At 41.3% G+C, this 72,089-nt stretch overlaps 1 protein-coding gene across 1 annotated transcript; it reads right to left on the reverse strand.

Moving 5' to 3' along the window:
* Window positions 1-582: 582 nt before the first annotated feature.
* Window positions 583-44,667, reverse strand: Daw1 (dynein assembly factor with WD repeats 1). Its single transcript, XM_057762699.1, has 13 exons — window positions 44,621-44,667; window positions 32,241-32,313; window positions 31,166-31,310; window positions 29,556-29,614; window positions 28,464-28,586; window positions 24,042-24,141; window positions 20,651-20,758; window positions 18,204-18,310; window positions 15,120-15,222; window positions 13,862-13,976; window positions 4,575-4,651; window positions 1,437-1,599; window positions 583-726 (listed from the first exon to the last, which is right to left on the reverse strand). The coding sequence occupies exons 1-13, from the start codon at window positions 44,658-44,660 to the stop codon at window positions 692-694; spliced, it is 1,248 nt and encodes a 415-aa protein (XP_057618682.1). The 5' UTR covers window positions 44,661-44,667; the 3' UTR covers window positions 583-691.
* Window positions 44,668-72,089: the final 27,422 nt, after the last annotated feature.

Raw genomic sequence — 72,089 nt, forward strand, 5'->3', positions numbered from 1 at the left:
CCATTGTGCACTGCCTGCTATTGGAAATAAACCCAGGTCCTCTGCAGAAGCAGTCAGTGCTCTTAGCTGCTGAGCCATCACCCCAGCACCCCAAGTTGTTTTCAATATTTTAGCAACATTTTGGTTGTTTTCTCTTATACTTCAATGTTTTCATTCAGGGTTTTAAAATTTACTAATCTGAATATCTATTCTGTTTAAGACATCCTTAGAGATAAAGCTACCTACATATATTCTATGCCACTTTTAATGCAGAATACATTTTCTAGTGAGAATCATTTTATTTTTATTATCTTACCATTCAAGCATATAATAAAACACTCTTCATAGGAAATTTTGTCTAAATATTTATTGGAGAGAAACTAACATCAATCTTCAGGTAGAATCTAGAAGATTCTAGAATCTGGAAGAAGCACTGTAAAGGCACTCTGATTTTATTTATCAGTATCTTGATGCTATTGAAACACAAAGAACAACTAAAACAATTAGTGACATTTACCACATATTATGCTTGCTCCTGAAATCACTTATTATAACACTAAGAAATGATGTAAGTCCATCATTTTTCATGGTCATGCATGTAAGTGAAGGACAGGCCGCTCCATGGGTGAGGAAATAGGCTCACTTGTTCTCTGGGAGTTCAAGTTCTTGATCACTGTTGCCAACAGACCTGCTCCACAGCAAAGCCCTTGGGTCAACGCCATATCCTGCAGGAATTGTCCTTGCTGCCTGATGAAACAAATTGCACCATCATTTTCCTGTTGTCTTATTTCAGGTGCCTGATCTTTGAACAGGTAGACTTTCTCCTGGGTCACTGCTACTCAGCCGTGGGTGAAATGGGAGGCTTTCCAAAGGACAGCTCACCAGGAAGTCACACAACTGCTGGTGGTTGTAAAGCTTCCAGTGCATATTCTTTTCCCCACACATATTTGTAGGGAAGAGCCAAGAAAAAAGACATTTAAATTTCACATCTCTAATTGGAAAATGAATGCCCTGACTTGTTTACATTATTGGTATCTACTACCATCAGCTGAGCAGTAACCACTAGAAAATTGGAGTACCCAGGTCAACAAGTTCTTAACTGGCTATGTGACCTAGAGCAACAGAATATGAAGTCACAAACAGCTACCATCAATGGCAGAGCACACTCCTATGAGTCCTGGGACAACATGGCATGGGTGGCTAATACTTCCAACCCAAGCACTGGGGAGGCTATGGCAGGGGGATTGCTGGGATGCATAGCAAGACCCTGTCTCAAAATATTTTAAAAAATAATAACAAAAATTCAATGATTGGAGTAAAATGAAATTCCAGAAAAAGCCTAGGCCCTTGGAAAACTGGGCAGAGGTTGAGCATGAACTCTTCTCGGCATCCATTTCAGAAGTCTAATGGGCGATTTAAAAGAGAAACTAGCACTATGGTGTGTATCTCTCCCATACCTGTGATAACTATATTTCCTTTATAGTTGAAAGCGCACGAAAATATTTCATCAGTGTGCCCCTCCAAGACCTGGAGGCACTGACCAGTCTGAACATCCCAGATTCTGGCTGTCTTATCAGAGCTGCCCGTCAAGAGTCTGTTTCCTTGGGGATTGAAAGAGATCTGCAAAACAGGAAAGCAATCACAGCAAGTTGAAGTTTGGGTTAACAATCGATTTCCAAAAGCAAACAGAGGACTGAGCACCCATCTTCTCTCTGGCCTAGTATTTATTTTTAGAACAATTTCTTCCCAATGGGGAAAATATAGGCACTAGTATCTGAAAACTAAAACCTAGATGGTAATTTTAGTTGCTTACATTCTCACAATTCTAATCCTGAAAGACCAAAGCATCTGTAGACTTTGAAGATGTATTTATTTATTATGTATACAACATTCCTTCCAAGTATGCTTGCCAGAAGAGAGAGCATCAGATCTCATTATAGATGGCTGTGAGATACCATATGGTTGCTGGGAATTGAACTCAGGACCTCTGGAAGAGCAGTCAGTGCTCTTAACCTCTGAGCCATCTCTCCAGCTCCATGTAGACTTTGAGTATACCCCAAAAGTTTCTTCCCAAAGACTCATGGTTTCTTCCTCACCCTAAAGAGAAGCAGAGCTGAACTGTAAAAACAAAGCAGACTCTGTCTGCAAAGTCCAATGTCACCTCTGTCACACAAGCTTCTGCCACCGAAACCACACAGGACCCTCTTCCATCTGTGCCGCAGAAAGAGCAGACACCCAGGACCACAAGAGGATGTTTTTCTATTGCCACCCAAAATGCATCAATTACAGATAGCATGTTTGGATGTTTCCCCTGGATGAGGTGTTCTCCTTCAGGATCTGAGTGGCAGAGGCACCTGCCACTGGCTCTTGCCTTCCTCTGATAGTTTCTGTGATCACAAGACAATGATTTGAGCCACTTCCACCGGGACTGAAGATGTGGGGAGGACAAGGCATGTCTGTTTCTCATCACTGTCTCAGCAGTGTCTGAAAAATGCCTACGACAGGGGACACTCTCAAAGGGTGATTACCAACACTCTCCTAAGCTATTAATGAAACTCACTGGGTCACACACACAAGTACATGAAACTAGGAAGAGACCTACTTGGAAATAGTAAGGCAATCCACAGAAGAGGAAGGGGGACAAGGGAAGATAATGGGAATAACTATGAACTCAATACATTATGCACATGTGTGAAAATGTAATAATAAATCCATTATTGTACATACTGAATATATTTTAACATTCTAAGTGTTGATGAATGAATATATACTGAATGTTTAAGCTCCATACTCCATATAAATATTATCATCAGATAGTAATTTCATGAGCAATATATTTGCTTAATGTGCATACAATTTATTAATATAGAATTCAAATTTTTCTTACAGTCAGATGTTCACAAAGACAAATATACACTCATTGAGGGAAAATATCAAACATGGTGGTAGCTATACTCAGGAACATGGCCCGGGCTGCCCTTGCATGCCCTACTTTCCCATACCCTCCAGCCACGCCGTTACCTCTCAGTCCATGAAGTGGTCAGCAGCATCCATTGTCTGGATACCAGGGCACTTACTAGCCATGGGGCAACGGCCACCAGGAACAGAGGTAGAGGATGGAGGGACAGGAATACACACAAGGGCAATGCCAGGATGTCACTATAACCATCAGGGTTCTGAAGCCATCAAGCTATTATTTCATAAGGAAGGGGCAGATAAGATCTCACATACAAAACCAAGAACTGCGGCTGAGTTGGGAGGCAAGAGCCTTCACTCGGTCCCAGCAAGCTCTGCCATGTTCTGAGGACGCAAACAAACCTCAGACTCTCACTGAGTGGCTCTGCTCTGTGACACTTTTAAAAAGTGGCCGATAAAGCCCTGAGATACAGCCCTGGATAGGTTCATCCTTTGTTAAATATTCCCAAACATCACCCCTTTTCTCACAACTGATTTCCAGAACCCTTGGGGCCCCGCATGTTTTTTTTGCATAATACAAACTTGCATGTTCACTGGAACTGGGAAGAAAGCACTTGGCAAGCTCCTTAAACTGCTGAGTTGGGTATTTTCACCTAATTAAATATTTGCTGATGTTTGAAAAGAATGCTGTTTATGCTTTTAAAATGTTTAGGATATCATTTCTTTTTGCTGAATCAGAGAGGATAAACTTAAAATTAAAGGCTTAGGTAGTTGAGTTTTAGTGCAGGATGATGTAACCAAAGAGACGTTAGTACTTTAGTCCCAGTACACCTGTGTTTATTGGTGGGGAGGGGTAAGGAGTGTCTATTTTATTTTATTTTATTGATTGCTTGAGACAAGGTGCCACATAGCCCAGGCTGGCCTTGAACTCCTGATATCCTGTATCTCTCTCCAACCTGCTGCAATTACAGGCATGTGTCACTATGCCTAGCTAGCCACCGTAAGATCTATAAAATATTAATTTTACATAACCAAAACTAAATGCAGCTCTACTCCCTATGAAGTAAATGAGCTGGCTGGTATGTTGAAGGGAAAATTAACTGAAATTCCTGGATTCCTAATAAGTCGCTACATGTAGGCCAAGTCCAGTCTGATTCCCTCACTCCTCTCTGCGGTGCAACAGGAAACCCACTGTCGGTAAAGGATGCAGGAAAGATAACGAATGGGAAGGAATCTATTTGACTGAAACAGAAAAAGTAGACAATTTCAGGCGAGGTGTTATCAGTTGCTTCAAGTGGTGTTTCCAGTCACTTCGCATGGAAATTCATCTTAAAATAATGTTCAAATGCAGACATGACATGAGCTGGTCCAATGAGATGACTCCTCGGCCACTCAACTCCAGTAGCTCTGGCAACATTAGACACCATTTTAGACTCAGTAGGGCTCAGGAATAAATCATTCCATTCACTTAACTTGGTTTTATCTAGGTTCTCTCTACTTCAAGCTACTTAATATCAGGAATATTACTTCTCTGCCTGCTATATATTAATACATGTTGGTTATCTTAAAGGGGGAGTTCTGGTCAATTAACTCAAGGGATTAACTTGTAATCTCTGATATCCTATGATATTATTTTTTTTTACAGCAAACACACAGCTCCAAATGAGACAACAGCTCACCTTTGAGATTTCTCCTTCATGGCCTTCCAGTTTGGTTATGCATTGCCTTGTGGTCGCATTGTAAACTCTTGCTGTCCCTTTTGGGGAGGGATTGGAATAGACATTAATCCACTGAAATGCAGGACTTTGCGTTACCTAAAGTCTCTCCTCTGACAAATAAGCTCTGCCCTGAGGTTGTCCTTCCTGTGACAATACCCATGCTCAACCTTCTAAATGCAGCTGTCCCACTGCAGAGGAGGCTGGACAGACAGGATTCGCTCTCTAACTCTGACATTGTTGGAAGAGATCCTGGGTTCCCAAGTAGAAGAAGGTGTGAAATGTAGAATAAGAAAAAATGGAATAGATAAAATGATATTTTAGTGTTATTTTAGAATTGGTATGTTTACAAACATAAGGCTTACAGTTGAGCCGCTTCACAATCTAGTAACACAGGAATGTGGAGTGACTTAAAAAGGAAGACAAGGGACTTGAAATAAATATTGTAATACACACACACCCCTTTGACAGCATAGCCATGTGCAAGACAGGATGAGAAAGTCAGAAGTCAGACTGCTGGGCCACATGGCACCTTCACAATTTCCTAACTGTGTCCTGACACAGGTTCTTGAGCTAATTTATGTCCACTGAACTCCCTCAACTGCCAAAAGGGAACAGCAATTAAACCAGTTGGTGTTATCTTTTTCGGTGCAACCAACTAATCCAAACTTCTGAACTTCAAACAATAAATGTTTGTCATTTTGGAGAAAAACAAGAGTGTTCTAAATCTCAGTGCTTCTTAGGAAGCACAGAATCAGAAGAGATTTATAGAATGCCACAAAAGAAAAAGAAATCGTTTTTGAAGTAATGGTTTGTAGAACAAGGAAAGAACAGAATTGCTATTAGAATGAGCAGCAGGTAACGAGGAAATAAAAACTAGATGTGAACTAATACTTTAGCAAACTCTTCATTCCTCAGATTTCTAATCCTCCAACCCTTTCCCCAACCAGTGCTGCTGAGTGACTTCCAATATTCTATGCAACCTAACTGTTAGTGTAATAAATATGTATGGATGATTATGTGCTGTCTTGCTTTCCATAACATAAGTTCATGACAAATTTGTTGAATTATCCACAGTTATAAAACCATAACATAAAATCATGGAAAGTTTTCAAGGGCATAATGTAGAAGCCAGTGCACATTATATGTGCTTATCTGGAAAGAGGAGAGACTATATAGCATTCCACATTACTCTAAGAAAAAAAGCATGACACAGGATATAACTTGCATCATACATGAAAGACAGAGGTAGTTGCACTGAAATATGAACTAAGGGAGTAGTGAAGAGAATCATAACACAACTTCATGCAGTGTGACCAGCCTAAAGCCCTCAGGTGTTTGCTGTCGTTATGTAATAATGTATAGAATCACACATTATTCTCAAGGATATGCTGTGCACTCAGTATGATAGCCTGTGCAGATTTTTTAAAAATTTATTTTTAATTGTGTGTATTTGTACATGCCTGCATGTAGGTATTATAGAAGAGTGCATGCACTGGTGGAGACAAGAATAAAAGCTGTAACCAACAGAACTGACATTGCAGGCAGTTGTGAGTTCTTCAACTTGAGTGTTGAAAACCACAAAACCACACCCAGGTCCCCCTCAAGAACAGCAAGCCCTTTTGAACATCGAGACATCTCTCCAACCCCTCTTATGTATATTGTAAAGTGAAAGGACAAACATGATACAAAGCCACATGCTACATCAATAAATAATGGGAACATAGTGGGAAGCATGCAAGACGTCAATCATATTACACATAGAAACCGTAGCATCACTAAGATTTTCAAGGATATGACAGTTAGTGTAGCCTTACGAATGATCACTAGGAAGGAAAAAAGTCAGTATGTGGCATAATATATGGTACCAGAAACTGTCATAGCAAAAACATATCCACATATGTGATTATACATTGTTTTGTGTGACAGAACACATGAAGGAAATATGACATTCAGATCCATGCTATCACATATGCGCATTACCATTCCTGACTTCAAACTCTATTACAGAGCTACAGTATTGAAAACAGCTTGCTATTGGCATAGAAACAGAGAAGTCGACCAATGGAATCGAATAGAAGACCCTGGCTTTAACTCACAAACCTATGAACACCTGATTTTTGATAAAGGAGCTAAAAGTATACAATGAAAAAAGAGAGCATCTTCAACAAATGGTGCTGGCAAAACTGGATGTCAATCTGTAGAAGAATGAAAATAGATCCATATCTATCACCATGCTCAAAACTCAAGTCCAAATGGATTAAAGACCTCAATATCAGTCCAAACACACTGAATCTGATAGAAGAGAAAGTGGGAAGTACTCTACAACACATGGGCACAGGAGACCACTTCCTACGTATAACCCCAGCAGCACAGACATTAAGGGCAACATTGAATAAATAGGACCTCCTGAGACTGAGAAGTTTCTGTAAAGCAAAGGACACTGTCACTAAGACAAAAAGGCAACCCACTGACTGGGAGAAGATCTTCACCAACCCCGCAACTGACAAAGGTCTGATCTCCAAAATATATAAAAAAAACTCAAGAAACTAGACCGTAAAGGGCTAACCAACCCAATTAAAAAAATGGGGCCCTGAGCTGAACAGAGAATTCTCAACAGAAGAAGTTCGAATGGTCAAAAGACATTTAAGGTCATGCTCAATTTCCTTAGTGATCAGGGAAATGCAAATCAAGACAACTTTAAGATACCATCTTACACCTGTCAGAATGGATAAAATAAAAAACACCAATGATAGCCTTTGCTGGAGAGGTTGTGAAGAAAGGGGTACACTCATCCATTGCTGGTGGGAATGCAAACTTGTGCAACCACTTTGGAAAACAGTGTGGCGGTTTCTCAGGAATTTCGGGATCAACCTACCCCTGGACCCAGAAATACCACTCTTGGGAATATACCCAAGAAAGGCCCTATCATGCAACAAAAGTATATGCTCAACTATGTTCATAGCAGCATTGTTTGTAATAGCCAGAACCTGGAAACAACCTAGATGCCCTTCAATGGAAGAATGGATGAAGAAAGTATGGAATATATACATATTAGAGTACTACTCAGCAGTAAAAAACAATGACTTCCTGAATTTTGCATGCAAATTGGCGGAAATAGAAAACACTATCCTGAGTGAGGTGAGCCAGACCCAAAAAGAGGAACATGGGATGTACTCACTCATATTTGGTTTCTAGCCATAAATAAAGGACATTGAGCCTATAATTCATGATCCTAGAGAAGTTAAATAAGAAGGTGAACCCAAAGAAAAACATATAAGCATCCTCCTGAATATTAACCTTCATCAGGCGATGAAAAGAGACAGAGACAGAGACCCACATTGGAGCACCGGACTGAAATCTCAAGGTCCAAATCAGTAGCAGAAGGAGAGAGAGCACGAGCAAGGAACTCAGGACCGCGAGGGGTGCACCCACACACTGAGACAATGGGGATGTTCTATCAGGAACTCACCAAGACCAGCTGGCCTGGGTCTGAAAAAGCATGGGATAAAACCGGACTCGCTGAACATAGCAGACAATGAGGACTACTGAGAACTCAAGAACAATGGCAATGGGTTTTTGATCCTACTGCATGCACTGGCTTTGTGGGAGCCTAGGCAGTTTGGATGCTCACCTTACTAGACCTGGATGGAGGTGGGAGGTCCTTGGACTTCCCACAGGGCAGGGAACCCTGATTGCTCTTAGGGCTGACGAGGGAGGGAGACTTGATCGGGGGAAGGGGAGGGAAATGGGAGGCGGTGTCGGAGAGGAGACAGAAATCTTTAATAAATAAATTAATTAATTGATTTAAAAAAAAAGAAAGAAAATGTTATGATATTTTGTAGAACCAAAGTTGGATGTGGAGTTCAAACATCATCTTTCTGAGATGATACAGACATATACAGTATCAGCATATGGATACTCAAAATAAACTCTGTATAAAGTTGTGTGATATTTTGTCTCACTACTGTCAAAGCTCAAACTATAGAAATCAGTACAGTCAAAGAAGACTGCATAAATATGGTGTAATATCATAAAAGGGCTTTAGGAGGTAAGATGAAACAGTATAACATAATATGGGATCACTAGGAATATGGTATTTATAGAATATTAAAGTTATGATATAGAAAAGAGAAAAACAATGTACCTGGTTAAAACAATAAAACACATGTAGTATCACTTTATATTTATCCAAGAAGACCAGAAACTCATAGCGTGTATTATACATTGTCAGCATGCATAACAAGGCACCATAATGACACATACATGCTTTAAATTGTCACTGAGTAATCAAAAGATGGTGTATATATGTTACAATTTAATACACTGTCATCAAAGATAAACCTATAGCATACTCTTACATCATAAGTGGATATCAAACTGATATGACAGATAATATTTCACCAAATGTGGTTTTCAAAGAGATGATGAGATAGTATCTCAGGTCATTTTCAAGGCCTTGGATCATATCATGATACATGGGACTCAGGAAGACCAGACAGACACAGAGTATCACCAGACATAGTTTTTGGGGACATGGAGACAATAACCCAGTGCCACATGTGGTCAGAGGGAAGATATTAGTGACAGTACCTGCCACCATCTGTGGTCTTCCTAGAGATGAGGCAGTCAGGAAAGATTTCTGTGTGCTGATCAAGAATATAACACAATATATTATGGAGCCTAGCTATTAAAACAACATCAAAAACAAATGCAGCAGCATAAGACATGATTTGTATTAGTGCATCATGCATTTATATCTGAATGATGGCATGGACCCATTAAATACCATTTTGTTTGTTTGTTTGTTTTTGAGATGGGGTCTCATTGGGTAGTCCTGGCTGGCCTGGGACTCACAGAGATCTTCCTGTCTTTTAGTCCTTTCTCTATCCCCTACCTATAACAATCCTTGTTCAAAAGTTACAGACCTATGTTATAAGAGATGGTATTTTCATGATTGGCTTTATGATATTGATTTCATGGATACAAATTCCTAAATTTACACAGTACAGTAGTCTTTAGTCAAGAAGGAGCCAATGAGACATATTTAGACTGTTTATTATAAATTAAGGAACGTGATAACCAAGAAAGAATGAGGGAAGCAAGTAAGGACTAACAAGAACTAAAATCATTTTTAAAAGGACTGCATTTGGAGAACTTTTATTTCCTTATACAAATATTTTCTTTATGCCACAGTAAATAGGACCACATGGTCTTGGTCAAAGAATAGATATAGATCACAAATACAAATCTCAGAAGAAGCTCACAAATATGGTCCCCACCCCATTACCCAGTCCAGCCTAATGGAAGAAATAAAATGTTTTATAGCTGCTGGTATGGGAAGCAATCAGCTCGTACTTCTATTTACTCCATATACAGAAACTACTACAATAAAATGTAAAAGCAAAAGCTATAAAATCTCTATATCTTGCTGCATGCAACAACTTTCCCAAGACTTAGTAGGTTATTTATTACCTGATAGTTACTATGTAAAGAATTCAGAAGGGGCTTTGATAGCTAAGGATCTCCTTGCTATAATTAAAGGGGAGGGGTGTCACTATGCCCAGCTTAAATGCCAATTTTTATGGCTGCCCAAAAGAAGTATATAGTGACAGCACACATGATGCTTAAGGTCATGATTAATGCATAGGGTAGCTTCATATGTCATCAAGCAGATAAACCACAAGAGAACGTTACTTGAGAAAATCATGGATATCATAAATCATATAATATCATTACTAAAAAAAGGGATGAAAATAGTCTTCATGCCTACAATGCTATTGGAGATGTGAATAATGACAGGACATCACATATTTGTCACAATATATCACAGTTAAGACCATACCATGACAAAAATTTAAATATGAAGCACAGAGTGTCTTTGTCATAGAGATGGAGCAGACATCTGAAACATCATTCTGTAACATCAGAGTGTTTCACCCATGCTGTAGCAGGGATACACTTGGTTTTCAAGGAGGCGAGGTTGTCATACTACAGTGCCATAAGCAGTATTCTAAAGGGTAAGCATACAGTGTAATATGATGCATAGTTGTCATGTACATTGCCTACAGAATAGAATCATGCATAATTATCAGAAATGGTGCAGGCATACAATGTCATATAATTATTAGCAAAGAGATGACATATTAATGCAGCATCATGTATGATATTTAAGATTACACAAGCATGCATAACTGATGTAGTCAGTGAGATAATAAACCCAGTTGTAACAGAGATAACACATACATAATATATTGCAATTATTCAACGAATTATGTCATACTGATATTATCTGTAGAGAGTATAGAGTAAAATGTTGTCAATATTGATAATCTGTGTGTATATATATACAATATTGTATAGAGTAAGATATTGTCAGTAAAAATCACACACTACAGGATTGTATAGAGTAAGATATTGTTAATAGATATCATGTGTATACACATACATATACATATATATTGCAGCATCATATAAAATAAGATACTGTCAGCAAAGACCATAAGATACATATTGTATCATATAGAAGTAATATATAGCAATATAATAATATATATTATATAGTAATATATAGAGAAGATATATATTGCATCATACAGAGTAAGAAGCTAAAAGTCAAGATCATGTAGATATATATACTGTACACAAGCATCATAAGGTAGATAAAGTAAAAGGGGAAAGTAACCTGACATAAATTTTTATTTATTTATTTATTTATTTATTAAAGATTTCTTTCTCCTCCCCGACACTGCCTCCCATTTCCCTCCCCCTCCCCCGATCAAGTCCCCGTCCCTTGTCAGCCCTAAGAACAATCAGGGTTCCCTGCCCTGTGGGAAGTCCAAGGACCACCCACCTCCATCCAGGTCTAGCAAGGTGAGCATCCAAACTGCCTAGGCTCCCACAAAGCCAGTACGTGCAGTAGGATCAAAAACCCATTGCCATTGTTCTTGAGTTCTCAGTAGTCCTCATTGTCTGCTATGTTCAGCGAGTCCGGTTTTATCCCATGCTTTTTCAGACCCAGGCCAGCTGGCCTTGGTGAGTTCCTGATAGAACATCCCCATTGTCTCAGTGTGTGGGTGCACCCCTCACAGTCCTGAGTTCCTTGCTCATGCTCTCTCTCCTTCTGCTACTGATTTGGACCTTGAGATTTCAGTCCGGTGCTCCAATGTGGGTCTCTGTCTCTGTCTCCTTTCATTGCCTTATGAAGGTTAATATTCAGGAGGATGCCTATACATTTTTCTTTGGGTTCACCTTCTTATTTAACTTCTCTAGGATCATGAATTATAGGCTCAATGTCCTTTATTTATGGCTAGAAACCAAATATGAGTGAGTACATCCCATGTTCCTCTTTTTGGGTCTGGCTCACCTCACTCAGGATAGTGTTTTCTATTTCCGCCAATTTGCATGCAAAATTCAGGAAGTCATTGTTTTTTACTGCTGAGCAGTACTCTAATATGTTTATATTCCATACTTTCTTCATCCATTCTTCCATTGAAGGGCATCTAGGTTGTTTCCAGGTTCTGGCTATTACAAACAATGCTGCTATGAACATAGTTGAGCATATACTTTTGTTGTATGATAGGGCCTTTCTTGGGTATATTCCCAAGAGTGGTATTTCTGGGTCCAGGGGTAGGTTGATCCCGAAATTCCTGAGAAACCGCCACACTGTTTTCCAAAGTGGTTGCACAAGTTTGCATTCCCACCAGCAATGGATGAGTGTACCCCTTTCTCCACAACCTCTCCAGCAAAGGCTATCATTGGTGTTTTTTATTTTATCCATTCTGACAGGTGTAAGATGGTATCTTAAAGTTGTCTTGATTTGCATGTCCCTAATCGCTAAGGAAATTGAGCATGACCTTAAATGTCTTTTGACCATTCGAACTTCTTCTGTTGAGAATTCTCTGTTCAGCTCAGTGCCCCATTTTCTAATTGGGTTGGTTAGCCCTTTACGGTCTAGTTTCTTGAGTTCTTTATATATTTTGGAGATCAGACCTTTGTCAGTTGCATGGTTGGTGAAGATCTTCTCCCAGTCAGTGGGTTGCCTTTTTGACATAAATTTACCATAGTGTCAAGGGTATTTTTTACTTATGACTCTGTGGTAAAAAACATGCTCATCCATAGAGTTTGGTTGACATTGTAGATTTTCATGTGTGATCACCAGTGAGATGACAATGTACTATCATTTGTGAGTAGAAAGGAGGTAGCATGGCTTGACACAGCTTCACATTTGACATATTTAGATGTTATTCACACAGTGCATAGCATCATAACTGGTATTTCAGAATATGATACCATACATAGGCATTTATTTGATATTTCAATGTAGTACCATAACTGATCATCAAAGTGATGACCAAGCACATAAGGCGGCAAAATAGACATGAAGGAGACTTTGTGGATATTGTGGAGTAATCAAAAATTGGGACACACAATATCATAGCACCATTTTTAGTTAGCAGGCAGCATCATATATGACAATCAGGCCAATGGTATAAAATCAGAATGAGGAAGTTTGAAAAACATACATGGTCATCAGGTGATGACATAATATGATATTGTATTTGCCTATGAGCAAGGTAATGGAATCATACTGTAGGATATGCTTCTCACAGGGATTTAACAGACATAGTGGGACAGTACATTATTGATAGAGTTAATGCAGTTTATTCTGGTAACATCAATAGTAACCAAGTTGATAATCCAAAAAATGGAACATTGTACACAATCATCAAAGAGATGACTGTTAACATTGTACCATACATACAGAAGATATTAAGACCTGTAGAGCCATGTGTGGCTCTATCAAGGTGACACAGGCAATGTAAGAACATCACTTGTAATTATTAAGAATGCAATATTGACCCATAATCTGTGATATAGTCAGTAATGCTCACTATTTAGAGGCTGAGTTAACAGGATCCAGGCCAGCCTGGGCTATAGAGTAAAATTCAAGTCCAACATGGACAACTTAGAGATATCCTATCTCAAAATAAAACTCCGGCAGTATAACTCAGTGGAAAAGTGTCACTGAGCTCATACTAAACTGTAGATTCAAACCCCTGATAACACATATACACAAAAGAAATGTGACAGGGACACACTGTGGTGACATACATGTCATCATGGAGATAAGACATAGGTTTTGATCACAGCAAGTTCTTGGGGAAATGGAGCATGGTATAGAGTCAGGCACCATTTCCAAGGAAAACATAAATTTCTACATAATGTAGATATGTGAGCAGATGACTTACCATCAGCAGAAGCTGTTGCAATAAGTTTCCCCGTGTAATCAAAGCAGCTGTCTAGTATTTCATCATCGTGGCCTGTTAAGGTTGCTACACATTTTCCACTTGTAGCATCCCACAACTGAAATTGAGAGAGACAGAAACCATCAACAAAGTAACGAAGTGGGCCCATGCCCAGTGATCTCATGGTATGATTGTGACTTGCTAAATACCTGTGCTAAAAGGATACACATAATTTTCTCTGATCAGTTAATTTCCCTTTGATTTATAACCAAAGACCACAGCCAACCATCTGGTCACAGAAAAATCAAAGCAGAGACACTTAGAATTTTCTACAACATAAAGAAACGAAAAACATCCTGAGTGGTGTGCTTTGGGGATTGGTATGAAGGGATTTTTTCTTTCCTGTGGCAAAGACTTCAGATTACTAGGGGCTTGATCCCAAACTGTGATGCCAGGAAACAAAAAGTACATCCACCATGAGATTTTAATGTTATTTGTATAAAATTAAGTGAAAAGTGGTTATAACCTCTTAGTAATTAATTTTGAAGAGAAGAGATGCAGTGACAGGAAGAAAGTTATTTGAGGCTCCTTGAGGACCATGCCAATCGAAGCCTACTAAATAAACAGAAGGACACTGAATAAAATTAATGCGACTTTTCAAACAAGACCTTTCTTGCCTTTGAAGCAATTAGATTTGTTTTATCACCTCATATTCCTTTAAGCTTAGAAAACTGAAAACTTGAATTAAAAATTAACAAATATTATTTATTATTATCAAGGGCATGCTGGCAAGAGGTCCTTCTGTCTATGTGTTGCTGCTATTGGTTAATGAATAAAGAAATTTCTTTGGCCTACATCAAGGCATATAACTTAGCTAGACGGGGGGGGGGACTAAACTGAATGCTGGGTAAAAGAAGGCAAAGTCAGAGAGAAGTCATGGAGCCACCGCTAGAGACAGACATGCTGGAACTTTGCTGGTAAGCCACAGCCATGTGGCGTAACAGAGATTAATAGAAATGAATTAAATTAATATGTAAGAGTTAGACAATTAGAAGCTAGGGCTAATGGGCCAAGCAGTGATTTAACTAATACAGTTTCTGTGTGATTATTTTGGGAGTCTGGGCAGCCAGGAAACGAACAGGCGACTGAGCAGCCTCCTACAACAGCATGCCCTCTTGGAGTCTGTTAGTGTTATGATGAACACCTGACAGGGTATAAAGGAGAGAGACACAGTATAAAGCAAGGCTGACTCTGAGCTCACCATGCAGGTCTTGTCCATGGAGCCTGTTAATATAAGGGAGCAATCCCAGTTGAACAAGGCGCTGCTGATCTCAGCACAGTGGCCGATTAGAGTGTGCACCTTCCTACAAGACAGAAATAATCACAGCCGGTAAAAAAGATTGCCCTGGCTTTATTTCTGTTGTTGTGACAAACTGTCATAAAGAAAGTGGTACAGGGGAGGAAGTGATTATTCAGCTCATCGTTCCAGGTTAAGATCAAGGCATGGACTCAGACAGCTGGTCACTTCTCACAGGGAAGAAAGTACTCCCCAAACCCCATGCTTTCTGCTTGGTTCTGCTTCTGCTCAGCTAGCTTTCTTTACTGAACACAAGTCAGGGTGCATCTGATGAAATGGTGTTGCCCACGTCCATGGTGGGTCCTCCTACCTCAATTAACAAAACATGTTAGTTGTAACCCCACAGACATGTCCTTATCAACATGATTTCTCACCAGGAGTCTCTCTTCCCAGATGACGCTAGGCCAGCGGTTCTCAACCCCTTTGACAAACTTCTACCTCCAAACATATTTACATTTCCATTCAGAACAGCAGCAAAATTATAGTTGTGATGTAGCAATGAAATAATTTTATGGTGGGGGGTATGAGGAACTGTCTTAAAGGGTCACAGCATTAGGAAGGTTGAGAACCACTGCTCTAGGTTGTATCTAAACAATAAAACCACAGGTGCTTTGCTCCAACATACGCACACATGGTCAAACCCATACATGTGAACTAAATTTTAGTTTCTACATAATTTCTACAAAATTACATTACATTTTTTGTAATGAAGCAAAGATAGTTTTGCTGTTACTCAAAAAGAGGACACCAATTTCAGTAAAAATACACAAAAGTTCTAATCAGGGATGTGATGCACATGCCTGCATGAATGCAAACACACTCATATACATAAAATAAAAATAAATCTTTGTTTATAAAGGTAATATGATTGTGTCTGACTTATTTTGGCCCCAGAAAGTTTCTGATTTGATCAGCAACATATGGTGTCATGTGTTCACATATCACACAGTACCCCATAAAGATGTGCAACTATTATATGTTGGCATACATTTAAAAAATAAAGTATTTAAGGAGATGGAGATGTTAACTACCCTGTGTTCATTATTCAATAGTTTGTACATGTATTGAATTATCACATATAGTTATAAATATGTGCAACTATAACTTTACTTAAAGTAAAATTTCAAAAAGGAATGTGTAATTACTCATAAAGGTAGTCTAAAACTCTAGAAATGGCCTTAAAATCAATGAGTACAGATAGGAAAGTAGCTTGGATGGCAAAACGCTTGCTTTCATAGCATGAAGAACACTCCAGGTTAATCCCCAATGATACATGAACCAAGTGTGGTGGCACACGACTATAATATCAACATTCAGAAGACGGAGGCATGGAGACCAAAAGTTCAAGGTCATCCACAGCATCAAAGAGAGTTCGAGGCCAGCCTGAGCTAGGTGGGACTCTGGCTCCATAAAATGATTAATTAGCTAACTAATTCATGAACGAAAGCAACATAGCAGTGGGACCCACAGATGCGTGGGTGTTCAGGAGCAGTGCCTCAGATGGCTGCAAGGCCCTTTCTTTTCTTTCTTTTTTTTTTTTTTTTTTTTTTTTTTTTTTTTTTTTTTTGGTTTTTCGAGACAGGGTTTCTCTGTAGCTTTGGTGCCCATTCCAGAACTAGCTCTTGTAGACCAGGCTGGCCTCGAACTCCCAGAGATCCACCTGCCTCTGCCTCCTGAGTGCTGGGATTAAAGGCGTGCGCCACCACCGCCCAGCTGCAAGGCCCTTTCTTGACTCATGTTTTTGAATACCAGCACTGGTAATGAATCCCTTTATCCAAACTCAGAGTCCAAAAGTGGGGTTTTCCAAAACAAATATGCTAATTTAGTGAATTTCTTGACAAATAAGATCAACAACCGTTAGAAAGGAAACTGAAGTTTGATGTGGGATTCCCCTCTGCATGCTATGAATATGTTTTATTACCACTAATTAATAAAGAAGATGCTTTGGCCCTTGGCAGGGCAGAATAGAGCTAGATGGGGAAAACTAAATTGAATGCAGGAAGAAAGAAGGCAGAGTCAGGGAGACGCCATGTTGCTGCTGAAAGAGAAAGATGCTGGAAACTCACCAGTAGGCCACAGCCTCGTGGTCATACATGATTAATAGAAATGGGTTAATTTAAGATGTAAGAGCTAGCTAGGAATACATCTAAGGCATTGGCCAAACAATTGTAATTAATATAATTTCTGTGTGATTATTGAGGTCTGGGCAGTTGGGAACCAATGTGCAGTCTCTTCTTACAGAAGCTCCTGGTTTAAATTAAGTTCAAGAATTAACTACAAGTTTTAATTCATGATATTCATCCCTACCACAATAAGTTGTCACAGAAACTTGATTATACAGTACAGAGGACAAATAATAGCTACGTAACCAAGCTATTCATAACATTCTTCTTCCATGTTGCCGTTTGGTATCATTTGCCTAGAATTTTGGAAAATCCCTTACTTTGTGGCTCCAAAATACCACTAAAGAATCAACTCTGGAGGGTGAGGAGATAGCTCATGGTTAAAGGCATTTGCTGCTCTTGCGGAGGACCCAGGTTCAGTTCCTAGCACCTACATGGTGGCTTTCAACCATGAAAGTGCCAGACACATTCGTGGTGCTCATATATGCATGCAGGCAAATTACTAAAACACATAAAAATAACCAAGTATGAGTCATACTCTTGCTTTTTGTTTTTTGTTGGTGGTGGTGGTGCTGGTGCTTTGTTTTGGTTTGGTTTGGTTTTTGTATTTTCGATACAGGGTTTCTCTGTAGCTTTGAAACCTGTCCTGGAACTCCCTTTGTAGACCAGGTTGGCTTTGAACTCACAGAGATCTGCCTGCCTCTGCCTCCCGAGTGCTGGAATTAAAGGTGTGTGTCACTACTGCCTGGCTTGAGTCATACTCTTGCAGAATTTAAATCACAAACAACTTAGGCAAGGCTAAGCTAATATATATCACAGAATTGTCTTAACCTCTTACACAGGTCAAAAATATATAGAAAATTACCTTCCAGTACTGGCATCCCATACTACAACTGTGTGATCAAAGGACCCTGTGATGATTCTGTCTCCTGAGGTGTCAAATGACAAGGAAATGATTTCTGCCAAATGACCCTGGGAAAAGAATAGATACAGTCATATACATATGTATATGAAAGCACATAGATGACAATATATGTAGATAAGAGCACAGTACCATCCAAAAGATGATAGAGAGGAGAGAGGTGCAGCAAGAAGCAAGAAATCCTACTGGGCTGGGCTGGGCTGGGCTGGGCTGGGCTAGGCTGGGCTGGGCTGGGCTGGGCTAGGCTGGGCTAGGCTGGGCTGGGCTGGGCTGGGCTGGGCTGGCTAGGCTGGGCTGGGCTGGGCTGGGCTGGGCTGGGCTGGGCTGGGCTCAGGTAGGAAGGGCTGCACATGGCACAGTTTCCTCTGCAGGGTGACAAGAAGATTGAGAGACCAGAATTCGGCAACATGCACAGTAAATCAGCAAAGTTCATTGCCTTGCACACTGCAAGCAGTCCCATTGCAGCACAATGAAAATGTTGTAGGTCAGGGTTGAGTTATTTAGAAATGAAATAATATGTTTGGAGGAACTAGAAGGGATCTTTCCCATTGTCCTGGAAAGACTAGAAGAGCTGTTTTTGGGTAGTCATAAAAATAATGAGTGGGCAAAAGAAAACGGTAGATGGGCTAATCTAGTAACTTCAAAATGGAGGAAACTCCTAGGATAATGTGATGTGGAGAACCGATTCCACATCACTGGTCAAGGATAGGTAGCTGCCCGTGACCTGACTTTCCTTCCTCACAGACTAGACCTGAGGAGCCCACCATAGGAGACAATATGAAGTTCCTCCTGCAACAGATTCTGAGAATCTGGAAAATGATCTTGTTTGCGATATGAGCATCAGTTTCCTAACTGTTTAAGTAAATAAGCACAATTAAATACCTTTATTTCTATTCATTTTGTTTCATTGTTTATTTTGCTTCTGCACTATAGCCTTGAACACACAACCCTCATGTCTCTACCTCTGAACTGCTAGGATCTCTCTAGTATCTCTCTCTCTCTCTCTCTCTCTCTCTCTGTGTGTGTGTGTGTGGGGGGGGGTGTATATGTGAACACGTTTGTTGGTGCACTTGCCTCTGGAGGAATTTGTGGAGGCCAGAGGTCAACTTCATATCTTTCTCCATTTCAATTCACTTTAGTATTCTTGAGACTGTCTCTCACTAGAACTAGAGCTGGCTGTTGGACTAGGCTGGCTGTCCAGACCCATCTGTCTCTATTATCCCAGGCTCTGGGGTTACACATCTGTGTCATCACACCTGACTTATATGAGTACAAGGAATCCAAATTCAGTGTCTCATGCTTACACAGAGGGATTTTACCCACTGAGATATCTGTTCAGCCCTTGATGACATCTGTAGATAATATAATCTAAAATCCCATTGACAAATTGATTTGCTGACAAGGTGAAGCAGATCTGAGTATCCGAATCTGGGGCATGCACACAGGTTGCTTTCCACCAGCAGACCGGCATGCAGGTGCATGTGCAGAGCAGGACTCAGTGTGCCAAACAGGCACAGTCGAGTTAGGAGGAAGAAAAATATATTGAAACCACAGATAGCAACTAAAATGAAAATTTCCCTCCACGTGTTCCTGAAGGAAAAGACAGTCAAGAAATTCTGTGCCATGCTGATGTTACTAATGCTAGGTCCGCAGATAAAAAAAAAAAGCATAGGATTAAGTTTTAAAATAATGATACCATTTCCTCTTGCCTTAGTCTACTTTTAATTTTCTTAGACAAAGTATCTTGTTTGTGTTTGTCTGGTTTGGGTTTTGAAAACTGACTTACATTTTCAAATTGTATGAGGAAGCCAGGCCCACATGATGGTCCCCGCTCATGACATAGGGAGTTACTTTTATTTCACTTGTGGCCATTTAGGCTGGGTGGGATGAAGTGGAGAGGGACAGGTCCTGGGAAGGTGTCAAACACGTGGCGGGAACAGGCAAGACAAAAAGCCATAGGCACCTTCCCTGCGGGTCTGCCCTTTGGTCTTTGTGCTTGCAGTCCCTTGGCATTCTACATAACCCGGAAGAATTTGAAGGTGGGCATGAAAGACGAGGGAGCGCATGTACCATATTTTCAAAGGAATCTTCCAGCCTGGCTCTTCAGTTGGGCATCTTCCAAGCAGTAACAGCCCTGCCAATTCTTTTTCAGCCAGATAGACAAAGGATGCTAAAATTATGTGATTTACAAAATAAAAAACAAAAGCCAGTTTGCTTTCTCCAGCACCTTTTACCTGAGTCTGTCCCAGCAGTCAGCAAACCAACTGTAGCATCTTCCGCAGTTTAAATGCCAGTGGCTCAAAAACTTCTTTTAACATAGCCTTCCCTTCGTAATAAAATACAACTAATAATTAACCCAGATGATAGGCTCATTAACAATATGGACATACTGTGAGAGTGACCACTTCCTCTCCATTCCGAATGTCCCATAATTTAGCCGTTGTATCCATACTTCCAGTAGCAACCAATGTACTTTGTGGGTTGAATGACAAACACACCTACAACACATGAAATGGAGGGAGCTTTAGGAACATGATGTCTTGGACAATTAATTATGCATTGAAACTCTTGCAATTACCTCATTAGATTTAGGTTTAGTAGTTTGGATAAGACCACGCCGAGCCATCAGAGTGAGAAACCTATTATCTCCAGGTAGAATCCTGAGCAATCTCCTAAAGAGAGACCTTGTTCTTCTCATGAGGCCTGCTCTGTCACAGGTTCCCTTTACAGCTTCCAGAACACAGGACAATGAGAGCCAAAGCACAGCCCATCTCTTGTGAGTTTCATGCTAGGGGCTCTCTGAGTTCTTGTAGCTATGATCACAGTCCCATTGAGCATGCTCTCCAGCGATTAACTCTGAGTCTGGCTCACTGTGTCAATGCCATGTCCTGGATGGCTTTCCAGCAGTCTTTCTGGTAACCCCATACCCATGCCTTTGGTCTTCCCATTAGCAATAGTACCTATGACTATATCTTCATCACTAGCTAGTCCATCCCTGGTTACAATTCCCGAACACTCTCAGCTGCCATCCCATTCATGTCCCAGGATACTTTTCATTTCCTTGAGACTTCTGCCTCCTCTCCTGGCCCGTCTATCAACTGATGACACTGGGGGCATCACTACCTCTAGAATGCTCAACACTGGTGCCGTCGACCTATCAAGTGCACTCTCCATGCAGACGCCTAACATCAACTTCATCCACCAAGAACTTGGAATCATGTACACTCCCTGACTCATGATCTGAACATGGAAGCTAAAACCAATATATTAGTGACTGGTGAAGTAATTCTGAGAGCTTTTCTTCCTTCAGTCTGGGGGATCCACACTATTAGTGCATCATCTTCGTGTTATTGGATGTGATGTTGTGGAATATAGTAAGCCAATGATAAAAGAGGCTTGCTAGATGCTATAGGCATTTTTCTCAATCTGTCTGATGATCAAAAGTTATGTGGTCTCCTCTTATGCATGGAATTAGGGAAGGGTACTGCCAATAACATGAGCTTCCAAACAAGGAATCATCGTGAATTCCCCTTTCCTTGTTCCTCAGATCTATGTGGTAACCAAGTTCCTCTGTCTCTGCTCCACTGACACTTCTCACCTTCTCATCTGCGTTAGGGCAGCCTTTGTCATAGATCGCTTGGATAACACTAAGACCCCCAACTAGCAGAGATATCTGGTCTCACAGGCCTTCCATTTCTCCTTCACAGGGCTAAAAATATAGTCTTAGAGAGCCAAGTCAGGTATACCCTTCCAGCTAGAAAGCCTCAAAAGAATTGCATTCATTACTCACAAGATGATACCCAGATTTATTAGTATGTCATCATATAAACCCCTTTAGATCTGCCACGTGACTTTTACCTGCCTCTTTCACTCATTCGCTTCCACTAAATATTCTCTTCGGCTAGATATAAACATACATCCATGACAAGCTAGGTATCACAAGAGCTCCTTGCCTGTCACTCTGAGCCAAGTGTAGAAAGCATATTCTGTTGGGGGTGACTTCTGTTCATTTCCTGGCCACCCAGACTCCTGAAATAATTACACTGAAATCTGTATTAATCGTAATACTGTTTGGCTAATAGCGTGTGTATTTTTTGCTAACTCTTACATCATAAATTAACATTTTATTGATCTGTGTATTGTCATGCGGCTGTGGCTTACTGGCAAGGTTCCCATGCGTCTATCCCTTACAGGTGGCTACATGGTATATCTTTTTTAGCCTGGCTAAATAAACCTCTCTGTCAACAATATTCCATGCATGCCATATCAGGAGAAGTTTGAATTTTCTGATCACAAAGAGATATCTGAACTCTCAGAAACATCCCCTGTGTGTGTAGCTTTGGACACAGAGAAGTGCTGATCCCTGTGTCTGGAAAGCACATGCCCTTCTTTGTCATTCTTTCTGAATATCTTCCCTGGTCAACGACACTTGACTTCTCCCCCTACAATGGCCTCATGGAGGTTGCCACACAATTCTTGCACAATAACAACAACTCTTTGAACCTCTCCAGTGATGTGTCTACTCCTTCTGCTGAACTGAAAAGTCCTGAGTGACAAAATGCTGCATCCAATTCCGTCAGGCATGCCACAACGGCTGTCCAGATTACATGTACCGAGAGCTTTATAGGTCTGTTCTGTTTCTTTTCAGCCCAAGTTGGCCTAGAACTCCCTATGTAGCCAAGAATGACTTTGATCCGGTTCTCCGTTCTCCATCTCCTATGTTCTGGGATTACAGGCATCCCTGACCTCTAGCTAATGCAGTGCTCAGAACCAAACCCAAGGCCATGTGATGTGGTCAAGCAAACACTTTACCAACTGAGCTACTTCACTGGCTCTTCACACATGGTTAGCATTTAGTGTTTATTTGATAGATGTTGTGGGCCATGAAATTATATGACTATCTTAAAAGGAATTCTATGCAAATAAAAGTGTTTGCAAAATTCTAAGGAAGTTTGGAGACACAGCTGCTTTCTAAAGACAAAGATTTTTGACTTTCTTCACCTTTCACCAAGCTACTGTCAGTGCCTCGGTTTCCTTAACTGTGCCTCAAAATGGGGCTTTTAAGGGGCAAAATTAAGCTATTACACATCAATGTCATGAGAACAGTATGTGCCCCCAAAGAGTAACTGCCACATCTCCTGGCTGCACACTACCTTAAACCCACCATGGGCTCCTGTTGAATGAATACGCCATGAATCTGAAGGTGGAAGAAAACCAAGTTTGCTCCTGGTCCAAGCAGCCTGCTTGTTCTCAAGAGTCATCCCATGTTCCACAGGGTGCCAGTTTTCTTACTAATTGCCATAAGACAGGATAAAGATGATAGGAGACAAGGGCCTTCTAGTAGTGAAAGTCATTTATTTAGAGTTTTAGATGACTTGTTCAAGTCTGAATCCTATTGAAATGCATGAAGTAATCAGCCTGCACATTCAGCATGGTTATAGAAGTTACCTTACAGCTACTGTGATAACCTCATCAGCCCTGATGGAATCAATTCTCTAGAGATATGCAAGTGAAAACCAGAGGGGGGCTGTTCCTCTCTCAGATGCCAATCACATTGCATGGCTACTTATAATCTTTGCAGGCTACCCTACCTGTATCTGTGAGCAGTTAAATCTTAGGTGGTGAAAAGTACAAGGACAATCCATGCAATCTCAAAAAAAAAAAAAAAAAATACCAGGTCAAAGTTTGAAAATGTAATATAGAAGCAACCTCCACTCTCACCACTGAGTCCTAAGGGGAAGAGCAGCATGAAGGAGTCTTCACAAAGTCAACTGTACTCACGATCTCGGCTGTGTGGCCCCTGAAGGTGTGGTAACACTTTCCCGACTCAGCACTCCAGAGTTTACAGGTCTTGTCAAATGACCCAGTGGCAATTTTGTCACTGCGAATTTTAAAAGTCTGGATTTTAGAATCAAAGTCAGCCACATTGAATAACACACTGAACTAAGACTAGATGTGCTGGCAAGTGGCTAGCATCCTACTTAGGCATATACTGCACTGTTAAGAAGCAATTTCATGTTTTCTCCAGTGAATAACAAAATCAAGGTCTGATTTTTAATGGTATCAGTCATATGTATGAATGTTAAAGATGTAGTATTAAAGGTATGAATATATTTTTGCAATTAAACAATTTTTGCACCCCACCTAGGCAGTACACAGGAGCTGACCCTGTTGTCTGGAGCACAGGTGAGCCATTCAAGAAGGAATGAGAGCCGGGCGGTGGTGGCACACGCCTTTAATCCTAGCACTTGGGAGGCAGAGGTAGGCGGATCTCTGTGAGTTCGAGACCAGCCTGGTCTACAAGAGCTAGTTCCAGGACAGGCTCCAAAGCCACAGAGAAACCCTGTCTCGAAAAAAAAAAAAAAAAAAAAAAAAAAAAAAAAAATGGAATGAGAGAGTAGAGAGTAGGAGAGCTGATCCTTAAAGCAGTGGGGAGAGAGAGTCCTGTACCTTGCCTGGGAAAAACAGTAGAGCTGGTCCTGGTGCTAAGAGTGAGGGAAACCCAGATCTGAGGGCCCTAGAGCAGGAGAACTGGCCCCACTCTTTTCTGAGGGCTGCATTGGGTAGCCGAGGCAGTGCTGGATAGCTCTCCAGAGTAGTGATGATGAGGGAAAGCTAGCAAGCTGGTCAATCCAGCTACTACCCTGGCCCAGAACCAGGGCTATGAGTTGGCCCACCCCAGTATTCACCAAATCTATGAACTGCTGGAATACGTGAAGGGAACAAACCTACAGATCCAAAGCAGCACGATCTCCATGACACAGGACAACAGCAAGATATCCAAGAGGAGCCCCAGTGAGGGTTCATTCTCAGAGGTGTAACAGAAACCAGAGGCCTTGAACCAGACCAATGACTCATGGCAATGAACACTTGCAAGTAAGAATGAATAGACTAAAGAGTAAACTGTGAGTCCCAACAGGCTGGACACACTACAGCTTCCACGACAAATTCTTCTTCTTTTTGTTTTTGTGTTGTTCTGTATAGTTTATTTTGTTTTGTTTTGGGTTTTTCTTTTCAATTTGGCTTTTATCTGGGTAGAAGGTTGCAAAGGCAGAAGACAGATATGAGGGAGGTGAGTGGGATTGGAATGCATGATGTGATTTCCACAAATATAAAGAAAAAAAAGAAAATTAACTACATGGATATCAATGATATCTTAGCTGTGTGGACATAGAAAACCTTTATTACAGGTCTACAAATGGGAAACACTAAATTAAAAGCGGGAAGTCACAGAGAAAAATCTAGGAAAGTGCATGGCGGATAAGATATTGAGAAGTTTCACCTCAATGGTTCCTTGAGAAAATAATACCAAATTATTCCTGTTGTAGAAGCATTTATAGGGGATAGACTCACAGGGTGGAATACTGTGGGTAGAAGAGTGGGTTCAGTTGACCAAGTACTAGCCTCACAAGCATGAGTCATGAGTTCAAGGCCCAGAACCCACAAGAGAGAGCCACATATTGGGGCAGGAGAGACAGTTCAGGAGTTAAGAGTCTGCACTATTCTTGAAGAGGACCTTAGTCTCATAACTGCTACAACTCTAGTTCCAGGAGATCCAATGTCCTCTTCTTGTCTTCACAGTCCCTACAGTATCATCATCATCATTATCACATTAACTTACTGAAAATTCATTTATTCAAAAGCATAAGGAGTGGACCAAAAGGACCAGGCCACAAGGCTCAAGTCACATACACTAAAAGAAAGTTGTAAGTGCCTACAACAGGCACAGAACGTACATCTGTCCAGACAAGCACTGATGGTCCCAGTCTACCCCCACCCAGTGCATCTGCAATCGTTCTCACTAATTGAAGCAAGGACCTTTCTGAGGATGCTCCAGGGTAGCTCATTCTGGTGAATACCCACAGAATGTCCAAAAGCTTCCTGGCATTCTAGGGCAGTTGAGCTCCAGACTAAGAGGCATTGGCAGCTTGAGATTTGATCACACTCAGAATATCATGCCTGTTAAATAAACTACTAAAAAGCATTTACTAAAATTAAAGATTACACCAGTATTAAAACAATATCATTTGTAATTTCAATAAAAGCTTTTTGTTGTTACAGATTAGTTTAATAAGGCACTATGAAAATTATCATTCTCTGTAATGTAAAAATGTATGCTCATGTTAATTTTTCTGCACAGTTAATCAGTTTATAATGCCAATTTAAGTTGATTGTGCCATCATAATTAATGTATTTTGGGAGTGTATTTTAAAATATATAATGACAGGGGAAGCCCGCATACTGGTTGTTTTAACTGTGAGGCAAGATTGCTAGTTTAAGTGCAAACAATCTTACAGACTCATTGTCTTCCTCTGCCACACTGTCAAAGCAGGCTTTAGGCCTTGAGAGGGCTGGTCCCCTGCCTCCTCCCATGCCCCTCTGACCCTTTCCGCCTGCCAAAACAATCCTGTCAAAAAGACTTCCACAGTTCCCCTCCTGTGCTCACAAGCCTCTGTGAGAAGTCCAGTCCTGCAGGACAGCCTGTGCCCTCCACAGCACGTGCTGACCTCAGCGCTGAGTCCCTCTGTGGGAAACAGTCATGTCAGAACAGCCTGGCTTGGTGACTGGCCAAGTTGCTCCCGCCCTTCACCCTGGTATCATCACCAGGCTTCCACCTTCAGGCTTCGGCTTTATGTGAGTCACCCTAAGACCCCAAACCAAGAACAGTCTCCCTGGTTTCCTCCTCTTACCCCTTAAACTATGTACTGTTTTGTTCCACCATCATGGTGAGATCGTAAATAAACCAGATTCCTCAAATTGTCTTCATTAATGGAAAAGGTCATTTTAAGGGATCGGTTGTGAAAGTAAACAAAACAAAATAATAATAATAAAATAAAACAAAACATTCCTTTGAAATTTTACTCAAATATATACAGCCATGTGGCACTCCTATGACAGAAAGCTAAGGTCTCTGAACTCACTAAATTGTTCCAGGGTCAGCAAATTAGTCACCTGAGTTGCAGAAATCTGACTGGATTCCCACAATTCCCAGCCTTGATTTCTTTGAAATGGAATGAGGAGCTGGCGAGACGGTTCAGTGAGTAAGTTCCCTGCTGCCCACCCTGAGATGAGCTTCATTTCTTGGCCCCTCTGTGGTGAGAGAAGAGAAGTGGATCTTGGGAAATATCCTCTGGCCACAACATCTGCACCTTGGCATCTGTGTGTGCATGCGCAGGCGCACGTGTGTGTGTGTGTGTGTGTAATTTATATATAATTACATATATAAATCTTCAACTTTAAATATATATATTTAAAAATTGAAATGTAAAAAATAATTTTTTGGATTTTAAATAGGATGAGAAATTTAAATATATATATTTAAAAATTGAAATGTAAAAAATAATTTTTTGGATTTTAAATAGGATGAGAAATTTAAAGACTTTAAATACACTGGGGGGACAAAATCCATTGGCTCTTACGACATCATTAGGAAGAACTTCATCAAACATTTCCCTTCCTGCTTTCACAAAAGACAGCAACTCTCTTTTCATCTTTGCATTTCATCAGTTGAGCTAATATTTTTAATTGCTTTGATAATTTATACAATTAAATTCCTGTGTAATTTCTACATGTATGGTTGAAAGCACAGGTTTGTGGACATACAACTACCCCTTGAGAAGCTTAGACTCTCACCACAGAAGAGTCAAATACAGTGATGGGTAGCTTTGTGGCTACAAACCCCCACAGTGTCCTGGGCATTGGAAACAAGCAATGGGAAAAATCAGAAATGGCTCCTAATGTGCTGAGTCAGCCACCCAAAGGTTGGCCTGAAAGGGGGCCTCTGCTCTTCATGGCACTGTTACTTAGCATATTACTATATGCAGATTTTCTCTGCTGCACAAGGCTGAATGCTCACTTAAAAATGAAAGAAACCACACTGCACAGTAGATGCATGCCACACTCTCCAGAGCCACGAGTACAATCCTGTACATTAGTAAGAGTGGCTTCTCCAGAACCTCAAAGGGCAGGAGTCAGCATCGCTGACAACTCCAGCTAACTCTCTACACAGTGATCCCGAGAAGGGTACCCCAGCTTCCAATTCTTCATAAAACTGATGCCTATCCCAAAGGCAGTAAACATTGAAAGAGACTTGAAAAGGCTCCCAAGGAACATAGCAGAAACTCAATAAATGTTAATCCTGTCTCCCTCCTGGTGGGATGGATACATGACCGATGAAGGAGTGAGGGAATGAAATAAGCGTACCCGTAAGGATTGTTGAAAGCTATGGCATAAACCACGTTCCTGTGGCCCTCCAGTGTGTGCAGCTCCTCTCCGGATGCAGTGTCCCACACCTTGCACGTCCGATCATAACTTCCTGTGATAAAGCTAACACAGAGAACGTGAACGCATTGCACGGTGAAAATGACAGGCATTGTGCTCATAGATGCCTCGATGTTTTCTATGTTCCCCCCACCCTGCTGGATAATAACCCCTTCAGTATCCTTTGGTATGCCTTTTAGTGTTGGAAATCATACATTCAAAACAAAGAACAGTTTCCAAATCTTTTGACTTAAAAACTTACTCAATAAAAAATTAAATCTTCCAGCTCTATTCCAATAATATATATTCTTATACAATTAGAGTGCAGGCTACAATGACTTTAATGCCTTTTGTGCAACTGCAAATACTTCATTGTGAGTAGAATTTTGCTCTCAGGTGTTCAGATCATAACTTTTGACATTATCATTGGCCCTCTCTTTCCCTATACTCTACACACACTCTGTCATTACATTCTACAATATCAAAATACACACATTTCTGTTCAAGAGCCATTTAGCTTCTGCTGTTTTATGACAGCAATCCTCACAGACTGATAAGGCACGTCTGTATACCAAAATGATCCTTTCTTAACCACCGTCAGATCCCAAGCTATCAAAGCATTTTCTGAATATGGCCTTGATGGTTCATACATCATACATCAAAGCAGAGCTAGACAGAAAGGGCTCTTTCTGAACCTACACATACCAACCAATCACGGTGCTGCCTGCCCCAGATTGACAGCTCCTACAGCTCAGGCAAAGACTCAGACACCCAGGGACTGTTCTGCATCTTCTTCTTCTCAGCTGTAGTACTCGACGACACCTCCTAGTGCCTCTCACACAAAATTACACACACTCAAAGGAAACTCGGGCTTTCCTGTGGGAGTGAGAGCTGGCCTCACTCCTCTGTAGCCATCAGAATCCGGAAATCCAAGAGATGGGCGCATTCAGACTGTAACTAACTGCACTACTTGAGAACTTTCAGAAATCTTTAATTTTTTATTGCTAAAAGTTAAAAAGAACAAGGAGACCTTACCATGAGCCTGCCTTGTTGAGTGCCACATTGGTCAATGGCAGGATGTGTGCTCTGAGAACCTTCAACAGAAGGAAACACCATTTATTTTGGACTCTCACAGAATAAAACATATACATTCTAAGTTCAAACAAATGGTGATATGTGATGTGTTCTTAGACATATGTAGGAATGGACAAGATCCGATAGCCAATCAAACTAGGAATATAATAGCAGTTTGCCTCTGATAAAGACAAACTATACTCTCAATAGCCATAGATAATGGCAAAAAGTAATTAACTCTTCACTGCCCATCAATACCCATTTACCGTTGAGATAAATTATGGCTACTGAAGAAGAATCCAGACTGTAGCATTCTCCTCTACAGGCTACATATGGTTCTCTATGGATATTTGAGCAATGTACGTAAGAAAAAAAACTGAAACATGTTTCAAATACATTTTACAATGCATTGCTGCTTTTTTAATCCTAAAACTCTCTTCCAGTTGAATGCCTCAATTATCTTTATCAGCTAGTGGGTGTTTAATGAATATTCACTGACCAAATATAGTAATTGAATAACCTATTGGTTGAGTGGTTAGCTAGAGTGAGTCAGCTTCAGAAATGCCTGATTCCAGGGAACAGCTATTAATAGCTTCCTTTTTTTGCTACCATGTATGTTCCCTTACACAAGAACTCACAGGGTCTAGGCAGTTATGCAGCTGATATTTGTAATTAAACAGTGCCACCTGCTGGACGAAAATATAAAACCTGAGGAACCTTATCTTCTGGGACCTTGAAAGGATGAGAACAAAGGAGAACCTGGGCATTTACATCAGGTAGAACCAATTAATGCAAAATAAAAGAGTATTTATTATAGTAATAATACTATAAAATGTAAGTCCATGTAACATGAAGAGTCTTAGAACAAATTTTTTAATTTAATTTTAAAAACTGCTCTTAAGTAATTACGCAGACACATTTGTTATATTTTTAATTTAGTCAGAAACCTATGGAGAAAAACCACATATTTATACCACATTTGCTCAACAAGTCTCTGGTTTGTATTTTAATTCACAATAAAGCAGAAAATGGAAAATGTTGATATATCATGAAATACAACTTCTTAGAAGTACTGTAAAACTAGAAAATAATTTTAATAATTTGATTAAAAAGAGAAATAAATTCACTGCAAATCATTATTGAATATCTCAAGAAGTTAGTGTTTGAACATCATTAATTCTTTAAACAAATACCTACTGAAGGTTAATCTTGGTTAAATGCAGGTGAAATACTGAAACCATAAGCAAGTATTTTTCTAGGAAAAAAAAACTAGCCAGTTGGTGGTGGTGCCTGCCTTAAATCCCAGCACTCAGGAGGTGGAGGCAGGTGGATCTCTCTGAGTTCAAGGCCAGCCTAGTCCACAGAATGAATTCCAGGAGAGGCAGGATTGTTCAACAGAGAAACTCTCTCAAAACAAACAAACAAAAAATGTTTTAAGGATATTACTTGTATTAAGATATTACTTGTAAGCGGAATCAATAATGCATCCAAGTTGCCCTTTCTGGTGTCCCTACTCATGCCTTTCGCAGGTAGCAGCAGCTGGGATCCTGGTGTCCCTAAGCACTCCTTACCTTGAACAGGTAGAAGCTGTGGTCACAATGCTGTCTGAGTTTCTCCTGCAGCCGCTGGACCAGGAGTCTGATTTGCTGCGTCCGAGACTCTGTGATCAGAGGCTCCACTTTCTGGATCTCTTCTACTAGGTTGTTGACATCAGTACTGAAAATCCACCCCAAAACACTTGCATGTCAAATTTGCATCTATGCTCACAACATGAAGAATACATTATTTTGAGCTGTGGAGATGACTTGGTGTGTAAAGGTGCATAATACACAAGCACAAAGGCCTAAGTTTGAATCCCCAGATGTTGGATGCACAGTGCAAGTGCCAGCAATCACTGCGCTCCTCTGGGTAGGTGAAGGCAGAACTGATAGAAGGAAGTTGAAGACCAAAGCTTGCGACTTTTTTTGAATTGTACATTACTGGTCCATGTTACAAGCCGGCTCTGCATGGGGTTTCCTACATGGTGAATCTTGGGTTCTCTAACCTATGGAGAATTCCTCTAGACTCACACTGGGTTTCACTGGGGAACCTCTGGTCTTAAACCTCCACCCACTTCCTGACAGCCCATCAGCCTTGTGCAATACTTCTCTACTGAAGAAACCACAGACTCATTGTATTCTTCAAACCCAGTAACCAGTATTCCTCAGAAGTGTCAAGGCTACCAACAACCTGTATAGCCAAGAAGAACTTAGGGAGACAGGATGACCTATGGGATCCTGGCTAGGGTCCTGGAACACAGAAGGGAAATGGGGTAAGCCTCAGAGAGTCTGAGTATAGTATGGACCTGGCTGGATTAATGATAATGTGTCAATGTTAGCAAGCTGGCTGAGACAATTCGACCAAGCCAACCTAAGACACTAAACAGGGAAAGCTGGCCACTCTGTCTTAAATACTTTTCTAAAACTATTCTAGACTAACCAGTTCATACTTTAAAATAAGCCTCCTCAGAAAAAAAGGAAGAGCAGAGTGATGGCCTTTGTGTTTTTAATAATAAAGTTATTCAGCACAGCCATACACACATCCTCACTAGAGTGTTCATCTAAGGTTCTGCCGTGAGGCACACGCTACATCACATGGCTAACTTACCTAGGATTGAGCTCAAGCAAATCTATGGATTTGGTCTTTAGTTCGCCACGTTTTTCATATTCCAGCATAATTCCTGTAAAATACACAAGTGTGATATAAGAAAACCTAGGGAAAGGTTTATGCACTTTGAGGTCTTTTATAACTTTTACTTTTCAAAGCTGGGTGGTGGTAGCACACTCCTTAAATCCCGGCACTCAGGAGGCAGAGGCAGATGGATCTCTGTGAGTTCGAGGCCAGCCTGGCCTACAGGATGAGTTCCAGGATAGGCTTCAAAGATACAGAGAAACCCTGTCTCAAAAAAACAGGGAAAAAAATGACTTTGAAGATTTTCAAACATTGTTTTCTATCTGTGTTTGTGTGTGGTACATGCACACATTCGTGTGGCTATATACACATGCAAAAGAGGGCGTGCACTCACTTGCATGAGCACATATGTAGAAGCCAGAGGTCGGTATCAGGTCTCTTCATATATCATTCTCTACTTTATTTTTCGAGGCAGGGTCTCTCAAGCTCATCATTTTGGCTAGGCTGGCTTGCCAATGAGCATCCGGGGTTTGTCAGTATCTGTAGATCTGAAATCTGGTCCTCAGTATTCTGTGGTACTGTGGTTTGAATGTGGACTATCTTCCATCAGCTCACAGGTCCCCAGCTGGTGATGCTGTTTAGAAAGTTCATGGAATCTTTAGGAGATAGAACCTCCTTGGCAGAAGTGGGCCACTGCAGGGAAGGGGAGGTTCTTGCCAGACCTACTTCTTGTTCACGCTCCACTTCATGAGGGTTGATGAAATGTGACCAGCCCACAGCAGAGGCACAGTGGAAGCCCTGAGCTCTCTTTGTCCTAGCACCTGCACTTGGTCCCTGCAGGTAGAAGCAGCAAAGCACAGTTCCAGACTTATTCAGCCCGAGACTTCCTCAGCCCGTGTCCCTCAGCAGTTCCATTGCCAGTGGAACAGGGACACAGCAGCAGCTGGAACCCCTGTGCTTTTCTCTGAAGCTGATCATTGGGGGAACAGCTCATTCCACCCATCCTAAAAGGAGAAACAGTAAAGTCTTGGATATGCCAGACCTGTCTACAACTACACACTGAAGCAATGCTAGAGAAGCCTTGTGTCTCCTTGTCCTCCAGCCCGCGGCATCATCAGTCTCATGGGGTGACCTATGGGGTCACTCACAGCCAGCAGAGAACTTTTATGCCCTCACTGAAGTCACAGAAGCACCAAAACACAAAACAGAGCACAGTAATATTCTTGGGGATCAGGAAAACGAACTGTCATTGGCACCAAAGCCCACAGAAAGGGACAAGACCTGTTTATCAAATGTAGCAAGGTGATGAGCCATTCAAACAAATGCTCCAGATAGAATTTTAATCATAATGTCATGATTAAAACCAGGAAGAGACAGTCAACAAACACCAATATCCAGGATACATTTTCAAAAGTATTACCCATAACCAACACCAATGCTGAGATGAATGAGACCTTTTAATTACCTGGTATACACATTAAAGGAAGTATCATTAAAAGGTGTCTCAGCATGGGCTGGAAAGATGGAACAGCTGCCACGCATGCTTACTGCTTTTGCAGAGGCCCCTAATTCTGTTCCCAGCACCCAAAATCAGCCATGACTCTGGCTTCAGAGGAATAAGACTCCACAGACACCTAGAACTCACAAGCATGTACTCATATACAGACACATACACATAATTAAAAAAAAAAAAAAGCAAACCTTAACAATAATCAACGTTTCAACAGAGTCACAGCAGTTTGTTTGCTGGAGTGAGACTATACAAGGTGGAACCAGCAAGCATTCTAACACTGAGAGGGCTCACAGGTCCCTATCACTAGCTGATGCGCTATGGGCAGTCAGTGAATGCTGTCCGGGGAGAGTCAGCTTTACTTGCCCCACACTCAGGAATATAGGACCAGCATGACATTGATGAGTGGTGGGCAAGGTGGGGGGGGGAGGGTAGGGAGTTGGAAGGGGAGTCAAAAGTGAATATCATCAAAATGCATTATATACATGGATGAAATCTTCACAGAATTAATGAAAAGCCTACGTGTTTTCGTAATTCCACAATTATCCAGGCCAAAGGGATACGAAAGGGGGTCCCTGATAAACCTGGAGGAGAGGAATGGAAAAGCAAGAGACACGAGAAATGATGGCAAGACAGGATTTCTGATCAAACCATGCTTTATTATTTCTCAGAAGCAAACAGGCAAGGGAAAGGGGAAAGTGTCAGAGACCTGAATTCCCTACCTGATAAGGAAATACTGAGGGTCTGGGATTGCAGGCTAACAAAGGAAATGCTAATTGTTTCTAAAAGCCTGGTGCCTCCAGGTCTCATTAGGAGATAAGATACCAAGCTGATTTCCTAGGCCTTGCAGAATTTACCCTGTAGAGGGGATAGAGGTGAATATTTTTACTTAATTTAGGAGCTTAAGATGACTGTAAACAAAATGCAGATCTCAAAATACAGGTCTTTGCCGGGCGATGGTGGCGCACGCCTTTAATCCCAGCACTTGGGAGGCAGAGGCAGGCGGATCTCTGTGAGTTCGAGACCAGCCTGGTCTACAAGAGCTAGTTCCAGGACAGGCTCCAAAACCACAGAGAAACCCTGTCTCGAAAACCCCCCCCAAAAAAAAAAAAAAATACAGGTCTTTGCTTCCAGCACACAATCACAAAGCCACTTGCAGTATGTTTTAAGAATGAAAAAAACCTCTGGCAATAAACAGGATTTATTAAAATAAATCAAATGAGAATTTTTAAAAAACGGAAAGGGTACCATGTGGTGGTGGCACCTTTAACCCTGGCACTCAGTAAGGCTGAGGCAGATGGTTCTCTGTGAGTTTGAGGCCAACCTGGTCTACAGAGTGAGTTCCAGGATAGTCAGAGCTACACAGAAATACCCTGAATTGAGGAAGGGGCAAAAAGGCAAAAAACAAACAAATGAAAAACGAGCGAGAACAGTGCTTTTGTATATTGGCTAAATCCTAAAGATGACTAGATGTATAATCTGTGTCTGCAAAGTCTGAGGAATGAAATATACTCAACCCACACAAGAGAGAGAAAAGAGACTAAGGCAAAGAACTGATCACGTCCTAATCACACGCTTTGCCTGCCTCATTGCACTTCCTCTGGATGCTATGCCACCTCCAAACTCCAGTGTGGGCCACAAGAGCATCTCACAATTTTCAGACATCTAGGTCAGCAAACATGCTTTCATTGTGCAATGGTCTCTGTGTTAAAATTCAGGATTTTAAGCAGGTGTTAAGTGGTTTTATAACAGATCCATTACATGCTATCCTAACAGTATATGCGATTTAAAAAATAACCCGTGTGTTCCCCAAAGGAAAGCATCAGGACAACGACACAACAGCTTTGCACCAATCTTCAACACTCAGCCTAACTGCCAGCTGTACTCTCACTCCCATTTCTGGAGTTCAAATTCTTGCCATTCCTACACTGTTTCAGATGAAATACAAGGAAAAAAATAACCAAACACAGATGAAACAGCCTTTTTGAATGGTGATGGTTCTTTATTAGTGTGATAATAGAACTTAACAATTATAAGGGTTTTTTTTTCATATACTGTGAAACTACAACCACTTCAGGGAGTTCTGTGATACCCGGATAGATTAAAATCTAGATTTTCTGTGGATTTTTATCCAGGCATAACTGGAAAACATTCCCTTTGAGTTATGCGTAGCTTCTGCTGTTCACACAGCTTCCAGTGACCACATCTGTTAGTGGCACTTCCAATATCATCAGAAAGCTCTCACTGATGGCAAACTGTCATGACAGTGTGGTAGATATGGGTTTTCGTAGCTTCTTGTTTTCTTTGAAAGCTCAAATTTTATCACTGGCAAGAAATACTGATTGTCTGCCAAATGCCCCAGATCTGAAAAGCATCAGTTATCTGTCAGTCTCAAGTAAAAATGATCTGCAAGGGTTAGGAATTGAAGGACCAACTAATTCTATAACTCACACAACCACAACCACAGATATTTTCCTACGGACCACCATGGTGTGCGCTGAACACATGAACATGATATGTGGTTGGAGAGGCGTCCTCAGACTGCTTACTTAGATTGGCGTTCCTCGCCTTTGTACCCATGACCTTCCAGAGGTAGCCAGTTCCATAGCTCGCACTCCCTTCTACCTCCAATATATCTTCAATGAACTTTTCTGAATGCACTCGGTCTTTCTTCTCCAATGGCTTTATTCCTTTTAATCTGAATCTATACCCAAGTATTCTTCTCACTTTATCTGGACTTATGTGCTATTTGCCATGGTTTGTCTTGACATAGTTTGTCTTCATAGGAGAGAGTTTTAGTAAAGATTTGGAGTCAGACTCTGCTCTATAGTTGTGAAATAAACGTATAAACAGAAAAGATTCTGAAGAAAATTCTTTTTATTTAGGATGAAAACAGATAGCCTTTGTAACATTGAAGTTTTCAGCAAAATGTGGATATTACATTTTATCATTTTATTAGTCCTTTGAGAATTTCATACAAAATGTTTTGACATATTCCCACCATTCTCCAACTCCTCCCAGAAGCATGCCCAAAAATAATAGTGTGGAGGGAGATTAAAGGGACAATGTAAAGATCTAAGGTTGAACTGGGTAAATTATATATTTTAACAAAGGAAGAAAGATGCAATTAATAGAAAGATTCCCATTTACAACTGCAATGCGAACTTCTGGGTGCCCGAATAGAAAATCAATGAGCGATAGACAAGATACATCTGAATCATTAAACAACAGCCCCAAAAATGCGACAAATGGAGAGGTACAATTTTGGAAGACAAAAGACAATACTGTAAAGATGTCAAATAAATGTGTGAAATGGATACCATAAAATCTTCTATGCACACCAATAAACTATAAGACAAAGTATAGTTCTGATACAAAATAAATCATTGTGATAGAATTATCTACACATTGACATTTCAAAGCAAGGTTAAGGGAGCATATAGAATTAATGGGCAAACGATGAACTATTTAGTAAGGAATGATGCATAAAATTAGTTAGTTTAAAAAATAACGCATCTTCCACACATACAGAAACATACAAGCAGATTAGAGATAATATTTGCAATAAAACATGAAGTAGGTTTGAGTACTGTTATTCCTCCCGGGAGACTACATTTCCCAGGTCACACGCGTGGGTTGCTTGACATCTACATCACCAGCGTCTGACACAGAAGTCCCTGTGTGCAGATGCAGGGCATAGAGTCACTCGCCTGACCCGGGAGACTACACTTTCCAGGAGCACACCAGCATCTGAAGTAGACACGCCTTTTTCCTTACGCGCATGCGCTGGGACCCCCTTTAAAAGCTGGGAGCGCCATTCTCGGGCCCTCTTTTCTGTCCCCTCCCCTCACTGTCCCTCACGTCCCCTCTTTCTCCTTAATAAACTTATACACGTGGGTTCATTTGTGCCTCGTGTTCTCTTTCGTCTCCGCAGGGAATAAGGAATATTAAGTACTAGAACATGTTTATAGTTCAGGGTCTGCAATCAGCCTTTTAATAGCTAAGGATGAAGTTTTCAAAAGCCTCCTGCAGCTAATTTTAAGCTCCTCCACAGTAAAGAGCTGATGACATTAAAAACAAACTATGATCAGTGAAAACATTTCAACTCAGGAAGTTCAATGTGAAGAACTGTGACCCTGGTTTTAGAAAAGAAAACTGAACAAAAGACCTGAGGGGCTAACTTGGGGTGGGGGCAGGCAATGATAAGTACATACACAAAATTAAAGAGTCTCTGCCTCATTGATAAGAGAAAATTAGCAATATGATTTTCATAGAGTACCCAAGATCCGGGGTGCTAGTAACATGCCGTGCTCACACTGTGAGGACATGAGCAATCTTAGTTCTTTTCTTTAATTTCTTTAATTTTTCCATAAGATTTATGCCTAATTAAATATTTTTAAAACTATAATAAAACTTTAATAAGAGGCGAAAAGAGAAGAGAAATGGTAGGGGTTAATACTGATGGGATATAAACTCTTAAGGAATGAGGGCCCCACGAGACTAACTGACCCAAATAAGGTTTAGTATTTTAAACTATATAAAGCTGACCTAAATGTGAGGCAGTACTATCACTGAAATGACTTTCCTTTTCTGTGACTGCAGGATTTTACATCATAGATAGATGGACTTGTGGTGTAGTGTTATTGAGGAAAGCAAGCACTCAGAACTGTTTTCTAGGAATGCTATAAGGCTGCAACCCTTTGGGGGCTCAAGCAACCTTTCCACAGGGGTTGCATATCAGATATCCCGCGTATCAGATATACCTACATTATGATTCACAACAGTAGCATGTAGTGGCATTTCAAATATATTTTAATTAATAAAGACCACCTGAAGATCTGAGAGTAAAAACAGTCCCACTGGTCAGCCTTACAGACCAGGTTATGTTAACACACACCTTTAACCCCAGTAGTCAACCTAGTTGCCATAGACACTGGGTGTTGCATGCCTTTAATCCCAGTGGTGCACGTCTTTAATCCCAGCCCTAAAGAGGAATATAAGATGGGGTGAGACAGCTCTCAGACACAGTCTCCTTCTGAGACTCCTGGAGGAAGGATCGCCATTTCAAACTGAGGTCGAGGTAAGAGCCAGGGCTGGCTGTTTTACTTTTCAGATCTTCAGGTTGAACCCCAATTTCTGACCCTGAATTTTTATTAATCATGCTTCAGTAGCAGAATTACAGTTATGAAGTAACAGCAAAAATAATTTTATGCTTGGGGGGTCCCCACAAAATGAGGAATTGTGTTAAAGGGTCGCAGCACTAGGAAGGTTGAGATGCACTGCCGTAAGGGATGTATATGAGAGATGCACTGCCATAAGGGATGTATATGAGATAAGATGAGATAATCTGTATCTTAAAGACTGGAAAAAACAGAAGCTGACATCCCACTTATACAATCTAATAACCTCAGAAAGTGCATCTTTAAATTAGCAAGTGAACTTTAATCATAAGTCTCGTCTGCTCTTTTCCTGTTGGCTTCCTGTCTTGTTTGTATCAAAATCATTGATGTCCAAAGTCCTGAGGCTGACTACGAATCATGAAAGAAATTGTTGTACAGCAAGGTCTAGAAAGTAAATACAAAATCTAAAACACGCACATTTGGTTGTGTCTCTGTGGCAAAATGTCAAGGCGGTGTACATGTTCATCCTTTCCACAGCTACTGGGCTTCAACTGGAGCCCAAGGTTGTGGCATGAGCTGCAGCAAATGTAAACCAACAGGCAAAGGTGTGAACAGTGTCCATCACTCTCCCGTGATGTGTTTCTGCCTCTCAATAGTCCTCACCTTCTATTGGCCATCAGTTACTATGCTATAGGCTTAATCTTTTCTGAAATAGGCTTAATGTTTTCTGAGAACATGAAAAGAAGCCTCTATCAAGAAATATTAGTATTCTTTACTCTGAACAGAGAAACTTTTGATGTGCTGGGAATCTTAGCCAGCTTAATTGATGTGTATTTATTTCCTAACCAAAGAGCAAGGAACTGAACCCAAAACAACAAAAGTGACAAAGGCTGTCATAAATGACCTGGTGAGAAAGCTCACTCAGCACCACCCATGCTTCCAAAAGCCAAGGCCTTTCAGTTAATAAACTCTGAACGAGCTCAACATAGAAATGAAATGATCTAGGTAGGGTCAGCCACATCCTGCTGTGTGCATTTCGTCACCAGGTATTTAGGTAGGGACAGGATTGACTTAGTAGATGAAACAGAAGAATGGTTCAGACTTTAAGTGGGAAGATTAAAACAAAAGCCTTAGAAGAGAAAACAAAATTAATTTCTATATAGACCTGATATAGAGTACAGGAAACATTCCATGTCAAGCATTTTTTCCATATGATAATGTTAGTAAAACACCCACTTGCTATTCAGTAGTGTCTGGGAAACTTGCATATAAAATAGCACCCCGAGGATTGGAATTTAGAAATCAAATATCTAATTATAGTAAGTCATAAGGCCTCACTATAAAAATAATCATTAAGTCAAGAGTGGCAAGCCAGAGTCTGCTGCCTGTCTGAAGTATGAGATGCCTGTTAGAATACTGGCTGTCAGAGCTGGATCAAGCAGAGTTAGGGTTTCTCTGATCTGCTCTTGTTCCAGCTCAAGTTCCAGAATCATCCTTGCACATCGTCTCATCAAGCTCGCTTATTCAACACGTCAGTGGATATTAAAATATAAGCTTTATGCACCTGCTGAAAATAGGTGATAAACAACCACACAAAGTACCTCATAGAACTCTTATCTTGTGAGGAAAGTCAAGCAAGAACAATTAGTCAGGGGACAGCGAGTCAGACTGACACAACCTCAAGTTGGGATGGGGAATGAAATCAGGAAAGTAACCTTGGAACTACCTTGAGAGAATGGAAGTTTTAGAAAGAGAAGCCACCTATTTGATATACCTTTGAGGAAAGTGCTAGATGTTTGGGAACACCTGCTATGCAAATGAACACAGAAAAACTATTCCAGGAAGAAGTAGGATTAGCCTTGCAGACTCTAAGTAGGACCACACCCAGCTGGTCCAAAGCATAAAGAAAAGAGTGTTGCTGCCAAAGGAAGACTGAGAAAATATCAGGGTCAGAGAGGCAGAAGGGTGAGGTCCTGCAGGAAGCTGGACAGCATGGCCTTTTGGCTTTGAGATTTAAAATGAACTAAAGTGTGGGGAGCTTGGGAAGCAGACGCACTTCCTCAAATGGATACTTCCACCGAGCCATTGGGTTGCTCTGTCGACATGGGGCAAGGGAGAAGTTATAGTCGTAGAAAAAATGGATGTGATTGTGGAATAAGGCTTCTGATGTCTGGTAATATTGGTATAATATTAATATAATGTTGTATCAGAAAGATGATAGATAGATAGATAGATAGATAGATAGATAGATAGATAGATGATAGATAGACAGACAGACAGATAGATAGATAGAATAATAGATAGATAGATAGATAGATAGATAGATAGATAGATAGATAGATAGATGATAGATAGATAGATAGATAGATAGATAGATAGATAGATAGATAGATAGATAGATGATAGACAGACAGATAGATAGGATAGATAGATAGTTGAACAGAGACTGATGGATTGGTGGATGAATGGGTGAAGAGGAAAGAGTAAACTGGAGCAGGGCAATGGTGGCACACACCTTTTATCCCAGCACTCAGGGAGGTAATGGCAGGCAGATCTCTGTGAGTTCGAGGCTGGCCTAGTCTACAGAGTGAGTTCCAGGATAGCCAGAGATACACAGACAAACCCTGTCTCGAAAAACCAAAAAGAAAAAAGAAAGAGGGAACTGACAGAATTACTCATTGAACAAGGTATGAAGTGAGAACTACGAGTGATACCAATCTTTGTCATGAGCTAATATAGACCCAAAGCTACAGCTGAGATGGAAAAGACCACGGGAAACTTAGTTCATCTGAGGTGTACGTTGGATGCGTCAGTGAAGATGTCAGACAGTTAGGTTGCTCTGGACTATTCAGGGTAGTTTCTCAGCCTTGGGAATAGTTGAACTTGTCCCTCAAACGAGTGCAGATAGGTAAGAGAAGTTTGAGGTCAGAGGTCTGGGGCATTCCAAACTAGGAGAGTGGAGGAGCCAGCAGGACAGAGCAAAAAGCGGTAGTGAGACAAAAAAGTGGCAGAGAATTCGTCTTAGAAGCCAGATGGAATAGCCATTTGAGTTCAGTGTTGCTGTCTGCTCAGGACTGTGACATAAGCAGTGGATTCAGATACATGGAGGTCAATGGGGATCCTGAAAAAGACAGGCTTTGGAGTGTGGTAACAGTGAAAACAAGAAATGACCTAAAGAAAGAAAAGAGGGAGTTTGGAGAACACGTGACTCAAAGTAGGCTTACACCGAAGGGAGAGGACAACCATGCTGGCAACTGGGGAGTCACCAGAAGTGTGAACTAAGTGCTACTGACTGAGAACTTGACATAACCAATCAACTTGTCCCACAGAAAATGCCTCACGTGCTGATAATTGACTGTACAGGCATCGCAGCCCACATCCATAACCTGAGCTCCACAGACAAGGGTTCAAGTGGAGCCAACGTTTATCAGACTCTGTTCTAGTTTGATTCCTGCTGCTGTGCAGAACAGTACGACCAGAAGCAACTCCAGAGGGGGAGAGAATTTATTTGACTTACACATCCCCATTACAGTCTATCAATGAAGGAAGCCAGGGCAGGAACAGAGGCAAGAACCATGGAGGAACACAGCCTACTGGCTTGCTTCGCATGGCTTACTCAGCCTACTTTCTTATACAACCCAGGATCACCTGCCCAGGGAGGGTACCACCCCTAATTAACTAGAAAAAGCTTCATAGACTGCTTCTAGGCCAATCCGGTGGAATCAGTTATTCGATTGAAGTTCCCTCTTCCCAGATGCCTCTAGCTCGTGTCAGCTGACGAGCAGTCTCATTTGATGAGAAATAAAACAGAATGAAGTAAAGCTTTTTCATTGGGATGGAATAGCTGGTGCAGGTAGGACAGGATCTGTTGGGTGTCAGGAGGTGTCTGCGAGGCTGTGGGCTGTGCTGTGAGTACTCCCTGAGGTAGCTGAGGCCGACCTGGGCTCCGGAGTGCTGCTGTCTTAGCGGCTCTGTCAGATGCCTGAATCGGGTTGGTTGATGGAAGGGATGCTGAGCCAAGAACACTGGGCGACGCAAAGAGGGGTGAGCTAAGGGATTCACCACATTTTGGAAGTAGAGGTGATACAATTTGTGGATAGATAGAAAAGAGCGAGCAGAAAGGAGCAGTAAGAGGAGGCAAGGAAAATAGAGGACGGCCGTGTGGCTTCTGCAGGAAAAGAAAAAATCAACCCACTGGGAAAGAAAAAAAAAAAGAGATAGGCAATGATACCTGCTGGCAGGGAACAAACTGCAAAAACAACAAAATCAGGATGGCATCAAAGAGGAATACTGATATCCTTGTCTGCTAGAAATATTGGTTAGAATTATGAACTAAAATGTTGCGTCCAGTCCCCCATTCCCCGTCCCCTTGTACACCTCCCACCCCCCCACCCCCCCACCCCCACCCCCACCCCGCGCGGACTGGGGGGTGGGGTGGGGGAGTGGGAGGGGCTTTGTCTCTTAAAGGGACAGGATACCCAGGTGACAGGACATTATGTCTTGAAATTCTTCAAGTCCATTTCCATAAAACTGCCTCGGTTAAACTGCTACAAAGTGAGTTAACTCTCCTCTGAAATTTCTGCAGGCTCTTTACCCAAATGTGGCGTTGAGCAGGAGTTCTGAACCAAGTTTTGAGGGCTTTCTTTTACATGTTTCATTTTATTTGCTATTTCAGCTACACCTATCATTTCTGTTACACGTGAGTACCTATTCCACCGTACACGTGCAAAGGTCACGGGAGAACTACGGGGAAGCAGGTCCCCCTACCACCTCTTTAGACTGAACTCACACCCTTGGCTTAATCGGCTTAGCCACAAGTATCTTGACCCACTGAGCCTTCTCCCTGACCTTTTTATTTTTAATTTGAGTTCCTAGATAAAAGTTGGGAGTTTTCCTTTTTTTTTTTTTCCGTTGGTTTTTTTGCGGGGGAGGTTGTTTTGTTTTTTTGAGTCAGGGTTTCTCTGTGTAAGGACCCTAGCTGTTCTGGAACTTGTTTTGTAGACCAGGCTAGCCTAGAACTCACAGCGACACACCTGCCTCTGCCTCCCAAGACTTGGGATTAAAGGCCTGAGCCATTGCGCCTGGCTTCCTTCTATTTTGTCCACACCAAGTTGTATTTCATTTACTCTCTGATGGTGATCATGCCCCTCCCCCAACTTGTCCAGCATGACCACCAGAAAAGTCTATCCTACTCTAAGCATTAGGTGGGCTTATTTCATTATCACCTCATCAGAATCAAGGACTCTTTCTTTAAACTCCTGTGGCGCGGGCACAAAGCATGTAGGTCACAGGTTCGGAGTATGGTTTCCTGACACAACAGACTGGAGTGTGTGGCAAAGGGAACACTTTCGGCAGGCTATGTATTATTTTCTTTTCAAGCTTCCTTCACTTAGACTTGGTCATTAAGAGTTTAAAACGACAGATTTCAGAAAACACTATCCCAGGATGTCATCATTCCTTCCAGCCCCACCCGACTCCGACTCGGGAATTACTAGAAAACTTTTTAGAAGTTTAAAGACTTCCTCAAAGAGTCACCTAAAGGATTTGAGGGAACAGCGATCAGCTTGTGAAAGGGTAGGGGGCCCAGACTGGAGAGCTCTGGCTTCCTGTCCCACGCAGCACAGCAGAGGGAGCACGATGCTCCTCCCCAGGTTCCCGCCCCCTTCTTTGTCCCAGACTATCCCAGGTTGGGAACCCAGAGCCCGCGGGTTCTGGGAACTCCGTACCTGGTGGGTAATACCGAAGCAAGAGGCTCTTGAGCTTCATTTTCTCAGTCTTCCACGCTGATGGGCTTAGTAGCCATGGAAACGGACAAACAGCAGAGTGTCGCTGAGGCGCATGCGCCAAGTGTTTCTTTGTGGACTTTGGCGAGCCCAACCGCAGCAGGTCCGAAGCTGGGTACCTCAGCAGGCACCGGGCAGTCAGAGGAGCAGTGTTCCCAGGGGAGACGCTTGTCCCTCCCATGTCCTTTAACTGTTTAAAATTTTCCTGAATCGACTCGTTAACTTTTAGCTTCTTTTAAAGTGAAAGGAAAAAAAAAATGCTATTGTGGAAAAGAAAATGTTCATTCAGTTTCCAATAAAAAGCAAATAAAATTACGCAATTAAAGGAACTATTGGATTATTCTATTGCCTGCCAAAGCCTCTAAACTGAAGCTTTCCCTTCCCTTTTTTTGTTATTGTTGTTCAACAACTCTTGAAGATCTTAAAAAAGACAAACCAACCAAGACAACTTTCTCACTTTCTCAGAAGATTGGAAAGCTGTTTGTTGATACATAGAAGTAACCTAGTAGAAGTGAGCCATGCAGCTTCAACTGGAAGTGTCCCACAATTGACAAAGAGACGCATATGTGACCCTCTGTCTCTTTTTGCTCAACAGATCTACTAATCATTACAAGCCTGAAACCTGGGGAGTGGATAAGAAGGACAAGATGAAATTTTCCCTTTCTAAATGGGAAGTCTGTGGTAGGCTGTGTTCACCGAGGTTACTGTTTCTGCCCCATTTGCAAACATGACTTTTGGAAAAGCGACTTCACTGCGGGGGAAAAGCTGGTGGACAGTGTCTCAATCATGTCATCAAAGTTGCTGTCACCAATACTGAGACACATTAACATTGTATACTTGCTATTACAGTACACCAAAGAGAATACAGTTCTGAAAGCCTTGCCTGAAATGCATTACTTGACCCAAGCCAAGAGGAAGCTTCACCCATTCTCTCTTAGGCGGCTTTCTGGTACTGTAATAAAATACCTGAAAGAACTCAACTTAAAGACTGAAGGGCTGGTTTGGGATTTTCGTTTTTGGGGTTTGAATGTATGGTTGGCTCTGTCACTTTGGGGTCTAGCCTTGGAAAATCATGGGATGTGCTGGGGGAGGCTACTCACTTCATGGTAGCCTGGAAGCAAACCAGGGGAGGGGAAGGGACAAATAAGGGGAACCCCTAAATGCTGTACTTCTAAGTAAGCCCCAATTTCTTAAGATGCCACGAATTCTCAATAGACAATTAGACTATGACTCTATCAACGCCCAATCTAATGATAAAATTAGAGTTACCAGTCACCTCCAAAAGATACTACCTCCAAACACCACTGCATATTGGGGGCTGAGCCCTCAATAAATACCACTTGAGACCCAAACTAAAACATACCCTTAAGGTTGAATCACAATCTTCCAAGGGTGAACTCCTCTCAAGAGGGCAGCAGGCTTTGTGTTGGTCTTTGTGTGAGAAAAATTTTTCAGAAGCATACACGCTGACTTCCATTCAGTTTCCAAGGGCCTAGTACTTCCTTCAAAGGCCTCTTAGACACAGAGGGATACTAAGGTCCTAATTTAACAGCCCAGAACCCTGGTCAAATACCCAAGCCATTTTCCTAGAAAACAATAGAACTGTGTACAAACAGAAAGATGATCCAGAAATGAGCAAAGGGGGGGGGGTGTTGAGGAGACTAAATTTCTCTTGGTTTTGGCATCACTCGAAGTTAAAGTTGACTCATTGCTTATTCATTGCCAGAAACCACAGCACCATCCTCTCAGCCTGTGAGTGGAGGTTCTTTTACCTCCTGTTCAAGGGTTATGAACAATTCACAAAAGAAGATGGAGGAGGAAGAAGAGGAAGAAGAAGAGGAGGAGGAGGAGGAGGAAGAGGAAGAGGAAGAAGAAGAAGAAGAAGAAGAAGAAGAAGAAGAAGAAGAAGAAGAAGAAGAAGAAGAAGAAGAAGAGAAAGAAGAAGAGAAAGAAGAAGAAAAAGAAGAAGAAAAAGAAGAAGAACAAGAAATACACACACTGCCCAGGTGAAGGTCCCCATCACAGTGTGAGGCTTAGCATAACTTCCTCACAGAGCTACATTACTGCCCTTCATGAATGGAGCCCTCAGTGGTTTTGCACAGTTCCTCACTGGATGACCAGTTGATATTCACAGGTACTTATACAAATGTAGTATTTGATTCTGGGTCTCTTTCCTGCAGTGGACTGACAATCACTTCCACCCCCTCCCAATCCATTTCTCCCAAACTTAATATGTTCAAATTCCTACACAAATGGAATGGTATAAGAAATGGGGTTTGTGGAACTACTTGAGTGCTGAGAATGGGCTCTTATTAAGGATATAGTGGGCTGTTAACCTAAAACACTTAAGAGAGACTCACGACAACCCAGTAGACTGTCACCCTGAGCTCAGTCCATCTAGTCAACAACACTCGAACGCAGCAGCTTGAACTGAAAGGACCCTGTGAGAATCAACCTTGAGCAGCCAAAAGTTACACATGTAGGAGCCTTAATTTTCATTTCTCTAAACCAATCCAGCTAGTCAAGTGATGCTACTGGGGCTCTCGGGTGTCACAATGTGGTCCAGGGAATGGAAGCAACAACATTATCAGGGAATCCCTCAGAACTGTTTGTTGGGGGTTCAGTTCCTATCTTTGTAGACTTTCTGAAGCAGAAAAAAAATCAGTTGAAACATATTTTCTGATGACAGTTATGAAATATGAGACCCACAGCACTGGTTTTAATAAGTTTTCCCAATGTGGTCAAAACTGAGAGATTCAAGCTGGGCGCTGTTTCTCAGGGTCAGATCCTTTGTGCACTATGTTTATAGCAGGTTTCTCTGATTGTCAGTGTGTTAGTTGCTCACTTTTCTGTTGCTGTGACCAAGACAGCTTATAGAAGGTCGAGGTTTTTAGCTTATAATTCCAAAAGGAGTTCATCCCTGTCATGGTGAGGAAAGTGTGGCAAAAGGCAGGCATGGTAGTTGGAGCAGCAAGCTGGGAGATCACACTTTAAATCACAAGCATGGAGAGAGAGAGAGAGACAGAGACAGAGACAGAGACAGAGACAGAGAGAACCTAGAAATTTCAGGATTCTTTAAACTCTCAAACCCAGCCCCCAGTGCAATATTTCCTCCAAAGCCTCGCCAAACAGAACCATGAACTAGGAACCAAGCATTCAAATGCCATCGGCAATAGAGTATATCTTCTTCAAACCACCGCAGACAGGCCGGGCGGTGGTGGCGCACACCTTTAATCCCAGCACTCGGGAAGCAGAGGCAGGCAGATCTCTGTGAGTTCGAGGCCAGCCTGGTCTACAAGAGCTAGTTCTAGGATAGGAACCAAAAAAAGCTGTGGAGAAACCCTGTATCGAAAATTAAAAAAAAAAAAAAAAAAAAAAAAAAAAAAAAAAAAAAAAAAAAAAAAAACGCAGACAGGAAACGTATCTTCAAATATGAATGAGGCCAAAACGATATATGGCAGGAAATTGGAATCAGATATCCCAGTAATGGACAAAGGCCAGTGGATACAACTGGAAGAGTGGTAAGGTCACAAGGAAGGTAAAAGAAGGGGAGAGGGTAGCCCCTAGAAGTGATGGAGGCAGAGAAAAGCAGACAGAGAGATGTCAGGCTAGGCAACAAGGGCCTAGATTGACCAATCACCAGGCCCAGACCCTGTGACTACACCACGTGGCATAGGCCCTATGGAAGAATCTACTCCTATTCTTCTGATAAGTAGATATAGATTTAAATGGGTTCCTAATGAGTTACAATTATACCCACATATTAATGTATCTCTTTGCCCTCATCAGAGAAGTTTCCATTTGCAGTGCATGGTTAGTAACATAGAAAACCAAAATTGTCCAAGGTGAAGAGAATAAGCAACTACAGAACACATGTCCCTAAAAGGGACACCAGTATCACAGCCTTTCCTCTCGGGGCTCATGGGATCACTGCAGAGGATAGGGCAGAGAGATTTTTTTGTTGTTGTTTTTTTTGTTTTTGTTTTTCGAGACAGGGTTTCTCTGTGGTTTTGGAGCCTGTCCTGGAACTAGCTCTTGTAGACCAGGCTGGTCTCGAACTCACAGAGATCCGCCTGCCTCTGCCTCCCGAGTGCTGGGATTAAAGGCGTGCGCCACCACTGCCCGGCTGGGGCAGAGAGGTTTTGAGACCCAGAAACAGTGGGTAAATACAAGAAAATAGTGTCCTCGGCAGACAATGTGGAAATGAACACTTCAGAACTCAGAGATATGTGACAGCGTGTGCAAGCCCCATACAAGCTCAAGCCAGACCAAATCCCATGGAGAAGCGGGACAGCGGAGAAGCCCCATTCTAGTCAAAAAACCGTTTGCAATAGACAGCTTCTGGCAAAGGGAAAATCAGTTTTCTTTAAGAGTGCTGCCCTTAGTAAGTCTACATGCTCCAGGGGAAGTCTGCACATCCAAGAATCACACACAGGCAGCACAAACTGGAAATGGTGGATGAAAAAAAAAGAGGATACAAAGTTGAGTGAATAGGGAGTGGTGGATCTGGGAAGGGCTGGGGGAGATGAGTAACTATGATCAAAATTCTCAAAGAACTAATAAAATGTTACTTGCTTTAGCTCAGGTTATTGTTACAACGATGGTAAGCTGACTAGCTTGGGCCGTCTCTGAAGCTCAGAGGATTTCCAGCACCAGAAACGTTCTTGCTGGCGTGCTGGGACCAGCTGCCAAGTTAGAGAATTCGGTGCCAAATTGGCTCAGAGACAGAAGCAGATGAAATTTCCCTCGCAGTCCTATGATTCTGTGTTCTTAATGTATTGGCATGTTTCATAAGAGATCAAGAAAAAAAATGTGAATATTAGCTGCTTGTTAGAAACTCACAATCCCAGAGCCTGGCCCCTCACCCTGACCTCGATGAGGCAGATCCTTGACCCTGCTCACCTTTGGTTGCTCAACTCTGAATGACTTTCTTCCAATCCACTCAGCAACCACATCCCACAGCCTGCTGGTTCCTGCCCTGGGATTCCATCCTCTTCATTCCTGACCCCTGATCAGCCTCCTCCTACTCAAGCTGCTTAAAGCATTACCAGACTGTGTCATCTTCTCGACATGCTCAGTTCAATTTCATTCCCAGAGGATTGTGCTTGTGGTTTGCACATCACATACTCCACCACATCCCTGCTCTGCCATGCCCTTCTCAAGCACTCGAGTAGATAATCACAGCTGGATGCTTTCAGGTATGACCCGTGATGCCTCAGTCACTTCATACTGAAAGCTCTACCACATTTAAATTTCTTTATTTTCTTTCTTCCAACCAATATTATTGCTTTCTTCTTTTGCCCCTACCCCGTGTGTGTGTGTGTGTGTGTGTGTGTGTGTGTGTGTGTGTGTGTGTGTGTGTATACATGCATGCACCATGATTCCTGCTATCTCCTGCTAAGGGGACTGAATTCTGTCCTCTAGCTCGTCTAATGAACACTTATCACAACTCCAACCACAAAGATGACTTCCTTCTTTTCTTGCTTTAATTGTACTACTACCTTGAATTCAAGTTTTCTGGGTACTAGATGACCCAAAAGGTCTATCAAAACATACTCCATGGTCCAACTGCAGCATAGAAATCTAGCCCCAGAAGGTTGCCAAGGGTTTTCGTACCAGGACATCAAGAAACACTAAATGGGAGCTGAAATACTGGTCATAAATCTTTTTGGCAGGTCATGTATGGCCAGGGTTGACCACATGTTGCACTGGGAGTCACTCGTGGTGCTTGCTGGCATTCATCCACTTCTTTATGTTCTACCCTGAGAAGTGACCAGGCCCTGTGGTCAGTCTTGGCAAATCCACCCACATCATTGCCAGACAACTAAAGGAACTCCTGATTTAAGTGGGTGCACTTACAGATGGTCCAGATGAAACAGTTTTCCTCCTTCCACCAACCCTTTCTCACACCATCAGCCAAATATTCACACTGTAGACTGGAACCTCACTGTGTAATCCTTTAGGTAGTTCCTCAACGTGTAGTAAATCTCACACTTCACGCCAGTGTCCAGTGGGCTTCCAAATTCATCGGGTTTCCAGCTCAATAGAAACAAATAAGAATCCCACTTGAGCCTGCGGCAGGCAGGTTGCCATTTCTGTTCAATTTTTGCCCATGTGGGTCGGATATGGCAATTTCTTTCTGGGGCTATTAAAGTCCATTAGAGGCTTTACACATTATTCTTTCTTTCCTCATCTGGAATCCCAAAATTTCATCCAAGTTCTGTAGTCTTGCCCTCCTACATGTAACTGTGACAAAGTGTCTTCCTTCCTTCCTCTGCCACAGCCGGATAATTGATCAGCATCTAAGCACGCTACTGGGCTACTGGCGATGCTATGGTTGGAAGAGGATAAGCTTTTGCTATGGTTGTGAATGATGTGCCCCTTGTGGTAAAGAGTAAGCCTTCACATTTCCAGGGCCTCCAGGGTGAGACCAAAAGGGAGATCTGCAGAGCAGGGAGATCAGAGCTCAGCAAGGGTAGCCGCCGTTACCAGTACCCCGTCCATCCTCTCTGGCAGGGTTTTCTAAGCTAATCAGAGTTCCCAGCCAAATATGTCTAGCAGGGAGCTGAGGTGCTGGTCCTTAGGAGTTCTCCCTAGGCTAACACTGCTAGCAATGAGGCCCCTGCTTATTGCCTTATTTGGGCCATATACCACTCCACTCTAGTGTGCAGTGGTCTCTCACTTAGGATAGATCGACTTGGAACTTTTCAATTGTTTGGCTTTGCGATGGTGCAGAGGAAATACATACTAACTAGAAATCATAGACTTGCATTTTCATATTGAAGGCTTTCTGTGCTGGAATCAATGAAGCACACAGAGCAAACACCAGAACTCAATAGGATACTATATTGTTAAGCTGGGGGGCTCGATGGGTGCATTCTCAGTGTAAATGGGTTCGTTAGGATACCACTTCCTTGTAAATGAGAAACGCATCTGTGCATTCTTTCAAGCTGGTTTTCAGGAAAGGGCAAGCTTGGGAAATGCTGTGGCCTGTGACTCGGCTAGTAGTGCCGAGAGCCAGACCTCTGTTATTAGGAAGCATCCTCTTTCGGGACGCAGCGCGCACGTCAGGTCAGATGGCACAATTACAAATCGGAGGAATTCAGTATTTGAGTTTCAATTCTGTCGTGTTAACACATTCACTTAATGTGACCATAATAATCCTTCCAACTTCGTGGGACTGTAAGAGTCGATGACGTACGCGAAGGACACTGTACCAAAGTTCAAGACATTTAGAACATTATTCTAGAAAGTCTTACTTCAGCCATCCCCCCTATGGCCGACTTCTTTAACTCTCATATATGTGTTGGCATGCAGAGTACATCTAAACGTCCATTCAGAATAAATTATTGAGGGAATCTTTGTATCCCGGGAAAATTCTGCATGTGCTAAATAGTTTCATGACAGTAGGGGGCAGCAGCGTACATGGTTCGATTTGTAAGGTGCTGCTTTCCTTAGGAAATCCTTGGATAGGTCAGACCGAAGGGTAACATTAGTGGAGTAAACCCATTCCTTTTAACTTCATGAATCCTATCTTTAAAGGTAGTTCCGTGGATATAACAAAGCAGTATAAAAACGTGACATCTCTTCCCTTTCCTGCGTCTATGTTGTAGTTGTTTAGCTTGGTATTTTTGTGGAACTCCCAACAGTAGGAGTGGGGGTGTCTCTGACTGCTTCACCTAATCTTGGAACCCCTTTCCTCTCATCTGGTTGCCTTGCTCCGCCCTGATATGAGAGTTTGTACCTAGTCTTCTGGCATCTTGTTATGCCGTGTTCGTTTGGTAGCCCTGGGCAACCTGATCTTTCCTGACGGGAAACGAAGGAGGAGTGGATCTGGGAGAGCCAAGAGATGGACGAGGGGATTGGAAGTGGAGAAAGGGGAAACTGTGGTCAGGATATCTTGTATGAGAAAAGAATACATTTTAAAAATTATGCATTTATTTACTATAGTAATGTAATCTGAAGGTATTCCTGTCCACTTTTAAAGATTTCAACTTAACTAAGCCATGCTGCATATAAGGTAAGAAATGTCACTGTAGTCCACAAAAATCTATAATAGTTAGGTATCAACTTAAAATAAAGTATATTTAAAAGAGTTTTTAAATTTGTGAACTAGATTTAACTGTCATTTTCTACTGCATTTAACTTTCCTTAACTATTACTATTGTGTTATTAGCCATATTTTAATATGTTTGGGCAAGACAAAAATTATCACTATTCTTGAAAATATGATTAAATGGTGACAGTTTCATTAATACAGATATAAAAAGTCATGGTTTAAGTAGCCCCACAAAAGACAAATATTCTAACAATACAAAGTTATTGAGCTAAGCAGTGGTAGCCCACGCCTTTAATCCCAGCACTTGGAGGCAGAAGCAGGCAGATGTCTGAGAGTTCAAGGCCAGCCTGGTCTACAAGAGCTAGTTCCAGGACAGGCTCCAAAACTACAGAGAAACCCTGTCTCAAAAAACGAAAAAACCTTGGGAGAGGGTTGAAGGGGAGGGGAGCAGAGAAAAATGTAGAGCTCAATAAAAATCAATAAAAAAGAAACAAAGTTATAAACAAAAAGATTTTTCATTTTTTAAATTAAAAAAAATAGACTAAAAGACAAGCAGGAAAGTTGGCAAAATTAAAGAACTACTTAAAAGTTATAAATACAGGAAGATGCAAACTTAATTTTTTAAAATCCGTTTTTAAGGACCCCAGGTATAATGGGGACAACAATCTTTATTTCAAAGAGATACAACGCCACACGATTCCTGTAGTATTTACACTGATTTATGACAAAATCCAAGACAGTAATATCTCAGCCAGGATCTCAATGATGTACAGAAACTGGACCAAACGCATGGTGACTCAAAAGCAGTATTTTCAATGGGAAAAAGGGGGAAATCAGCATCCATTTGTTTCCCATGGGAACACTTACAAAGAGTGATGACATTTCAGGGCCTGGCTCTGTGCTCACAGCTGCTGCAGCTGTCACGTTTTAGACCAAGCCTTATGTCCCGTGGACTGTGCAGTCGTATAGAACAGTATTATTCCTGAATAGTTGTGGGAGATAGGCTGAGCACATCCTTCGACTCTGTCAAAACCAGGATCCCAAATGTTTTCTGTGTTGTCTCTCTTCCCCCGATTGCACTTGTGTCCCGTTCCTTTCTAACACATTTTGGCTCCTTTCTGATCTCCCTTCCTCTCAGTTTTAGTGTCTGTCTCTAACTCCACACTCATAACATGTCCCGCCAGCTCTCTTTAGCATCTTCCTGGACTCCTCGGTCTCTGTTGTTGCATATTTAATCACCTTGCAAGACCTTCCATTTCTACGAGACTTACACAGTCATTCTGGCTGCCTGGTGAGTTGGCTCACTGGGGCCTATTTTATTCCCACCATAGATGGCCTAGTGCCTGGTGCAGAGTGCATGCATCCTCACGGCCCAGGTGGGCTATATGACTTGACTCCCAGCAGGAAATGACACCTATGCCCTCTGAAAAGGAAAGCACTAGAAAGAGGCACATCCCATACTGGCTCAGTAGGTAGAGAATGAGACTCTTAGTCTCAGGGTCATGGGTTCGAGCCCCATGTTGGGCTCCATTTGGTAGGCAAAAACTGCTTGTTCATTTCCTGGCTGCTCAGTCTCGAATAATCAATCACACAGAAACTATATTAATTATAACAATGTTCAGCCAATGACTCAGGCATATCTCTAGCTAGCTCTTACATCTTGAATTAACCCATTTCTATTAATCTATATATTTCCATGAGGCTGTGGCTTACAGGAAAGTTTCCTGGTTCTTCTTCTTCAGCAGCTAAATGGTGTATCTCTGGCTCTGCCTACTCTTTCTCAATATCTCTGTTTGGATTTCCTGCCTGGTTTTTCTCTAAGCCATTGGCTGAAACAACTTTATTCAGTATCCAATAAAAGCAACACATATACAGAAGGACATACCATATCAATTAAGCTCAGTACTCTGTCACTGAAGTTTTGTGGTTTCTACAGTGGTTTTATGGAGCCTTCTGCATCTAAACTACTGACTTCACAGATGGGAAAAGCAGAGCAAAGGCCATCAGAATGTCACCAATCCTGCGGCCCCATGGCCATCGGCTACATGCTGAAGTCCTGCCTTCCTGATCCTGCTCAGAGCAGAGCTGGGGACAAACCAGGCTATTGATAGTTTTGGTAGAATCACCTGAAATTTCTTTTCAAATTCCGTTCCTCTGGCTGTTCAGCAGTTTTGAAAACTCGTGTCCCCCTGTTTTAAACTACCACTGAGCTCTGTCAAGTCATTCATTGGTAAGAGACATGAGTAGATGCAACCATCTCTCAAACAGCAGAGTCTTGGATTGGTTGTCGGGTGCTTTGGGCCAGTGTCCAGTACAGAAAGAGATGCAGAGAGATCTCACATGCAGGGACTCAGGTCATCTCAGCAGCCACGCTGCTTCTCTATGATGTCATCATGCTGATAAGATGATATGACCACAAAGTAACAAGATATCTGATGATGACCTAATGGTTGATAGATAGTCTCCACAAGGGCCTACCACTTCACTGACATTTCTAGAAGACCAATGTTCTTGGGCTTGTCCACAAAGGAACGTAGAAAACTAAGATGCAGAGTGCACCCCACCTTATCAGAAAAGCAAACACCAATCGAGGCAAAAATGTTGCATGTTGTCTACTGAATAAACTTCTAAATCAATTTACATGAAGAGTGTGAAGAATGGTAAGTATAAGAACTTAATTCTGTTCTAGGAAGAAAGGCCATTCTGCCACTTACGCTTGTGAGTTAAAAGGTCTCCGACTTCAGAGCGCATGGTCTAGAGCCCCTAGCAAGCCTTCAGAGAAGAACTGCAGCTCAGAACCCGTGGTTGGAAGTGGACCATCTCCTGCACTTTGAGTAGTTCTTCTTTTGAAAATAGTTCTTGGATTATTACAGAGACCTGGTAGAACTAACTCTCTGCCCTTGGCAACCTAGATGGAAGCAGCATCTGACAATCTGATCAAAGAAAACCCTGACGCTCAAGTCACTGAGTGAACACAGTTAAATTTAAGCCTCTGGTACACCCATCTGGAGAGACTAACATCTTTTCTTCCATGTACAACGTCCCCCCCCCATTGGGGAGCTCAATTGGTTGCAAGATGAAATATAATCAAATATGTTTTAAATATGTCCCCATAAGCGGTGAGCAGATGGTTATAAAGTTACAGTCCCAGCCAGAAGGTCTGTTCCATGAGAATACTTGCCAAAGGTCTCTATGGGAGTGGAGCATATCAATAATAATTTTGTGTGTGTGTGGAGGGGTGTCTTTCCAGTCTTTTTATTAGGAGTAGGCCTCATAACCTCATACACCCCCAAGTAAGCATTATACCACTGAGCTATAGCCTAAGATCTATGAATAGTATCAATAATCAATGGAAAAGGAGACCCATGGTGAAGGAACCTGTCAGTCTCCTTTTCATCGACTCCATTTTGAACTCGGGACAGCTGTATATAAGTTGGCTCTACAGGAAGAGATGGCTAAAAAGAAGTCCCTCTCAGCAAGGCTGACCTATTGTCACTGAGCTGAGGTACACATTGCTTGCTCAATGTTCAGGTCCCTTTAATGGACACCAGCTGTGTATCGCATCCCAAGAGGCTGGACTGATTCCATGAAAAGGAAATGCTCTCCCATTGAGGAAGGAAAAGACTGTGCTTCATGGAAAAGAATAAAGTAGGATAAGAGCATTCCTTCTGCTCCTTAAGGCTGCTTTATCCATAATCTCAGTGCCCAAGCAGTATTGCTCCTCCATATGACCTTCATGCCCAGACCCAAGAATAAGGGCACTGAGAGCTCCCTGTTCTTGTCAAGACACAACATTACTTGGATGAAACAGACTTATAGAGTACATAGTTACAGAGTTGGAGGGAAAGAAGTATTTCGTTGCCCTGGTATGATTATTTTCTCTGAACTACAAACTTTATTGGGTGCAAAGTCTTTATAGATAGAACACATAGATCCCAAGAACAAAAATGGTTTGGGCATCTCTAAAAATTCCATCTAGCAAGTCACTGAAAGGCGTTTTATTAATATCTTTTCTACCATCATTCCCTGTCCTCAGAAATTTGAGATTCCCAAAGACAAAATTATTCAAACTTTATAACTATTTTCTCGTAGCCAAACACATCCCTTTGGCCATTCCAGGTTGCTTATGTCCCTGGATAAGTAGAACAAAAAAAGGGGGTTACCACAGTGACTGGAAAGATTAGAATATCAAAGGAAATGAGGTTCCTGTTCATATGAGAGACTATTCCTCAAACCGAGATTTTCTAAGGGATAACATTTTTGTGCTAAGTAGTAAAAGCCTATAGGAAGCCATGGGGTATTAGTACAGCAAAGTTCTCGCTACGCTTCATGCCCTCCACTAACTAAGATTTGAATTGCCTCGTGACTATAGACCCTAACCCGATAGAAAGATGGCTGATGCAGAATTGGCAGTGGAATGAGAAACATACAAAGAATACATACTAGTTAAACCATATGGTCAGTTGCAAGGGAACATTGTTCATTGTTATCTTTAATGTATTTCCTTGTACGTCAATTTATTCCTTCCATCTTTTTACCCTCTCTTACATAGGGAGTTGTTGGTGGCATGTGAGTTCATGATTTTATCCACAAGCTAAAGTAACAACCGTGATAAGAAGAAAGCATGATGCCCAGAGACTAGAGCTGCCACTGGTCACAACTGGGGTCTCTGATTGGGAAAAACATTACATGTTTCATGAGCGGTCATTTCATTACAACCATGAGAGGATTTTTCACTCCTTCTGCTGTGGTTTGAAATCTACAATGGGGAGAAGAGTGAATCTGGATGTCTAGTAACTGAAGGTGTGGTGGGAAGCAAGATGTAGCCATTGGCTCTGTGAAGTCCCTTTCAACCACTCTGTCTGTGGCCTTTACTGTAAGCTGGAACCAAAAATCCAGACTAGATTCCCTAGTTACTCTTGCTCAGGTTTCCATTGGGACCAGACCACACAAGTTGCCTGTGAGCTGTACCAAAGAAAAGGCAGACTGTTCAAGCCTAGATTTGGGCTATTTTTTTTTTTAACTGAATTTCCAGAAAGGTAAGAAAAAGGTCAGAAAAAAATGGAAATTTGAACCCTTCTTTGGTTACTGAGTTCTATAACAATGTGGTCTACTTATAAACTTTATAGAAGAGCTCTAAGCTTTACTATCCTGTATGGGAAAATCAGTGAGGACCTATGCCCGGAAGAGTTAAAGAAAACAGCACGTAACCCACCTAGCATAGTGTCGGGCACAAAGCACAGAGTACGCGTCCACTTAACAACTGACAGATGAATTTGACTGTGTGACAGCTGGTCGTGCCTGTGTAGCAGCAACTAGAGTAGAAACGGTGTTGTGTTACAGGAAAGATGAGAGAATTTGCGATATTATCTCCCTGGCATGAAGCCAGGGAAAATCTTAGCCCAGCTGGAGTCTGATTTCTTTTCTAGATGTGAAGTTACCTAGACAAAGCCTCTCAACATCATAGCAAAACTGGACCAGCTCATGACTTTCGGGGATACAGGACAGAAATACATCCTGTACACCCCCGTATCAGCTACCGTCTTGCTATCTTTCCCACTGGGATCAGGAAGTGTTATTTAATACACCAAAATTTCCCACAGTGACCCCTTTCAGTACTTTCCACATGTTAAAGTTCCTGAAAGCTACCGTTACACACCCTCCAGTCTCTGAATAAACCATTTGAATGCTCGCTCTTAAAACTCACCCAGGATTTTAACTTCTAGACAGGGAAAAGAAATCAAATAATTTGTTTACCCATGGAAAGTACCTCTTTTGAAACAATGAAGTGAAGGGAAACATACTGCCAAGGCTGTTGCTTCAGAAAGGTCTCACACCTGAGCACCCAGGGCAGAACAAGAGGGCTGTTGATTATCCAGTCATGAAACAGGCACCAAGTGATCCAGATTCTAGTATAAACATCTGAGTACTTAGCATGCCCAGGGTGGAGAGAGAATGTTCCTCCTTTGAGAATTGATTTGGAAGAGACAAAGAACGTATTCTTTCTTTTATTGAAATATGTCAGGAGTCCAAAAGAATGTCATGTGTGACACTTAATGCATTTTCAGGCTTACTAAATTTATATTTTCTCTGCAACCAAGAATATGGAAATGATGATCTTAGAAATGTTTTTATCTACACAACAGATTTTGTTCAACAAATCTGTTAATGCTATTCATAATGGGTAATGGCAATGCAATAAATGGGAGAATAAGGGGTGAAAGACCAAAAACAAACAAACAAGAAAAGGTGACAAATTGGAAAGATAATTAGAGTTAGAGAAAGGGAAACAGAAAATGAAAAACAAAGGAAGGGAGGGATGGAAGAAAGAGAAAAAAGGGGGAACAGAAAATGAAAAACAGAGGCCTAAGGCAGCGACCTCCACAGGAGCAGGCCTGAGTCAGAGACCTCCACAGGTCTGGGCTCGAGCCAGGGAACTCCACGGGAGCAGGCCCAAGCCAGGGAACTCCATGGGAGCAAGCCCAAGCCAGGGACATCTGCATGAAAAAACGTGAGCGAGTGAACTCCACCAGAGCAGGCACAAGGCTGCGACTACCACAGGATCAGGTACAAGGGAGTGACTGCCACGGGAGCAGGCCTGAGCTAGAGACCTCTGCAGGGCCAGGCACAAGTCAGGAAACTCAGCAAGAGCAGCCTCAAGCAAACAATCTCCATAGGAGCAGACCCAAATGACCTCTATGATTTCAGAGCTAATCCTAGGAGTGCCAAGCAACCTCCAAGTGGGAACACTGAGTGACATTGGGTGACTGGAACCATGGCCCTGACTACACCACAAGGAGCAACCATCTGAACATTAGATCCACTAGCACCTGGAAGATGGATCGCCAGAGACACAGCCCTGACTACACCAATCAGAGGAAATGATGGGTAGGCGAGGTAAGAACACACCTAACACCAAGAAACCTGATACCTACAAAAACTAGTGACCCTACAGCAGCAATACTTGAACACCTAAATATAGATAAAGAAGAAGAAAGTAACCTAAAAAAATAGCTTTAGGGAAATGTTTGAGGCCCTTAAAGTGGAAACAAATATTCCTTCAAAGAAATGGGGAAAAAGACAAGCAAAAATTGGAAGAAATCAACAAATTCCTTAAAGAAAACCAAGAAAAAGCTATCAAACAGTTGGAAAGAAGGATTCAAGACTTCAAAACCAAAATAGAGACAATAAAGAAAACACAAACCAAGGAAATTCTGGAAAAGGAAAATATGAGAAAACAACCAGGAATGGCAAATGCAAGCACAAACAGCAGAATACAAGAGATGGAAGAGAGAATCTCAAGTGCTGAAAACACAATAGGGGGAAATAAGACTCATCAGTCAAAGAAAACATTAAATCTAACAAAAGCTTAACACAAAATATCCAGGAAATATTGGACACCATGAATAATAGGGATAGAATAAGGTGAAAAAATCCAACTCAAAAGAATATAGTCAAAAAATCAAAAAATGAAACCTTCCCAACCTAAAGAAGCCTATGCATATAAAGATATAAGAAGCTTACAGAAAAAAAAAAAAGATACAAGAAGCTTACAGAACACCAAACAGATTGGATTAAAAAAAAGTCCCCTCACCACATAATAATAAAAATACTAAACATACAGAATAAAAAAAAGAATATTAAGAGCTACAAAAAAGGTGGAGTAAGATATAAAGACAGACCTATCAGAATTACACCTGACTTCTCAATGGAAGCAATGAAAGACAGAAGGTCTTGGTCAAGCATTATACAGACACTAGGAGACCATGGATGCCAGCTCAGACTACTAGACCCACCAAAACTTCAATCACCATAGACAGACATAACGAGATATTCCATGACAGAACCAGATTTAACCAATACCTAGCCACAAATCCAGCCCTACACAAAGTCCTAGAAGGAAAATTCCTACTTAAGGAACTTAGCTACATGCACAAAAACACAGACAATAGATAATCTCACAGCAGCAAATCCCAAAGAAGGGAAAAACACACACAATAATGTTACCAACAACGAAAACTAAAATAACAGGAACTAGCAATCATTGGTCATTAATGTTCTTTAATATTAATGGACTAAACTCACCTATAAAAAGACACAGGCTAACAGATTGGATACAAAAACAGAATCCATCTTTTGCTGCATACAAGAAACACACCTCAGTCTCAAAGACAGATATTGCTTCGGAGTAAAGGGTTGAGAAAAAATTTTCCAATGAAATAGAGCTAAGAAACAAGCATGTGTAACTATCCTAATAACTAAAAAAGTAGACTTCAAGCTAAAATCAATCAAAAGAGACAAAGAAGACATTTTGCATTTGTCACAGGAAAAATTCATCAGCAGGAAATCTCAATACTGAACTAGATGGCTATGCCCCAATACAAGGGCAACCTCATATGTAAAAGAAACACTACTAAAGCTTAAATCACACATTAAATCACACACGCTAATAGTGGAATACTTCTACACCCTGCTCTCACCACTGGACAGGTCTGCCAGACAGAAACATAAGAGAGAAATAAGGGAACTAAGAGATGTTATGAATCAAATAGACTTAACAGACATCTATAGAATAATCCATCCTAACATAAAAGAATATACCTTCTTCTCAGCACCTTATGAAAACTTCTCAAAAATTGATCACATACTAGGTAACAAAACAAACCTCAACAGATAAAAAAATTAAAATAACTCCATGTATCTTATCAGATAACCATGACTTAAAATTAGAATTCATCAGCAACACTAATTACAGATAGCCCACAAACACATGGAAATTAAACAATGCTCAACTGAATCATCAATGGGTCAAATAAGAAATAAAGGAAAAAATTAAAGACTTCCTGAAATTCAATGAAAATGATCACACAACATATCCAAATTTATGGGACACAATGAAAGCAGTATTAAGAGGAAAGTTCATAGCACTAAGTGCCTACATAAAAAAGCTGGAAAAATCCCACACTAGTGAGTTAACAGAACACCTGAAAACTCTCAACAAAAAGGAACAAACTCACCCAGGAGGAATAGACAACAGGAAATATTCAAATTGAGAGCTGAAATCAACAAAATAGAAACCAAGAAAACAATTCAAAGAATCAGTGATACAATGAGTTGGTACTTCAAGAAAATCAACAAAATAGACAAACCTTTATACAAACTAACCAAAATGCAGAGAGAGAGAATATCCAAATTAACAAAATCAGAATTGAAAAGGGGGACATAACAATAGACACAGAGGAAATCCAGAGAATCATTAGGTCATATTTTGAAAATCAATACTCCACAAAATTGGAAAACTTAAAGGAAATGAACAATTTTCTGGATAATTACCACTTACCAAAATTAAATCAAAACCAGATAAGCAAATCAAATAGACCTATAACAGCTAAAGAAATAGAAACAGTCATCAAAAGTCTCCCAACCAAAAAAAGCTCAGGACCAGTTGGTTTCAGCTCAGAGTTCTATAAGACTTTCAAAGAACTAATACCAATTCCTCAAATTGTTCCACAAAATAGAAACAGAAGGAACATTCCCAACCTCTTTTTATGAAGCTACAATTACCCTGATATCCAAACCACATAAAGACATTACTAAGAAAGATAATTACAGACTAATCTCCCTCATGAGCATTGCTGTAAAAATACGCAATAAAATACTGACAAATTGAATCCAAGAACATTTCAGAAAAATCATCCACCATGATCAAGTTGGCTTCATCCCATGTAGGAGGAGGGTCTCTTTGTTCATTCCAGCCACCTGGCTAGCTTAGCCCCCAAATAAGCACACAGAAACTATATTAATTAAATCACTGTTTGGCCCATTAGCTCTAGCTTCTTATTGGCTAACTCTTACATCTTAATTAACCCATTTCTATTAATCTTTATATCAGCACGAGGTTGTGGCCTACCAGCAAAGCTTGGGCATGTCTGACTCTGGCAGTGGCTCCATAGTGTCTCTCTCTGCCTTCCTCCTCCCAGCATTCTGTTTAGTTTTCCCTGCCTATCTCTGTTCCCCTACAGCTCTGCTATAGGCCCAAAGCAGTTCCTTTATTAACCAATGAAAGCAGCACATAGACCAAAGGACCTCCTACACCATTTCCCCTTTTCTGTTTAAAGAAAAAAGGCTTTAACTTTAACATAGAAAAACTACATAAAACAAAACAGGTATCAAGCAAGAACTACAGTTACAATATTTCTATTTACTTTATCTTTTATCATAACTAAGGAAAACTATAACTATAAATTCTTCAACTCCATCAAATACTCCAGAAGGATGTATTGCCTAAGTAAACAAGAAGTACATTATAAGCAATTTCCAAAACACTAGAATTGACAGAGACATCTTTCTGCCTGGCCAGTCACCCAAAATTCTTCTGTACTGTTGGTGTATTCATCTTCGACCTACAGGTCCATAGTATCCAGCAGACTTTTCCACATAGCAGGAAATTTCAAAGATAGTTCCACCTATATTGGCAGTTTGTCAATCACTTTCTTCTGTATCCTGCAGAATGTCTTGCAGACTCTTTCATGAAGCGGGAACCCCGAAGGATTGTCTCACCTTTAGGCAAGCTCAAAAGTCATTTCTCTGTGGGTCTGTATGTCCAGTTTTTACAGCATACCATGAAGCAGTTCAGGCAAAAGCAGTTTCTTGCCCAAATGGCTAACCAACTCCATAGGGAGGCTCTTTATGCCCATCATCCTTTTGAAGTAGCTTGGTGCTGCCAGGAGCAGATGTGTACATTTTAAATGCCATATTCTGTGGTTTTTGAAAGGTTTGAATAATGCCTTTTTATCTGAAATATATCTCTATACATTTAGAAAATCTAACTAACGTGACTACAAGCTTGACTATTATAGATGATTATCTATTAACCTATATTTCTTAATTATACATTTTTAAATGAGCTTGACAAGCATGATACCTTAATCAAGATCAAAAATACACATACACAGTATAACAAAACTGACCTTAAATTTGATCCGTGCCTATATAAATTATTCATCTCTATAGCAATCCCAGAAATGTAGGAATGGTTCAATATACGAAATCTGTCAATGTAATCCACTATATAAACAAACCAGAAAAAAAACCACATGATCATCTCATTAGATGCTAATAAAGGCTTTGACAAAATACAGCATCCCTTCATGATAAAGGTCTAGGAGAGAGCAGGGATCCAAGGAACATACCTAAACATAATAAAGGCAATATTAAAGCAAACTGACAACCAGCATCAAACTAAATGTAGAAAAACTCAAAGCAATTCCATGGAAATCAGGAACAAAATAAAATTGTCCACTTTCTCCATATCTATTCGATATAATACTTGAGGTTCTAGCTAGAGCAATAAGACAACAAAAGGAAATCAAGGGGATAAAAATCAGAAAAGAAGAAATCACACTCACTATTTGCTGATGATATGATAATTTACATAAGCAACCCTAAAAATTCTACCAAGGAACGTCTACAACTCATAAACACCCTCATTAATGTAACAGGTTATGAGATTAACTAAAAAAAAAAATCAGATGATAAATGGGCTGAGAAAAAAAATCAGAGAAACATCACGCTTCACAATAGCCACAAAAAACATAAAATATTTTGGAGTAACTCTAACCAAACAAGTGAAAGACCTGTATAACAAGAACTTTAAACCTTTAAAGAAAGAAATTGAAGAAGACACCAGAAAATGGAAAAATCTTCCATGCTCTTAGGGAGGTAGAATTAACAGTAAAAACAGCAATCTTACCAAAAGCAATCTACAGATTCAACGCAATGTCCATCAAAATCCCAGCAAAATTCTTCACAGGCCTCGAAAGAACAATACTCAACTTCATATGGAAAAGCAAAAAACCCAGGATAGTCAAGGTAATCCTGTACAATTAAGGAATTTCTGGAGGCATCACAGTCCCTGGCTTCAAAGAGCTACAGACATACGCTAGGCCTGAACCTGCAGTTTCTTCTTTAACAGTCCCCCTGTAAGCCCTTTCCTGGCCAGACTCTAATTTCTCTGGTCTACCAGTCTAGTGAAGAGATAAATTCTGAGTCAAGCCACATGCAAAACTGTATGGTCACAAGCAACACGAATTCAGGCCACAAATTTAATTTCCATTTCTTTTACTACAGAGCTACAGTACTGAAAACAGCCTGGTATTGGCATAAGAACAGACAGGAAGACCAATGGAACCCAATAGAAGACCCGGATATCAATCCACACATCTTCTAACACCTGATTTTTGATAAAGAAACAAAAAATATCAAATGGAAAAAAGAAAGCATATTTAACAAGTGGTGCTGGCATAACTGGACATCAACATGAATGAAAATAGACACATATCTATCACTACGCAAAAAACTCAAATCCAAAGGATCAAAGACCTCATCATAAAACCAGCCACACTGAACCTCATAGAAGAGAAACCAGGAAGCACACTTGAACACATTGGGAGATGACTTCCTAAATATAACCCCAGTAGCACAGACACTGAGAGAAACAATTAATAAATGGGACCTCCTGAAACTGAAAAGCTTTTGTTTAAGCAAAGGACATGATCAATAAGACAAAATGAAAGCCTACTGAATGAGAAAAGATCTTTATCAACCCACATCAGACAGAGGACTGATCTCCAAAATATACAAAGAACTCAAGAAATTGGTCATCAAAAGAATAAATAATCCAAAAAAAAAAAAAATGGAGTCAAACCTAAACAGAGAACTCTCAACAAAGGAATCTAAAATGGCTGAAAGACACTTAAGGAAATACTCAACATCCTTAGCCATCAGAGAAATGCAAATCAAACAACTCTGAGATTCCATCTTACACCTGTAAGAATGTTCAAGGTCAAAAACACTGATGACAGCTTATGCTGGAAAGGATATGGGGTAAAAGGAACACTCCTCCCTTGCTGGTGGGAGTGCAAACTGCTACATCCCCTTTGAGATATCAGTATGGAGATTTCTCAGAAAATTAGGAAACAACCTACCTCAAGACGTAGCAATACCACTTTTGGGTATATCCCCAAAGGAAGCTCATTTGTACCACAATGACATGCTATGTCCATATCAGCATTGTTTGTCATAGCCAGAACCTGGAAACAATGCAAATGGCCCTTGACTGAAGAATAAATAAGAAAAATTTGGTACATTTACACAATGGAGTACTACACAGCAGAAAAAAATAATGACATCTTGAAATTTGTGGGCAAATGGGTAGATCTTGAAAACATCATATTGAGAGAGGTAACCCAGACCCAGAGAGAAAAATATCATATGTATTCACTTATAAGTGGCTTTTAGAGATAAAGCAAAGAAAAACCAGCCTACAATTCACAATCCCAGAGAACCTAGACAACAATGAGCACCCTAAAAGAGACAGATGTGGAAAAGTAGAAAAAGACTAGATCTCCTGAGTAAATTGGGAGCATGGGGACCTTGGGAGAGGGTAGAAAAGGAGGGGAGAAGAAAGGATAGGAGTGCAGAAAAATATGTAGTTCAATAAAAAAAATTTTTTAAAATGAAAAACAAAGAAAGAAATGGAAGAAAGAGGAGAGGTAAAAATAGCTCTAAAATGTAAGTAGAAAGTATTATCTTAAATAAAACTGTCTGCAAGTCTATCATTAGAGGTACATGTGTCATCCTGTTTGTTTCTGCACTTTCCAATGTGCACCACCACATCAATCATACTCAGCACCAAGCCAATGAATTATCACCTTCCACGAAACTGAGGACTCATTACAGAACCACAAAACAAGTCACCTGAAGACCCAGACACTCTCCACAGTCATTGTTCATCTCTAATTGTTCTTTGTAATAGTGTAGAAGATGTTTTCCCTGGACACAGTTTTCTCTCACAATTAAGTTCTTCTTTCTCTATGTACTACCAAGTTAAATCTTGGGACTGTACTCAGCAAGGTTAACTTTCTTCTATAGAACAGCTCAGAGGAAGTCACTAGCACACATCTTTCAAAATGGTCTCCAAATCCCACCCCTTCCTATGCCAATTTCCACAGCCTTCATCCTTGAAACCCTGTTACAATTTGAGATGAAAAGCTCTCCACATGCCTGTGTATTTAAATGCTTAGTCCACAGCTAGCAGCAGTGTACTGGGAAGTTGTGGTATTCAATGAGGTTTGGCCTATCTGGACCCAGAGGTTTGCTGAGGAGAAAGGCTTCAGAATTATAGTCCTGTCTCACTTCTGGTCCTCTCTCAGCTTCCTGGTCTAATGAGACATGCTAAGTCACACTAACAGCCTCCTCCACAATGCCTTGCCCACTATGATGAACTATGTCCCTTTATACTGTAAGCCAAATAAATGCCTCACTTACCAGACATGTTAACAGATCACATCCTTTGAAAATGTTTCCCTCCTTTCTCCTTTTCCAAACACGGCTCATTCTTTTCGTGTGGCCTGAAAAAACAAAGGAAAGGACTGGTTCATTTCTCCTTCTAGGAACTCCAAGTCCAATCCTGTGCCTTCTATGAATGACTGCCTGTGGACGGAAGGGGAAGCCACATGGTAACAGGAACTTTCCCAAATGAGAACTTTGCATGTTACAAGCTTCACACTAAAGCTCGGTTTCTGTCTCTCATCTGGAAGTTATTTAAAGTGAGTCAAGGAAGTGTATCTTTGCACAAGCAGACATCCATGCTTCTTCCCACTAGGGATGACCCCATGTCCCCCTCTTTTCTTTCTCCTTCTGCCTTGAGTGAGGTTCTCCCTGGACTCGCCCTTGAAAGTTGACATACGCTAGGCCTGAACCTGCAGTTTCTTCTTTAACAGTCCCCCTGTAAGCCCTTTCCTGGCCAGACTCTAATTTCTCTGGTCTACCAGTCTAGTGAAGAGATAAATTCTGAGTCAAGCCACATGCAAAACTGTATGGTCACAAGCAACACGAATTCAGGCCACAAATTTAATTTCCATTTCTTTTCCTATAAATTGAGTTCGACAACAATGCACACATGTTTGAGTCCTTGAAAGATGTGGTAACACCGGGCCACCCCAATGCATACCGGGGACTCAGCAAGCACTCAGGAAGTAGTATTTATGTTACAGTGTTTCTCCTGGTCCTGCCTCCTCAGGGAATCTCTGATTTCTACAGTCACACTAAGGAGTGGCTGACTCTTGGCTCTGGAGTATCATGGGCAAGGTGCCCTAATATTGAGCTTGCCGAACAACATGCAAACGTAATGTGTATACAAGCATTTTCTCCCTGAAAACTTTCTACTGTGATTATGTAATACCTTCATCTGGGGAGCCCCTATAACTTTTACCCCATACAAGTCATGCAGATATAAGCAGTCCTTGGTAGGACTATAATACACCTACGGATGAAAACACAGAAACACAGCAAGGTGCTTAACACAAGTGGCCCTCCAATCACCTGAATGGTTTGGGAAAAAAATAGGACTCATATCCCTAGGAACTTTGGGTCTAAAAGAGAGCTGAGCAACTGTCTGTTTGTAAAACAAAATGATTCTGAGCATCCCCAGTGTCCTTCCAACCTACACATCATCCCCATCACCTCTGCAAAAAGAGAAAGAGGAAAAGGAAGGGGGGAATGTGTGGAACATGATTTCACTTAAAAAGTTATGCTGGGGGCTGGAGAGAAGGCTCAGCAGCTAAGCACACTTGCTGCTCTTTCAATGAACCCAAGAATGGTTTCCAGCATGCACACATGACAGCTCACCACCATCCATAACTCCAGTTCCAAAGGATCTGTCACCCTCTTCTGGCTACCATGGTACCTACACATGTGGCATATCTATACCCAGATACATACAAATAAAGAATAAATAAAAATAATGATGCTACATGTCTGAAATTCAGGGTTCACAGATCATCCCCAAATTTATTTTATCTAACAATCTTTCTTGGAGGCCTATCAAGCTACTGGATGGGAGAACATCATGGTTCCCATGACGATCCCACCTGTACCACAAACACTCAAGTTGCTCATCAGCCAGCAGCGTCTCAGACTGGCTTTACACTCTGGGCAGAGTCTCCCACATCGTTCACCAGCCACACGGGTACTCCTGCTCTGCCTCCGAATGCAAGTCTGGTCACATCACTACAGTATCACCTTAGCAGACTCTCTATGTGGTCTGCAGACGCACGACTGGGTCTATTTCTGTAGCCGCATTGATTTCTTGCTTTGTCTCCCTTTTAGAAATCTTGGTTAGGAAATGGAAGCATTTGTACCTCCCCAGTTGCTCAGAGAGGGACATACATAGGCACTGAACCGCCACTCAACACCAGGGCCAGGCCAAGAGGTCTTGAGCAACTGTGCTTTCCCCGCAGTGTCCTAGATTCTGTTTCTTTGCTCCGTGGATGTTGCGTCTAGGCTCTCTGGCTGGCTTCAGTAACTACTTAGCATCTCCAAAGGGGTAGAATGGAAACTCACCACACAACATAATCCAGACCGCATACTTGTTTAAGCAAGGGGGCTTTGGGGCTCTGTCTGGAAAGAAAACAAAATGGCCTGACCCAGTTTTCAACTAGGTCGAGATGTGGCAGACTGAGTGAAATCACGAAAGTCATAAATGACTCCAGAGCCCAGGACTATGTGAAGTCACTTCCTGAGTGAGTGCCCCTGCTGGCCTGTGTGTAACTTGTCTTTCCAGCAGAGCTAGTGCTTAGGCCCTGGGGGAGGAGAGGATGAACTCATAACTGAAACAGTCCTCTACTTGCTTTTCCCACCCTCCTCTCCAGTTTTACCAAGTTGAACATTCCTTTATGCAATGGTTGCTGTTCCCCTGTGTAAATGACTGGGGGTGACTACAAATGGATATGGTCTTAGGGTGTGTTTTCATCTTCTCTGCCCTCTTTCGGCTTTACCTTTAACAAAATGAGAAGCAAGCAGCACTGGAATTTTGAAAACCTCGTAACGCTGTGATCTGTATTTTCTTTGTTTCTGTTCATATGTGTGGAGGCCAGAGGTCAAGCTCGTGTGTCATCAGGAATATGGTCCACAGTGTTTTCTGAGGAAAGCTTGGGAGCTGGCTGCTTTGGCCAAGCTGACTAACCAGGAAACCTTAGGAATCCACCTGTTAGGACTTTCTCTAGTCTAGTCACTACCCTGATTTTAAGGTGCACTTTAAAGGATGGAACGTGAGTCCTTGTGTTTCCATGGTGGGCACTTTAAATACGGCCCTCTCCCTGCTCTCTTCTCTGTCTTCTACGGATGGTGCCATTTGGTCCTTTCCCCGGTTAACAGCGCAGTCTAAATAATCGAATTATGAAGACTTTGAGGTGATTCTTAGTTTCCTATTACTTCGTCTTACTGAGCTTTGAAATATGAGCCCTTCTGATTTCCTTTAAATGCTTCTTCTTTTTTAAAAAAAATGAAAGAAATAAAAAAAGCCCCATTTCATTTTTCCTCGTGAATTTTTGATTTTCATGTTTCTGTTAAATCTCTGAGTGATTAATCTTTTCCTAACCAAACTACTTTTCGTCTCTCTTGACCTTTGCCCTGTCTTCCTCTGAGCGGGAATGAGCTTCAGAGCTCAGCTGCAAACACTTCTGCTTCTTGCTTCCCCTGTTGGCATAGTTCTTCCCTCTGCTCTTTCTTTCTGTGTCTCTATTCTCCTCTCTCTCCCTCCCTCCCTTTCCCTTTTCCCCTCTCCTCCATTCATCCTCTCTTTATTTCGTCACATGTGTCTATGTCTTCATTTTCCCATCCAAATCTCCCTCGGCCCCTTCTTCTGCAGACCTCCCTGATTTTGCCAGTCTTCGATACTGCTTGTTTGTTTTAAGAGGAGGAAGACCTTTTAGATCTTCCTTTTCATAACAGAAATTGAAAGCCTGCAGAGAGGTCTCTGTCTCCGACCTGCTTCATTGGCCACCTTGCTCATACTGTCACACAAACCTAGCCTCCTGACCAGAGAAGTCACTTGGTTTCCTAGGGAGAGTCTGGCCTCTGCCTCAATATCCTGCCCTTTATCTATTTATCTCTAAGTTTTTCAGGGTCACCGTCTACCTGACTCTCCCAGCTTGTCAAGAAAACTTCACCTGGGCATCCACCAGTCCACAGACTAAATCTCCTTATCAACCTAAATTCAAACCGTGATTATAAATTCAATCTTTGGGATGCTATGCTGTTTATAAAAGTATACAGAACACATAAATAAATATATGGTGTATCAAATAATTATTGTCTAAAATTTCACAGAACCTCCGTAAAAATCAAAGCTATCCATCCCCCATGCTCTGCTCATCAGTGCGGTATCTTTGAGACTTCGCTGCCTTCCCAGAAAGCACTGCCACCCTTTTCTGTCTTTAATGCCTTGGCAGCTGTACTGAAACACACAGAGTTTACTGCTACCTATTTCAATTGTATAAAACTGAGATTCCAACGAGTCCTCTGCCGTCTTCCTTCCTCTCAAAGCCAGGTTTACAATCGCAAGGTATTATGGCATTTAGTTACTCATCATCAGCTATCTCCTCCATTTAGACTGCCACTGTGTCTGATAGCCTACATTTCACTTACCCATCGTAAAGCTGCTGGACCAGTTTGGAGCTAGTGTAAACAATGCTTCTGCAAACATTCCTGAACAAGAATTCTGGCCCACGTGTGCATGCATCTCTGCAGGGCAGGTAGAAGAACTGCTGAGTCACAATGGATATCCTTACTTTGTTACCAAATGACAACCGGGGATTTTTTTTTTCCCAAAGGTGGTGCCACAGTTTGCATTCCAGCAGGAGAGCATGAAAATTCCTTTCACTCTGCAGTTTTGACTAAAGTCTTGCTCATCCCATAAGGGCAGGGATAGCATTTTCATCTCTCCATGCCCAGAGCTACCAAACTGACTGATGTGTAGAAGGAATTTCCATCTATTCGTTCATTCTTGAAATTTCCTTACACTTATGAAACCTTTCTGACCTATTTGGTAATCCCCAAAGAGCAATTTTGGGAGGTCTTGGGACTGGACACATGTGGACAAACCTAATGAGAAGATGCATATTCCAGAAATTCATAAAATGTTTGCTTCAGTGGTACTGTGGATATATAGAGGAAAGAGGGCTGACTTTTATACAAAGCAGAGTGGTGGGGACAACAATATATCATAAAACAGGAGAGCAAAGAATAGAGGATGCCTCTCCCCACCCTACCACCACCAAGTCTCTGGAACTCATCTATACCCATCTTTGTCTCTAGGACCATTGGTTAAGTATTGAAGAGCTCATTCCAAGGTAAGGATAGTTATGTCTCTTTTGCTTTTTGTTAGAATTTATAGAATAGTTCTCAGTGTTGTTCTTTACATATCATTAAAAAAAAACTTTAAAGGAAATGATGAGATATTGTAAATAAATGTTAAGCCAGAAGTTTAGGAAGAGTGTATTCTTGGCCTTT

Source organism: Chionomys nivalis, chromosome 2 (genome assembly GCF_950005125.1).
Source record: "Chionomys nivalis chromosome 2, mChiNiv1.1, whole genome shotgun sequence".
Taxonomy (NCBI): Eukaryota; Metazoa; Chordata; class Mammalia; order Rodentia; family Cricetidae; genus Chionomys; species Chionomys nivalis.

Coding starts and splice junctions, on each gene's coding strand:
- Daw1 (XM_057762699.1), bottom strand. CDS start 44,660: ATGAAGCTCAAGAGCCTCTTGCTTCGGTATTACCCACCAG. Junction 29,615..31,165: donor ACAGCTTCTACCTGTTCAAG/GTAAGGAGTGCT, acceptor CTTCTGTTGAAG/GTTCTCAGAGCACACATCCT. Junction 28,587..29,555: donor CTCAACAAGGCAGGCTCATG/GTAAGGTCTCCT, acceptor TCTCTGTGTTAG/CTTTATCACAGGAAGTTATG.